The following is a 63475-nucleotide window of genomic DNA, read 5'->3' on the forward strand; positions in this document are numbered from 1 at the left end:
TCAGTTCTAGTGTAAATCCTGATGTTTACATTGTCCTAATTTTAGACTAAATTTTTTTAGAAAGAAAGAAAAAAAAGAATGAAGAGGAAGAAAAAGGAAGAGAGAGACAGAGAATGGGAGTATTGCTTTCTTGCCAAGCCTAGAATGCAGTTTAGTAATGGGTATTGAAATCCTCTTTTATACCAATAATTATACTTAATGATGTAGACAGGAAGGAATAAGGGAAGAAAATAACAAACAAGAAGCCAACCAATGTTTCATGTAAACCTATGAAATGCTATGCGATTACTGAGGAGTGATTTACTTCCAATTATGTAGTCACTTATGGAATAGGTGTGAGGTGGTAATGTGTGTTTTGTGTATTTGAAGTGGAGAGTTCTATAAATATTTATTAAGTTTACTTGTTCCGGGTCTCAGTTCAAGTCCTGGATGTCCTTGTTAATTTTCTGTCTCGTTGATCTATAGAATCGTTAGCTCTTCTTGTTACATTGATCCTTTTGCCATTATGTAATGTCCTTCTTTGCCTCTTTTGATCTTTGTTGCTTTCAAGTCTACTTTATCAGAGGCGAGAATTGCATCTCCTGTTTTTTATTTTTACTGTTTGGTTGGTAAATCTTCCTCCTTCTCTTTGAGTCTTTGTGTATCGTCGCATGTGAGATGGGTCTGGATGCAGCATACCGACGGGTTTTGGCTTTTTATCCAATTAGAATATATGTAAGTTTAATACTGGCATTTGATGCTAGCTGGCTGTTTTGCCCATTAGTTAGTGTAAATTTATCATTGTGTTAATGTTCTTTGCTTTTTGGTATATTTTTGGAAAGGCTGATATTATTTGTTCCTTTATATGTATAGTGCTTCTTTCAGAAGCTCTTGTAAAGCCGGCCTGGTGGTGGTGAAGTCTTTAAGTACTTGTTTGTTCGCAGAAGATTTAATTTTTCCTTCGATCATAAAGCTTAGTTTGGCTGGATATGAAATTCTGGGTTGAAGGTTATTTTCTTTAAGGATGTTAAATATTGGTCCCCACTCTTTTCTGGCTTGTAGGGTTTCTGCTGAGAGATCTGCTGTAAGTCTGATAGGTTTCCCTTTATGGGTAATCTGACCTTTCTCTCTGGCTGCCCTTAGTATTTTCTCCTTCATTTCAACCCTAATAAATCTGGCGATTATGTGCCTTGGGGTTGGTCTTCTTGAAGAATATCTTTGTGGTGTTCTCTGTATTACCTGGAGTTCAATATTACCCTGCCTTGCTAGGTTGGGAAAGTTTTCCTGAATGATATCCTGAAGAGTATTTTCCAACTTGGATTCATTCTGTTCGTCACATTCAGGTACACCTATCAAACGTAAATTAGGTCTTTTCACAGTCCCATATTTCCTGGAGACTTTGCTCATTCCTTTTTGTCCTTTTTTCTCCAATCTTGTCTTCTCATTTCATTTCACTAAGCTGGTCCTCAACATTTGATATCTTTTCTTCTGCTTGATCAATTCAACTGTTTAAACTTGTGCATACTTCGCGAAGTTCTCATGCTGTGTTTTTCAGCTCCATCAATTCACTTATATTCCTCTATAAATTGTCCATTCTTGTTAACATTTCTTGAAACCTTTTTTCAAGGTTCTTAGTTTCTTTGCATTGGCTTAGAACAAGTTCTTTAAATTCACAGAAATTTCTTATCACCCACCTTTTGAAACCTGCTTCTGTTATTGGAACACACTCGTTCTCCATTAAGCCTGGTTCTGTTACTGATGAGGAATTGTAATCCCCTGTAGAAGAAGAGGCATTCTGATTTTGAGTATTCTCTGCCTTTTTAGGCTGGTTTCTTCCCTTCATTGTATACTTATCTCTCTGTCATCTTTGTAATCACCGACTAACTAGGTCTCTGAGTGGACATCCAACATGTTGATTCCCAGCGCTGAAATCTGAGCAATCCACTGCGCTGGCCAAAACAGCGGTGTTAAGACTGATGGTGCTTTTCTGCTCGGGAATCTCCGGACTCTGCACCAAGAACTGAATAGACTAAATATTTCTTTACATTTAATGCATCTACAAACTGTCTTCTCATATAAACTCTCTGGTGCTTTTTAAGCTGCAGTTTTTCAACAAATGTTTTTCCACATTTGTTTCATTTGTAGGATTTCTCTCTCATATAAATTTTCTCATGTTGAAGAAAGTCTTCAGGGTTTTCCTCTATTGCAAGATGAGCACAATTAAGATCCATGATAGAAGTACTGGTACTACAACCCTCTTTATATTTGTATTGTTTGTCTTAAGATTACTCTTCTCCTTAAAGGCTTGTATTTTCTAAAAAGTCTTTCATCATAAATTACATTTATAATGTCTTTACGAAGTCTGAACTTTGTTAGTAAAATGTGAGTAGATACGACTTTTCTACAATTTTTATATTTCTGCAACTTTTCTCAAGTATAAAGGCTATCATGTGCAAAAAGATGAGCATTGGTGAAGAGTTTTGCCACGGTTTTTGTATTTCCAGACTTCTTCAGTAGGAATTATATACAGTAAGCTGTGACAGGCATTTGAAAGCTTTGCCATTGCCACATTTTTCTTATTATGGCTTTTCACCAATATCATTACTCTTATATTTAGAACAGACTGAGGTGTAGTTAAAAGCTTTGTCACATTTTTTTCACATTTGTAGTTTCTCTCCCACATGAATTATCTTATGATTTAGAAAGGACTGAGGAAGATTTTAAGACTGCCACATTATTCACATTTGTAAGACTTTCCTCCAGTATGAATTCTCTCATGTTTAAGAAGCCTGGGGTATGGCTTAAAGGCTTTGCCACATTTTTGACATTTCTTTGGTTTTATATCGAGCATGAATTTTCTTATATTCATTTCTCACATCTTCTAAGTTTTTTTGTTTTTTTTTGAGATGGAGTTTCACTCTTGCTGCCCAGGCTGGAATGCAGTGGTGTGATCTCAGCTCACTGCAACCTCCACCTCCTGGGTTCAAGCAATTCTTCTGCCTCAGCCTCCCGAGTAGCTGGGACTACAGGCGCACGCCACCATGCTGAGCTAATTTTTGTATTTTTAGTAGAGACGGGGTTTCGCCATGTTGACCAGGATGGTCTCGATCTCTTGACCTCGTGATCCACCCGCCTCGGCCTCCCAAAGTGCTGGGATTATAGGCGTGAGCCACCGCGCCCAGCCTTCTCTGTAAGTTTGTGGAATGAATCTTCAATGCCCAAGTATGAATTTTCATAAATGCATGCAAACTGTCTTAAGGCTTTGCCACATTCTTCACATTTGTAGAATTTTTCCCCAGAATGAATTTTCTTGTGTACAGCAAGGGTCTCTTGAGAGCCTATTAAAGGCTTTTCTTGATGTGTAAGCTTTCTCTCTGGTATGAATTCTCTTATGTTTAACAAAGTTTGAGGATGTGGTAGACTTTGCAACATTCTTCACATGTGAAGGGTTTGGCTCCAACATCAATTCTCTTATGTTCATTAAGGGTTTAGGACCATTTAAAGGCTTTGCCACATTGTTCACATGTGAAGTTTCTTTACAGCATGAATTATATTTATTAAGGTTGAGGACCAATTAAATGCTTTGCCACATGTGTAGGGCTTCTCTCCAGCACAAATTTTCTTTCTCTTTCTTTCTTTTAGACAGAGTCTCGCTCTGTCACCAGGCTGGAGTGCAGTGGCATGATCTTGGCTCAGAGCAACCTCCAACTCCCTGGTTCAAGGTATTCTCCTGCCACAGCCTCCCGAGTAGCTGGGATTACAGGTGCCTACCATTACACCCAGCTAATTTTTGTATTTTTTTTTTTTTTAAATAGAGATGGGGTTGCACCGTGTTGGCCAGGATGGTCTTGATCTCCTGACCTGGTGATCTGCCCAACTCGGCCTCCCAAAGTGCTGCATTTACAGGCATGAGCCACTGCACCTGGCCTTACAAATTTTCTTATGTTGATTCAGGATTGTGGACCATCCAACGGCTTTGCTACATTCTTCAAATTTGTAGGGGTTCTCTCCAGTATGAATTTTCTTTTATTCATGGGTGAGGACTGTTTTAAAGGTTTTGTCACATTCTTTTTTTTTTTTTTTTTTTTTTTTTTTTTTTTGAGACGGAGTTTCGCTCTTGATACCCAGGCTGGAGCGCAATGGCGCGATCTCGGCTCACCGCAATCGCCGCTTCCTGGGTTCAGGCAATTCTCCTGCCTCAGCCTCCTGAGTAGCTGGGATTACAGGCACGCGCCACTGTGCCCAGCTAATTTTTTGTATTAGTAGAGACGGGGTTTCACCATGTTGACCAGGATGGTCTCGATCTCTTGACCTCGTGATCCACCTGCCTCGGCCTCCCAAAGTGCTGGGATTACAGGCTTGAGCCACCGCGCCCGGCCTAGGTTTTGTCACATTCTTTACATTTCTAGGGTTTATTTCCAGTAAGAATTTTTTTATGTTCATTCAGATTTGTGGACCATCCACAGGCTTTGCCACATTCTTCACATTTGTAGTTTCTCTCCAGTATGAATTCTCTTACGTTTAGCAAGGTTTGAGAATGAGGTAAATAACTTTTTCACACTCTTGACACTTCCAGGGTTTCTCTCCAGTATAAATCTTCTCATGTTCATTCAGTTTGCAGACCATCCAAAGGCTTTGCCCATGTTCTTTAAATTTATAGGATTTCTCTCAAGTATGTATTTTCTTATGTTTATTCAAGTGTGAGAACCGTTTAAAGGCTTTGTCACACTCTTTACATTTGTAGGGTTTATCTACAGTATGAATTTTCTTATGTTGACTCAGGAGTGAGAACTGCTTAAAGGCTTTGTCACATTCTTTACATTTGTAGGGTTTATCTGCACTATGAATTTTCTTATGTTGACTCCGATCTGTGGACCGTCTAAAGGCTTTGCCACATTCTTCACATTTGTAGGGTTTTTCTCCAGTATGAATTTTCTTATGTTCATTCAGGACTCTGGACCGTCCAAAGGCTTTGCCACATTCGTCACATTTGTAGGGCTTCTCTCCAGTATGAACTTTCTTATGTTCATTCAGTTTTGAGGACTGTCTAAATGCTTTGCCACATTCTTCACATGTGTAGGGTTTCTCTCCAGTATGAATTCTCTTATGTTTAGTAAGGGTTGTGGACCTATTAAAGGCTTTGCCACATTCTTCACATTGGTAGGGTTTCTCTCCAGTATGAATTCTCTTATGTTTGGCAAAGTTTGAGGATGAGGTAAAGATTTTGCCACATTCTTCACATCTGAGGGGCTTTTCTCCAGCATGAATTCTCTTATGTTTAGTAAGGGTTGTAAACCTATTAAAGGCTTTGCCACATTCTTCACATTTGTAGGGTTTCTCTCCAGTATGTATTATCTTATGTTTAGCAAAGTGTGAGGATGTTGTAAAGATGCTGCCACATTCTTCACATGTAAAAGCTTTCTCTCCAGTATGAATTCTCTTATGTTCAATAAATATTAAAGACCATTTAAAGGCTTTGCCACAGTCTTCACATGTGTAGAGTTTCCCTCCAGCATGAATTCCCTTATGTTGAGTTAGCTGCGAGAACTCCTGAAATGATTTGCCACATTCTTTACATTTAAAGGGTTTCTCTCCAGTATGTCTTGTCTTACATTTGTTTGAATTTGAAAACTTACCAAAAACTTTGACACGTGCTTTACATTGAAATCTTTTGCTCTGGGCAGTTGACAAGCATTCACTAAATTCATTATTACCTCCTTTCTGCACCTTACAGTCATTCAAACTTTTACAGCCTTTTCTTAATTGTAAATTCTTATGACCACACTTCTCGTATCTTCTCAGTATAAGTTTGTGGAATGAATCTTCTATGCCCTCCACTGGCCAATGGTCTTGGGTGAAAGAAGAACACAGAGCTGAAAGAAAAAAATAACAAATTATCCCACTTACTAGATTCATATGAATATACTTTACAAATCTTAATTATACAAAGTACATTAGTAAGATGGCATAACAAAATACCACAGGCCATAATTCTTTTACAGACATATACATGTGGCCGGGTGACTAATGCCTGTAATCCCAGCACTTTGGAAGGCCGAGGTGGGTGGATCACGAGGTCAAGAGATCGAGACCATCCTGGCCGACATGGTGAAACCCCGTCTCTACTAAAAATACAAAAAATTAGTTGGGCATGGTGGCGTGTGCCTGTAATCCCAGCTACTCAGGATATGTGTGTATTTTTCTTCTCTTTTGAGGGTCTTTACAAAAAATGGTTTCTGTCTCCAATAACACAGAGTGCTGAGAGAAGTGGTGGTATACTTTGTAAATGTTTCAAGAGCACACTGCGGTGCTAAATACAGGCAACAGGTAGAACAAGTGATTAGAGACTGTTAAGAAGAAACATGAAAAATCCTTTTAACTGAAAAACAAACACAAAATATAAGAGAAGACACTCCTAGAACATGTATGAGGTTCCCACACTCTCTATCAAAGACAATTGGTTTTAGACTATGTCAAGAAAAAGCTACACTGTAAAGATTGTGACAAACAGCTTTTTGTTAATATTCAAATAACAAGCAAACATTACAATGTATACAAAATATTGAACATGGTCCAACAATTGAAAAATTAAAAAAAAAAAAAATGAAGTACAAATTTTAAAAATTTAATGTGAATAAAGCCCAATGAGATAAATGGTAACACAACTAAATATAAATTAAAAAATAAAAAATTAGAGAAAACATTAAAAGTATTTTAAAAATCATGGAGGTGAAAGATACAAAATTAATGACTGAGGAATTTTCAAAAGTAAAAAAAGGATATAAAAAATGAAGAAGCTCAGCAGGGGGTGGTGGCTCACGCCTGTAATCCAAGCACTTTGGAGGCCAAGGCGGGCGGATCACCTGAGGTCAGGAGTTCAAGATCAGCCTGACCAACATGGTGAAACCCCGTCTTAGAAAAAAAAAAAGAAAGAAGCAGCAGCAGCTCAACGAACTTCAACTAGGATACACACAGAGATTTATAACAAGGCACATATATAAGCAAAGTTTCAAAATTCAAAGAGAAAAATGGACTCCCAGGAGCAGCAAGATAAAAGTATGTGTCATTTATAAGTATGCTCTTATAAGATAACCAGTGAATCTGTCAACACCATTTTTTCACAGAAGAGAAAGCTGTGATATAGTTAATGTGCTGAAAGAAAAATAACTTCTAAATGGGAATAATAAAACTAGCAAAACTATGCTGAAAATGAAAAAAAAAGTAAAGACTTTTCAAGATAACCAAATGCTGAAAACGTGTATTAGCACACCTGCCTTATAAAAATAAATGCTGAAGTATCTTCCACTGAAAATAACATGATGCAAGAAAACAAAAAATAATCACATGAAAATACATAACTTTCTGAGAAAGATATGCACATACACAAAGTTCTGTATCATTATCATAGTAGTGTAAAAAACTTTAATTATTCTCTAAAATTTCAAAGACAAAAGCATAAAAATGATTATGAACAGTTCACCATAATCTGGTAATAAAAATACAACATAAAAAATATGATCAGTGACATCAATAACATTGAGGGCAGATGCAATAAGGAAGAATTTTCAAATGAAACCGAGGTTACATTTTTACCAGTTTAAAATATAGTATTTTGGCCAGGCACAGTGGCTCACACCTGTAATCCAAGCACTTTGGGAGGCTTAGGCAGGTGGATCACAAGGTCAGGAGATCAAGACCATCCTGGACACAATGGTGAAACCCCATCTCTACTAAAAATACAAAAAGTAGCTGGGCATGGTGGCATACAACTGTAGTCCCAGGTACTCAGAAAGCTGAGGCAGAAAAATCACTTGAACCCAGGAAGCAGAGGTTGCAGTGAGCCGAGATCACACCACTGAACTCCAGCCTGGGTGTTAGAGTGAGACTACATCTCAAAAAAAAAAAAAAAAAATGTATCTTTCAGAAATGTTACAGAATTCCCAAGATACCACAAATAAAGCATCTGTATAGATATTCAAAAGTATAAGAAGTCCTCTCAAAACAAAAATTTAAAAGCTGAATAGAAAGACAGAAAAAGAAAATAAGGGACAAAGATAAAATAATCCAGTAAAACAATTAATTAAACAAGTAAGCTTTTCTATTTCAGCAAATTATTCAAATATTTATTAAGTAAACTTTCCATTTAAAATACATGCACCAAATAAAGGGATTCCAAAAATTAAAGAACAAAATCAACTTGTTTTTCTACAAGTCACTTGAGGTCTAATGATTAAAGGAGACTGAAAAAGGCAACATGAAAGAAGACATTTCATGGAAACAACCAAATAAGAGAAGAGGCCCAAGTAATATAACACAAAATATATCTTAAGTCAAAAACTCTATTTCATAAGATATACTTTAACTAAAAGCTCATAAGGGGCAAAGGAGGACATTAAACAATAATAAAAAGGTTCATTTATTGAGAACCCATGACATATGTGTGTAGAAATATATTAATGTGTGTAAGTGTGTGTGTGTATCTTACATTAGGGTTCAAAATATATAAAGCAAATACTGACAGAATTAAAGATATAGGGAGCAATATAATTGTAATAGGATATTCAATACTTCAATTTCTGTAATGAATAATGAAACAAGACAGAATATTCATAAGGGAATAGAAGACTTGAAAGCCGTATAAAACAATCATGCCTAACAGAATTTTAGAGAACACTACTCAACCACAGAATAGCTGCTACAATATTCTCCTTGACAGACTACATGTTAGGGCACAAAAAAAGTCTTAACACATTTTTTTAAATTGAAATTTTACCGATTACTTTTAATGATCAAACTGGAATGACAGTAGAAATAAAAGAAATAAAAAGAATTCACACATTTATAGACATCATACAACACACTCTTAAACATGTTTTTGTTCAATGTTTAAAATAATGAATGCTACAAAGATGTCTAAACTGCTCAATGTAATGTACAGATTAAATGCAATCCCTGTCAAATTTCTAATTAAATTCTTGCAGAAAAAGAAACAGCAACACCAAAATCGTATGGAATTTCAAGAAACAATGAAGCACTCAAAAATCTTCAGAAAGAGATACAATGTGAAAAATACCACAGCTCCTGATATCAAAAAACATACAAAGCTAAAGAATTAAAACAATTTGGTAAGTGGGAGAAGGTGAACACCTACATTGATCAAATCTGGCAAAAATATAAACTCTCACATATATGGTCACATGAAGAGTAATTTGGACACTCATAATTGTAGCATTGTTACTGAAAGCAAGTAAATGAAAGCAATGCAAATTTCTCTCACCAAATAAATGGATAAATATAATTTGAAATATTAAAATAATGAAATATTACTGTTTGTAAAAAGCAAATAATATTCTAACATGTATAATAAAGATCAATCTTAATGACACTGTGCAACAACAAATAAGTCAATCACAAAGACACAGAAATTGTATGAGTCAACTTACATGGAATATCTAAAGCTGTTTGACTCTAAAATAGAAAACAGAATTGTTTTTGTAAAGGGCCAGAAAACAGAAAAAGTAGGTAGTTGCTTAATGTGTATTGAGTGGGCCGGGTGCGGTGGCTCACACCTGTAATCCCAGCACTTTGGGAGGCCGAGGCGGGTGGATCACGAGGTCAAGAGATCAAGACCATCCTGGTTAACATGGTGAAACTCCGTCTCTACTAAACATACAAAAAATTAGCTGGGCATGGTGGCACGTGCCTGTAATTTCAGCTACTCAGGAGGCTGAGGCAGCAGAATTGCCTGGACCCGGGAGGCAGAGGTTGCAGTGAGCCGAGATCGCGCCATTGCACTCCAGCCTGGAGCGAAACTCTGTCTCAAAAAAAAAAAAAAAGAAAAAAATGTGCATTGAGTGTTAGCTCTGCAAAATAAGTGTATTCCAGAGATGCAGTGCATAAGAATATCAATAGAATACAACTAAGGTGAATATTTAAAAATATTTAAGATTGTAAAGTTTATGTGTTTTTCACAACAATTAAAAATAATATCTAAAATCTGAGATATAGATATATGTTTTTGAAATTATCTTCAAATCACAAAAGTGTTTCTCCTATACACAGAAATATAGATTTTCAAAGAGAGGGTAAAATTAGGAGGATTTCAATGACTACTCAAAAGCACCACTGTATACACTCAAACAGAACAATTATACAACTCATAAACAATACAAAAACAATATGCATACAGAACAAACACAGACTCATACTGGAAATAGACATATCACTGATCCATATTTGACTTGTGTTCCAGTCTTACAGTATACATACTTGAATGCTGTCATACATTAAAATATAAAATGAAACATCCTTTTCTTGTTCCAGATTTCAGATAAAAAGTTTTCTGTTCTTTCCTACCCAGTATATCAGCCATTAATCTGTCATATACGGTCTTTATTGCATTCAAGTACATACCATCTATACCTAATTTGTTGAATTTCTTAAATCATAAAGTCATGTTCAATTTTACCAAATGTCACTTCCACATTCACAATAAAAATTAAAGATGTTGGCTGGGCCCAGTGGCACACACCTGTAATCCCAGCACTTTGAGAGGCCGAGGCAGGAGGAACACTTGAGGTGAGGATTCAAGAGCAGCCTGGCCAACATGGCAAAACTCTTTCTCTACTAAAAATACAAAAATTAGCCAGGTGCAGTGGCACATGCTTGTAATCCCAGCTACTCAGGAGGCTGAGGCAGGAGAATTGCTTGAACCCAGGAGACAGAAGTTGTGGTGAGCCAAGATCACACCACTGCATTCCAGCCTGGGTGACAAAGCCGGACTCCATGTCAAAATAAATAAAATAAAATAATAAAAGATGTCTAGCAGCAAACCTAATTGAAAAGGTGAACACTCTCTACACTGTTAATTACAAAACACTGATAAGGCCAGACGCAGTGGCTCATACCTGCAATCCCAGCACTTTCGGAGGATGAGGCGGGCAGATCACAAGGTCAGGAGATCAAGACCAGTCTGACCAACATGGTGAAACTCCGTCTCTACTAAAAATACAAAAATTAGCCGGGTGAGGTGGCATGCACCTGTAATTCCAGCTACTCAGGAGGCCGAGGCATGAGAATTGCTTGAGGCTGGGTGTCGGAGACTGCAGTGGGTCGAGATTGCACCATTGCACTCCAGGCTGGGCAACCAGAGCAACAGAGCAAGGCTCTGTCTCAAAAAAAAAAGGAAAAAAAAATTGATAAAAAACTGAAAAAGACATAAAAATTGAAACACATTTTTCCTCATGAATTGAAAAAACATTATAAAAGTGGTCATACTACCCAAGGTGATCTATAGATTTAATGCCGTCTCTATCAAAATACCAATGACTTTTTTTTTCACAGAAACAGAACAAGCTTAAAATTTACAGCAAACAACCAAAGACCCCCAAATAGCAAAAGTAATCCTGAGCAAAAAGAACTAAGCTGGAGGCATCACACTACCTGACTCCAAAATATACTACAAAGCTATAATTAGCAAAACAACAGGATACTGTCATAAAAACAGATCAAACTATCCAGTGAGCCTAGTAAATTTATGAACCTAGAGGCAAGTGATTTTCAACAAAGATGTCAAGAATATACATTTGAAAAAAGACAGTTTATTCAATAAATGGTGCTAGGAAAATTGATTATCTACATGATAATAAAAAAATGTTACTAGGCCCCTAGCTCTTATGATATAAAAAATCAATCGCACATTAAGATTTAAATGTTGAGGGCCAGGTGTGGTGGCTCACGCCTGTAATCCCAGCACTTTGGGAGGCCGAGGCGGGTGGATCACGAGGTCAAGAGATCGTGACCATCCTGGCCGACATGGTGAAACCCCGTCTCTACTAAAAATACAAAAAATTAGCTGGGCATGCTGGCGCGTGCCTGTAATCCCAGCTACTCAGGACGCTGAGGCAGGAGAATTGCGTGAACCCAGGAGGCGGAGGTTGCGGTGAGCCGAGACTGCGCCATTGCACTCCAGCCTGGGTAACAAGAGCGAAACTCCGTCTCAAAAAAAAGAAAAAAAAATAATAAGATAGTAAAAGACAAATAGATATTATATAATTAAAGTGATAAGAATATAAAAATCGGCCAGGCGTGGTGGCTCACGCCTGTAATCCCAGCACTTTGGGAGGCCGAGGCGGGTGGATCACGAGGTCAAGAGATTGAGACCATCCTTGTCAACATGGTGAAACCCGTCTCTACTAAAAATACAAAAAATTAGCTGGGCATGGTGGCACGTGCCTGTAATCCCAGCTACTCAGGAGGCTGAGGCAGGAGAATTGCCTGAACCCAGGAGGCGGAGGTTGCGGTGAGCCGAGATCATGCCATTGCACTCCAGCCTGGGTAACAAGAGTGAAACTCCGTCTCAAAAAAAAAAGAATATAAAAATCAGTCAAAAGTATAGAAACAGTAAGTAAAATGGTGTTCTCCAAGAGTTGAAAAGGGAAAAAGAGGAGTTTATTGTTTATTATTACATTTTACTTTTGTAAGATAAAATTAATCTAAAGATCTATTGCAAAATAATGTAAATGTACTTAACTCCAGCAGACTGTATACTTGAAAACGTGTAAGAGGGCAATTTTATGTTTTTCATCACAATTAAATATTTACGTTTACCTGAAAAGTTTACATTTTTCAAAAATCACCTTCAAATAACAAGTGTTTGTCTCACAGAATAACACATAATCAAACAATAAACAGATGGTAATTTTATACTGTTTCTTTGACTACTCACTTACACAAGAAAACAATGATGACTACCAAAGAAAATAAGTAATTTATAAACAAAATAGGGATAATATTTATATAGGCAAATACCACATAAATAACTTTTATAGACAATAGAAAATTTTAATTTGCTCACAGTGATTTTTCCAGGAAAATACCACATATATAACTTTTATAGGCAAAGGAAACGTCTCATATATATATATATCCATCTAAATTTGTTCCAATGATTTTTATTTGAATACATGCTCATAAAATGTAGAGTTGAAAATTAACAAATATGAAGATTAAAAACACACAAAAGTAAATGATCGAGGAGAGCCTACATGAAAAGAGATGCATTCTCCAGTAAAATACAGTTGAAAACAAGAATAAAAAATTCTGACCTATAAGATATTGAATATAGATGTATCATAAAAACAATCCTTTAAATAACTAGTTTTCAACTGTGACTTATGAAGAGCCTGCACTTTCAATCTTTGATATGTAATGTACAGCAGTAAAAGCAAATCCATCTCAATAATAAAATGAGAATCAAGCATTTCAGTATGTTTACTTATCACACAAAATATGTAAATCTGAGTATTTTATTTCAGAAGTTCTGCATGTGAAATCAGATACATTTGACATAGAACATATGGGAAAGTGAAACATACAGGGGGTGTGGCATAGCAAGACGGCAGAATAGGAGGTCCTCTACCCACATGTGTTACAGTAACAAAAATGCAGCAGTTAAGCCCTGACAAAAGTACTTTGGAATCCACGTGTAAGGCTGTGAACCCAAGACTGAGGAGGGCTGTATTAAAAAGGCATGTCCTTACTTGAGCGGCATGCTTGCCCATCACGGTCTCAGCTACAGAATAAAATATGATGAATTTTCATTGTAAACATAGCTATAGACCATTTGGTTTTGTTTCTGCCACTAGCATCATCTGCCAAGACACCTAGGAGAATTCATAACATCCTGTCTCAGGTGAAAGGCCTTTAGATGTTGGTCCCGTCTGTGATCTCTGAACTAGCCCAAAATCCACCTCTTGGACATATTAGTCACGATGTGAAAGAAATCCTACACACATAGGGACCCACAAACCGAAATATCCATCTATGCCCCTGAATGTAGGCTTGCCAATATTTGACAGTAGATCTTGACATGGCACTGCAACTTGGCTCCAAGTCCATCAACCAAAATCCAGGAGCAGTTTTTCCTAACCTGGGATCTGCCAAAAACCACATCTGTATGTGCCCCTGTAGGCATGCTGGCTGACTTTATTCTCGCTGTAAATCTTGAGGCAGTCCTATAACCCAGTTCCAGTCCCTGTCAGCTAGAGTCTGGAAGCAGTCCTGCCCACCCAGGAATGTGGAGGAAAAAATGCCATAAACCCAGAAACAGACCTCAAGACTTTGGTGTCAGCTGTGTATCCCAAAACAGCCCTATGAATCAGTTCCACACCCTCTCAGCTGTGATCAAGGGTTGTACCGCTCATCTAGGAACCTGTCCAATGACTAGGTCAGAGCATTTTGAAACATCCAGCAAGAGCCAAACAGCAGGAGCCATACCTGCTCATATTAATTGTATCAGCATCTCCAACTGCAGATATTAACTGGGGTTTGTTTTTTTTTCTCAGTGCCAATCTTACTGATCAAGATCTTGGAGAAAGTTCAGTCTCCTCAGAAAATAGAATCCACAACTATCTGATGCCTTTATAACAGCTCTGCCAAGCATGAACTTCACTGCAGATCCAGTAGTAGTTATGTGATCTGGACCCAATGCAGTTGACTGAAATCTTAGTGGAAATCTCATCAGCCCAGAAATCCAATAGGAGATTTACCTCCCCATACTAATCTATGATTACTGGAAGAGGTACTTACTCTTTCAGATACAAGAACATCAAAACAAGGCTTTGCAGACAATGAAGAATCAGGCAAATATAACACCACCAAAGGGAAGTAAAAATGCTCCAGGAACCACTAGCAATAAAGCACAGATCTAAAAAATGGCTAAGAATTCAAAATAATCATCTTTAAAAATCTCAATAAAATGCAAAAGTACACAGATTAATAATTTTTTCTTTTTTTGCAAAAATGCATGGACAAAATCAGTTATAATAAAGAAGGAGAAACCGTTTAAAAACTACCAGATAGATATGCTGGAGCTGAAGTACATGACAGAAATAAAAATTTAATATAAAGTTTTAACAGGAGACTCAGTTATACAGAAAAAAATAAGCAAACTTTTAAGTAATTTGACAGTTGCTCATTAAAATTTTTAAAAATGAAAGTGACTAAAGCATTTGAGCCCCATACTTCATAATTATCTGTAAAAATATACATATCTTAGGAGGTTCAGGAGACAGAGGAAAAAACAAACTAAATTGTTTAAAGGTATTATGTCTTAAATTTTCCCAATTTTGGAAGGGAAATAGACATTCAGTTTTATGAAGTTCAAAATCTCTATAGCAAGAACTTGATAAAAATTGCTCAGGACACCTTATAAGTAAACTGCCAAAATTCAAAGACAAAGAGAGATTCTTAAAAGAAGCAACAGAAAAGAGATTCTCATACAAGGGGACTCCTGTAAGGTTATCAGCAGATTGCTCAGCAGAAACTATGCAAGCCAGATAGGAATAAGACCACATATTTAAAGAGCAAATGAGGAGAGAAAAAGAAAAAACCTTTGAAAACTAAGAAGGCTGAGCACAGTGGCTCAGGCCTGTAATCCTAGCCCTTTGAGAGGCTGAGGCAAGTGGATTACCTAAGGTTAGGAGTTCGCAACCAGGCTGGCCAACATGGTGAAAGCCTGTCTCTACTAAAAGAAAAAGTACAAAAAAGTTAGCCGGGCATGGTGGCACATGCCTGTAATCCCAGCTACTTGGGAGGCTGAGGCAAGAGAACTGCTTGAACCTGGCAGGCAGAGGTTGCAATGAGCCAAGACTGCACACTAAAGCCTGGGCAAAAAGAGTGAAACTCCGTCTCCAAAAAAAACAGGAAAACTAAGAACACTATACTTGACAAAGCTGTCCTTGACAAATAAAGTATCAAGATATTTTAAGATTTAAAAAGTTGAGGAAATTTATACTCACTAGACTTGTCTTACAAAAAAATGCTAGCGAGAAAATTTTCAAGTTGAAATAATGAAATCCTAACTTACAGCAAGAAAACATAAAGTATAAATCTTACTGGAAAACATATACACATAGTTAAATTTAGAAGGCTATAAAACTGTAATTATGGTGCATAAATCACTTTTAACTCTGGCATAAAAGCTACAAGAAAAAAGAATTAAAAATATACACAGCTTCAATAATTTGTTAACAGGAATATAATATAAAAAGATATAAAGGATGACACAAATAATGTGCTGAAGGAAGTAAGTGTTTAATTTTTCTATACGTAGAAATTAACTTTTGCTTGAGGCCACTTCAAAACCAGTCTGGTCAATATAGCATGACCCTGTTACTAGAATAAATACATAAATAAAATAAAGATCTCAGAAAACTATTTAGTGTTTTAAAAAAAGAAGTGACTGGACCCGACAGCTAATGCCTGTAATCCTAGCACACTGGGAGGCCAAGTCAAGCGCCTGAGGCCAAGAGTGCAAGACCAGCCCGGGCAACAAGGCAAAACCGTGTCTTTCCAAAAAGTACTGACAAAATTAGCTGAACACGGTGGCATGTGCTTGTAGTTCCTGCTACTCAAGAAGCTGAGATGGGAGGACTGCTTGAGCCCACGAAGGCCAAGGCTGCACTGAACTGTGAATGCACCCCTGCACTATAGCCCGAGTAACAGGGCAAGACCCTATCTGTACAAAACAAAAGGTTAGACTGAAGCTAGAATTTAAAAATTATGAGATGTTTCATGTAAGTCTCTTGGAAATTAAAAAAAAAAAAACTAGTAGATACACATACAAAAAAGAAAAAGTAAGCAACAGCAATGAAACAAAAATTCAAGAAAACACAAAAGACAGTATGAAGGAATTAAAAAACAGAAACTACCGAATGGCCAGAAAACAATGAACAAAATGGCAGTAATAAGTTCTTATCAATCAGTAATTCCTTTAAATATAAAAAGATTTAGTTATCCAATAAAAACACATTGCTGTGGTTTCAGTGTCCCCTCAAAATTTATGTTAAAATTCAACTGCCATTGTGATAAAATTAAGTGAGGCCTTTAAGAAGTTATTAGGTCATGAGGGCTCTACTTTCAGGAAAGGATTAGTATCATTATCCCTTTTTTTTGAGATGGAGTCTTGCTCTCTCACACGGGCTAGAGTGCAGTGGCGCAATCCAAATGATTCTCCTGCTTCAGTCTCCAGAGTAGCTGTGATTACAGATGCTCGCCACCGTGACCAGTTAATTTTTGTATTTTTTTTTTTTTTTTTTTTTGAGACGGAGTTTCGCTCTCGTTACCCAGGCTGGAGTGCAATGGCACGATCTCGGCTCACCGCAACCTCCGCCTCCTGGGTTCAGGCAATTCTCCTGCCTCAGCCTCCTGAGTAGCTGGGATTACAGGCACGCGCCACCATGCCCAGCTAATTTTTTGCATTTTTAGTAGAGACGGGGTTTCACCATGTTAACCAGGATGGTCTTGATCTCTTGATCTCGTGATCCACCCGCCTCGGCCTCCCAAAGTGCTGGGATTACAGGCGTGAGCCACTGCGCCCGGCCTAATTTTTCTATTTTTAGTAGAGACAGGGTTTCACCATCTTGGCCAGGCTGGTCTCAAACTCCTGACCTTGTGATCCACCTGCCTCAGTCTCCCAAAGTGCCGGGATAAAAGGCATGAGCCACCATGCCTGGCCTAGTATTATTATTCTAAGAGTGGGTTAGTCATCATGAGAGTGGGTCTATCATAAAAATGCGACCTGGTGTACACCTTCCGTCACTCTCAAGGCTTTGTGTTGTGATGTGGAAATATGATTCTCATCAGATAGGAATAGCATACTCTTAAACTTCTCGGCATCCAGGACTGTGAGCTAAGAAAACTTCTATTCTTCATAAATTATCAACTCTAGAATATTGTTATTGAGGCAAAAAATAAACTAAAACATTCACAGAATGGCTGAATAGATTTTAAACATCAACAATATGCTGTGCACAAAAGACTTACTGTAGATTTAAGGAAATACATAGGTTAATGATTCAAGGATGAAAAAGCATATTCCATGCCAATGGAGTGTAGGAGTGACTATATTTGCATCAGACTAAACACACTTCTAGAAAAATATCTGTCATAGCTGGGCAGAGTGGCTCAAGCTTGTAATCCCAACACTTTGGGAGGCTGAGGCAGGAGGATAACCTGAGATCAGAAGTTCAAGACCAGCCTGGCCAACATGGTGAAATCTCGTCTCTACTAAAAACACAAAAATTAGCCAGATGTGGTGGTAGGTGCCTGTAATCTCAGCTACCTGGGAGGCTGAGACAGGAGAATTGCTTGAACCCATGAGGCAGAGGTTGCAGTGAGCCAAGATCGTGCCACTGCACTCCAGCCTGGGTGACAGAGCAAGACTCTGCCAAAAAAAAAAAAAGAAAGAAAGAAAGAAAGAAGAAAGAGAAAAAATCTGTCATAAAAAATAAATCCACTATATAGAGATAAGAGGCTAATTTGTCAAAAGAATGTAATAATTAAAAACATATATGTACCGAACGCTGGAGCACATAAATATATAACACATATTAACAAAACTGGAGAAAGAAACAAATATGATAGTTAACAGGAAACTTTACTGCCCTACTTAATAGAATACATCATTCAAAGACAGAAAGTAAGAAAACAATGCATCATTCAGACAGAAAGTAAGGAAACAAGGCACTTGCACAGCACTGTAAAACCACCATACCTAACAGATATACATAGAACATTTCAGCCAACAGAATAGTTTATATTCTTCTCAAACACACATGGAACATTCTCCAAGACCAGTGATAAATCTGGCCCACAACAGAAATAAAGAACTCTTTTCATTTTTAAACAGACTAAAATCATATCAAGTTTTTAAATTACAATTTTTTAAAACTAGAGACCAATACCAGAAGGAAAATTTAAAACGTACAAGTAAGTGGATATTAATTAACATACTTCTGAACAACCAATGGGTCAAAGAAGAAAAAAAAAAAGGAAATCAAAAAATATCCTGAGAAAAATGAAAATAGAAACATAACATATAAAAACTGGAATGTAACAAAAGCAGTTCTAAGACAGAATTTTTTTTTTTAAGACAGAGTCTTGCTCTGTTGCCCAGGCTGGAGTGCAGTGGCGTGATCTCGGCTCACTGCAGCCTCTGCCTCCCAGGTTCAAGCGATTCTCCTACCTCAGCCTCCTGAGGAGCTGGGACTACAGGGGTATGCCACCACACCTGGCTAATTTTTTGTATTTTTAGTAGAGATGGGGTTTCACCACGATGGCCAGGATGATCTTGATTGCCTGACCTCGTGATCCACCCACCTTGGCCTCCCAAATTGCCCAGCCCCTTAAGGCAGAATTTTATAGTAATACATATATTTTTAGAAACTGATGTTTTCTGTCAACCTTATTTCCATGAGTAATATATTTTATATTTAAAAAAGATCTCAAATAAACTAACTTTAATCCTCAAAAAACTTGAAAAAAATAACTAAATAATCCCAACATTAGCATAATAAAATAAAAATTAGACCAGAAACAAATTAGAGACCTAAAAGATAACAAGAAAGATAAAAGGCAGAGAAAGAATTTACATATAGAAGTTTTCTAAATCAAAGGTTTTAAGAAAATGGAGGAGAATAAACAGTCTTCATTTTCCAATTTGAGGATTAAGTCTCTTAATTCCATTTTGCATTTATATTTACAATAACCACACCCAAAAACTTTGCCTTGAACTCATGGACATCTGATTTCCAGCAGGGCCCGTATTTAGGCACCTGCAGGGTGACGTTGGGCATACTGTGTTCACAAGAAAGAGGGTCTGTAGGGGGAAAATGCAGAATAAAAAAAGGTGCTGTCAAGAACCCATGGGTGAAGGTCAGTGCACAGTTGGTAAAAGAATTGGTTAGCGCTCTGGATATTGGCCCAGGCAGGACACCTCTGACTTATAAATGTGTGCATGCAGAGAGATGAGCTGGTCAGGTGATCCAGAAGCCGATTCTACTGGAGAAAACAGGTTACTGGTGCAAACTCAAGATCTGGCAGGTAGAAAGAGCCCCTAAGTCTTCTGGACACTTATGTAGCCTATTCGTGGAAAACTCCAGAAGCAGAGGTGTTCTCAGCACAATTCGTCAGTGAAGCTTTGTCATGAGACAAGTGTGGCCGCACCATTGCCTAGCATGCATGTGTGTGAACGTGCAGAAAACACATTGTAGCAGACGGGTGGAAGGAAGAGTCTGTCCTCAGAACTCCTTCCCTTTAAGTCCTCAGGCCCCTATGGAGGAGATCTGGAATCACAGGACACCTAACAGTGTGACAACTTGTGTGCAAAAATATAAACTCTCAGCTGGGCGCCATGGCTCACACCTGCAATCCCAGCACTTTGGGAGGCTGAGTTGGGTGGATCACCTAATATCAGGAGTTGAGACCAGCGTGGCCAACATGGTGAAACCCTGTCTCTACTAAAAATACAAAAAATTAGTGGGGTGTTGTGACGCATTCCTGTAATCCCAGCTACTCAGGAGGTTGAGACAGGAGAATTGCTTGAACTCAGGAGGCAGAGGTTACAGTGAGCTGAAATCACACCACTGCACTCCAGCCTAGATGACAGAGGGAGACTGTCTCCAAAAATAAAAAGGAATAATAAACTGTCCATTCTTCAGCACACCCATTATCTCCCTCCAACCAAGTCTGCTGTAACTTTTTTTTTTTTGAGACGGGTCTCACTCAGGCTGGAGTACAGTGGCATGATCTCAGGTCACAGCAGCCTTGACCTCCTGGGGTTCAAGCAATCCTCCAGACTCATTCCCCAAGTAGTTGGGAATACAAGGGCGTGTCACCATGCCCAGCTAATTTTTTGCATTTTTGGTAGATGTGGCATTTCACCATGTTGCCGAGGCTGGTGCTGAATTCCTGAGCTCAAGCCATCTGCCCTCCTTGGCCTTCCAAAGTCCTAGGATTACAGGCATGAGGCACCGCACCCAGCCCAATCTCTTTATTCCAACACCAAATATATGGAGTTTGCTCAGCCCCAACCAATCCTCCAACACAACTGGGTGTCCAACAACTCAATTCTGACAACACCCAGGGTCAGCATAGACCCCACCAGCTCAGGGCTCGGCCCCACAACACTGCTTCCACTGCACATGCCGGTCACAGGCCCCAGGGGCCCACCTATACTTCTGAGCCACTGAGTGTAAATAATGGGCTTCCATAACTCCTTCCCTAAAGTTTAACAATTTGATAAAAATACTCACAGAACTCAGCAGAAACACTTGACGTATGTTTACCAGGTTATTATGTTGAATACAACTCAGTAAAAGCCAAAGGGAAAAAATGTGTAGGACAAAGGAAAGTGGGAGAAAAGATGAGGTGGGCAGTGAATCCTGGTAAATAGCTATGACTAAGGTCTCTCCAATCCTTTGTGTTCTGGAAGAAAAGCTTACTGCAAAGAAATACCCTTTTCATTATGACTTTGATGATGCTCCCTCTTTAGATATCACAAATTCGCAGGCTCTACATTCTCATTTTTCCCTCATAAACAAATAATGTTGTCTTTAGTGATCAGAACAGAATACTTGTTAACCAAACTTTGCTTACATTTCTCTCCTTCCCCCAGGCCCTGGACTCTGCTCCACCTTCGGTCTGAGCCAGCAAACAATCCCTTTTTATGACTCGCCCAAGAAAAGGCTGATTTCAGGGTGAAACACTCTCTAATCTTGAGTCTAATTTTGCTATTCTCCATTCTGCCCTTTCCCTCCCACCTTCTTTCTAATCTTGTTTGCTCCTCTGTATGAAAAATAGCCCTTTTCCACCTCATCGTGGAGATGCTTGCAGGTCTTATGCTTGATGCTTTCCCCATTGCAATACTCCTTAGAATAAACTCACTTTTTATTTGACAGTATCTAGAAACAGCCCCATGACAATAACAATTACAGCCTCTCAGAGGATATCACAATCTCTGCCCATCCCAACCTTCACTGCATCTGTCTGTGGATACCCAGCTTTCCAGGGGTCTGCAGCTTCTCAGTACAAAGTCTCCTTCCCTATCTAATTTGAGCAGGCAGGGACACCTGAAGGAAAGGTTCACCTGCGAAACATTATTGGGCTATTAATGACCTGCTTTGGCAGGATCAAGATTGACCTTACCCTGCAGCCAATGGGCTTAGGTCTCTGATTCTCAGTCAAGGTTATTCACTTAGTTTTGTATAAAAAGAACTCAGTAGTTGAAGAATCCAGCAAAATTCTTCAAACCAGTGCTTATATTTATAGGAGGAAAGAAAACTGTAAGGCACTTAAAATTTTATACTTCACCAAGAATACTGAAGTATAAATGTTTCTCCAAAGATGAAATACACAGGAACCCACAGACAGAAACATCTATCTATGCGCCTGGATGTAGGCTTGCCAGTATTTATTTGATGGTGGATCTTGACATAGCAACCAATTATTGAGAAAATTTCTAATGTTTAGAAAAATGTAAAGCAAAACCACAATGAGGTATTATTGTGCATGACTTAGGATGGCCAATATTAAACAAACAAAAAATAACAAATATTGTCAAGAATGTAAAGGAAATGGCCAGGTGCGGTGGCTCACGCCTGTAATCCCAGCTCTTAGGGAGACAGAGGCAGAGGACAGCTTGAGCCCAGGCATTTGAAACCTGCCTGGGCAGGTTTCTCCACAAAAAGGAAAAAAAAAAAGGAATGTAAATGAATTGAAACCCTTTTGCACTGTTGGTGGAAAAAAAGTGATGCAGCCACATGAAAAATGCAAGTTCCTCCAAAAATAAGAAATGAATATATATGACCCAATAATTCCACTTCTGGGCATCTATTCAAAGTATGCAAAGTATGTATACCTGAAAGAAATATTCACACATCCATGTTTACTGCAGCAATATTCACTTTATTATTCTCGCATTGCTATAAATAAATACCTGAGACTGGATTATTTATTTTAAAAAGAGGTTTAATTGGCTCGTGGTTTTGCAGGCTATACAGGAAGCACAGCGGCTTCTGCTTCTGGGGAGGCCTCAAAAAGCTTCCAATCATGGCACAAAGCAAACGGGGAGTGAGTCATCTCACATAGTGGGAGCAGGAGCAAGACAGAGTGACAGAGAAGGTGCCACATGCTTTTAAAAAATAAGGTCTCAGGAGAAGTCACTCACTATGGTAAAGACAGTACCAAAGGGGCTGCTGCTAAACTATTCATGAGATGCCAACCCTGTGATCCAGTCACTTCCCACCAGGCCCCACCTCCAACACTAGGGATGGCAATTGGACATGAGATTTGAATGGGGACATAATCCAAACCATATCATTTATAAAACTGAAAAAGTAAAAAAATTCAAACAACCGTCTTTTAAAATAATTCATTCATTGATGTGGCTCGTACATGCAACGAAATATTCTTTAGCTTCACATGAAAATATTTCGTCAGATGCTACAATAAGGATAAAATCTTAAAGCCACTATCTTAAGTGAAATAAGACACTAACAAAGTGACAGTGCATGATTCTACTTTTATACAGTATTTTAAGTAGTAAGCATATAGAAAACAGAAGTAGAAAGGTGCTTGCCTGTGGTTAGCACTGTGAAACCTCAGTGGAGCCAGACATCAACAAGGGTTATTTGGAATAAGAAGGCCCTCACTCAGGTGGCCAACGCAAGAGCCCACATGGCTACAGACAAGGAAATGGCGCACCAAGCTTGGTATCACTAAGAATTCTGAAGCAGTTCTGCAACCTTTTACAAACTCCTCTCCCAGCTATCGCACACAAGTGGTCCTTCCCATCAAGAAACCTGCAGGAAGATACACTCAGCCATGGCCCTGGAGGCAGGCCTGCGGATCTGGGCCTCAGCTGTGGTCCCTGAAGCAGCCCTGTGACTCAGTTCTAGCCCTCACAGCCACAGTACATGGCCAGTTGTACACAATCAGGGACCCAGAGAGAGACCTGTGAAAACTGTTTCCCGGTAGTCAACAGAAGCCAAACCCATTCATACACCTGGTATCTGGCCCATCATATGCAGACAAACTTCAAAACCCTAGCCTACTGCCTGCCATATAGATTAATATCCTCAAGGAAATTTAATCTTTCCAGGGCCCAGAAAGAATCCATGACTGTCCAAATCTCTGGTAATAGAACCATCAAAGGCAGACCCCACAGCAGACCCAGCAGCACCCTTGTGACCCAACTAGAACCCTTCTCTGTAACCCCAGAGGTAATATCATCAGCCTGGGGACTCAACCAAAGGAGATGTTTACTTGCCAAAAATAGTTTATAGAAACTATAAGAGTTGTCAAATGCACAAACACAGGGCTGCTTCAAAGACCACAGCCGAGGCCAAGATCTGCAGGCCTGCCCCCAGGGCCACAGCGTCTATCGTAACATATTACTGGAAATGTGCATCAGAATAATGAGATCATGAAGAGGAGAATAAAGCTCTCCACCTTGGAAATGGAAAAAATGTTACTGTTTGTGAATACTATAATCATGCATATATATAAAACCCTAGAGTAAACCCAGAAAAATTGATTGAACTAATAAGTGTATTCATTAAAGTATCAAGATACATAATCAAAATATAGATGGCTGTTGGGATTTTTTTTTGAGACAGGGTCTCACTCTATTGCCCAGGCTTATCTCAAACTCTGTACTCAAGTGATATAACTGTCTTGGCCTCTTAAAGTGCTGGGATCACAGAAATGAGCCACTGCACCCGGCACCACATACAAATATTTCTTGCATTTCCACAGAATAAAAACAAACTTTCCAAAAAAAGAAACTGTTTCCACTTGCAATAGTATAAAAATAAGAAAGTTAATCAAAATAAATTTAACAGATGACATAAAAAATATATAGTATTATACACTAAATACAGTAAGAGACTAATGACAGAAATTGAAGTAGACACAAATAAATGGAAACATATTCCATCAGGATAACTAACATTGTCAAAGAATATTATCCAAAGTGATCTACAAATTCAATGTGATCCCTATCAAAATTTTATTGGCATTTTTCACAATAATGGAAAACACAACTGTAAAATTTAAGCAACCTTAAACGACCTTAAATAACCTGAGCAATCTTGAGAAAGAACAAAGCTAGCGGGCATTGTACTTTCTTTCTTTCTTTTTTTCTTTTTGAGATGGAGTCGGGCTCTGTTGCCAAGGATGGAGTGAAGTGGCACAATCTAGGTTCACTGCAACCTTTGCCTCTTGTGTTCAAGACATTCTCCTGCCTCAGATTTCAGAGTAGCTGAGATTACAAATACCCACTACCACACCTAGCTAATTTTTGTATATTTTTAGTAGAGACAGGGTTTCACCATATTGGCCAGGCTAGTCTTGAACTCCTGATCTCAAGTGATCCACCCACCTCGGCCTCCCAAAGTGCTGGTATTACAGGCGTGAGCCGTCTTGCCTGGCAGGCATCATGCTTTCTAATTCAAAACTTTCAAAACAAAAGACTTAAATACAAGACATAAAATCTTAAAACTCATGAAGAAAACATATGGAAAACCCTTGGTCATATTGGTCTCAGCAATAACTTTTTTGAAGTGACATCAACAGCACAGCAACAAAATAAAATAGAAACAAGTGAGACTGCATCAAAGTAAACAGCTTCTACAAAGAAAAAAACAAAAAAAAAAACCCCAAAATTTTGCTCCCCTTCCCCCGTCCCCTCCTCCTCTTTAACAAAATTAAAATTAAAATTAAAAAAGCAAAAAATTTAAAAACCCTACAAAACAGAGAAGTATTTGCAAGCCGTATCTCTGATAAGTCAATATCCAAAATGCGTAAGAAATTTCTGCAATTCAAAGCAAAACAATAATGATAACATATTCAAAAATAGGTAAAAGGTTAGATTTTTTTTTTCTCAAAGAAGAAATACATTGAAGGGAAATCTTGTACGCTGCTGGTGAGATGTAAATTGATAAAGTCATCATAAAAATACAGTAAAAAGGGGCCGGGCGCGGTGGTTCACGCCTGTAATCCCAGCACTTTGGGAGGCCGAGGCAGGTGGATCATGAGGTCAAGAGATCGAGACCATCCTGGTCAACATGGTGAAATCCCGTCTCTACTAAAAATACAAAAAATTAGCTGGGCATGGTGGCGCGTGCCTGTAATCCCAGCTACTCAGGAGGCTGAGGCAGGAGAATTGCCTGAACCCAGGAGGCGGAGGTTGCGGTGAGCTGAGATCATGCCGTTGCACTCCAGCCTGGGTAACAAGAGCGAAACTCCGTCTCCAAAAAAAAAAAAATACAGTAAAAAATAAAACTAGAACCATCATATAATCCAGCAATACCATTTCTGGGCATAGTACCAAAGGAAATATCTATCTTAGCATCTAGAAGAAATATCTTCCTCCCCATGTTTACTGTAGTACTGTTTACAATAGCCAATACATGGTGTGTGTACATATACATACACAGGATACTATTCAACCATAAGAGGAGAGGAAATCTAGCCATTTACAACGTGGATAGACCTGGAGGACATTATACTAAATGAAATAAGCCAAGCACAGAAAGACAAAGAAACTGAATCTTCTTTCTTAGATAGGAAATCTAAAAGTGTAAACTCACAGAAGCAGACAGCAGAATGGTAGTTGTTAGTGCCTGAGGTTGGGAATATGAGACGTTGTTCAAGAGTACAAATTTTTAGCTGTAAGTTGCGTAAATCTGAGAAATCTAATGTACATCAGCATTAGATTACCAAAATAGCATTTAAATTTGCTACAACAGGAGGCCTTAAGTATTCTTACTACCAAACAAAATGGTTATCTATGTGAGGTAATAGATTTATGAACTTGACTATATTTGGTTTCTGAATATATATGCACATCAAATCATTACACTGTATACATTAAATACATGGTTATATAATTTTTATCAGAAAAATCCATGTCACACAAACAGATGTACAGTACGTCCTCACTCGATGTTCAAAATAGGTTCTTGAAAACTGCATCTTTAAATGAAACAATGCTGCTATATACCATTCAAACATAACTCATGTTTGTATCAATTAAAGTCTGATAAAATTAGTTTTCTTAAACAATATGTTGCTTCCCTTAGCTTCCAGAACTTACTGACAATGTTAAGTGAGAATTTACTATGCACTTATATAACTTACATAGGTGTGGGTGTGAGACACATATTTTTATGTAGATACAGATACATCTCAATGACAGAATCTCAGTAGACTTCCTACTAAAACAAAATGATAAGATAATAGTTATTAAGAAATAAGGTAACAATGGAGAGCTTGATATATACTTAGCAATGTTCTACGCTGGTTAATGATATAGTGCATTTAAGAAATATAGAAGGTGAGCAGCTACTTTAATCCAGTGGTGTCCAACTCTTTGAATGCAAGGACGTTTTTGCTTTCGTGTGGAGGGTATCACAAAAACTTTTCACAAACCTTTGTTTTCTTAAGCTCATCAGCTATCATTAGTGTTAGTGTATTTTATGTGTGGCCCAACACAATTCTTCCAGGGTAGCCCAGGGAAGACCATTCTTCTTCCAGTGTGGCCCATGTTGGAAACCCATGCTTTAAACTCTATTATAATTTCCATAATTTGCACATATAGTTTAAACTACAAACCTGTTTATACTAAAACAATAATATTTTGAAGTAAATTAACATTTGATGTTTTCATATTTAGGAAAATGCTTACTGTTCTGATAAAATTGCTGAGTAAGAATTTTTGTAGAATTACATTTGCAACCTCTATAGGATTAAAAATCTCTAAGCAGAAAAGACACAACATCTGTCCTTGGTATTCCTGGGATTTCTGTACCAAATCCCAGTATGTCCATTACTCACCTTACACATTCTAGACATGATACAAAGACAGTATGTGAAGAAAATCCATTACCATAGAGCGCCTCAATAGCACAAATATTCCAATGTCTCCAAAAGCAATGGAACAGCAGTCAGACCATGCAGCCCCTTAGAAGTGATCAAGTGGACACTGTCTTTCCCTGTAAACTTAAAGGGAGACACTGAAGAAAAAAAGAGAATGCTTAGGTGACTTAACAGCATCGGACAGAATATGACCCTATTTGTGAACATGAGGAAAAAAATGCAGCTTTTTCAGAAATTATATTCATTGGAGCAGAGCTTCCCAAACTACTGTTTCTTTTTTTTTTGAGATGGAGTGTCCCACTGTTGGCAGGCTGGAGTACAGTGGCAAGATCTCGGCTCACTGCAACCTGTGCCTCCCAGGTTTAAGTGATTCTCCTGCCTCAGCCTCCCAAGTAGCTGGAACTACAGGCACGCGCCACCACACCCAGCTAATTTTTGTATTTTCAGTGGAGACGGGGTCTCACCATGTTGGCCAGGATGGTTTTGATCTTTTGACCTCGTGATCTGCCCACCTCAGCCTCCCAAAGTGCTGGGATTACAGGCATGAGCCACCGTACCTGACCCCAAACTACATTTTAAGGCCTGGCTTCCTTCTTGACCTTTAGTCCCCTTGCCTATGTCCTTTCCTTCATTCACTCTCACCTACCTGGTGGTCTGGCTACTGTCTTATGCATCTTCACATTGTAGGGCTCCCTTCTTTGCTCCAGACTGGTGACCAGCTCTGGGTTAGAGATAGCAACACCTGTTTTATTTGTAAAAAAAAAAAAAAGAAAAAAAAAAAAAGACTATTGACAGGGATTCTGCAATTACCAACCTAGTACTATGCTAAGCAGGATAGAGAAATTATGGAAGATTCTAGAAAATTAATCCAAAAATTGTTTCCTGACAGAATCTTTAGAATATTTAATTATTTTAAATCTGTGGGTTCTAAGTTCCACTACCCAGTACTACTGAATCAAAAATAACTTAAAATACCATACAAATTGTATCTCAAGACGTGGGGTATGATACTGCATGTCACTGAATTTCTAGAATTACCACTGACCTAGAGTGAAGGACACAAATTAGCTCAAGAAAACAGAAGATTTATGTAAAGACAAAACAAAAAAGTTCCCAAGAGACATTCTACAAAGGAGCAAAATACAGCGGAGAGAATTAGGAATTGTGTATTAAAGTCATCCTCACCCAGGGAGACCAGGTTTCTGTAGTTCTCCAACATCACATCTCTATATAAATTCTGCTGGGCAGGGTCCAGACATTTCCACTCTTCCGGAGAGAATTCTATGGTCACATCCCTGAATGTTAACAGTTTCTGAAAATACATATGTATCAAGTTACAGAGTTCTTAATTTGACTACAGGTAAAATGAGTTAAGAGAACTAGTTCTGACATGTGATTGACTGGGATTATCTGATAAAACAACTTTCAACACAGTAATGTTCTCTAAAGTATTCTATTCTGTAACTGCGGAAAAAGGAGGGCAAGCAACAATTTCTTTCGCTGCAATAAAGAAAATGGGCTCAACAGCACCAAGATGGCCAATTAGGAGCAGCTCAGGATTGCAGCTCCCAGCGAAAGCGCAGAGGGTGAGTGGACGCCACATTTCCAGACGGATTTTTATTGCCCACAGACCAGGAGATTCCCAGGCAGAGGAGTCCCAACGGTCGCCAGCAGTGCTGTTTAGGCCGGTGCGGCTGTTTCGGCTGGTGCCCTGGTGCCACGGTTCTCTATACAAAATACACGGGTCCAGGCACCGTTTTAACTGGCAATTGGAGCTCAGGGAATACAGAGTCGCCCATTCAACTGATAGAAAAGGGGACTGAAACAGGGAGCCAGGCCAGGAGATTCCCGGGCAAAAAAGTGCCACGAATCTAAGCACGGCTGTTTCAGCCGGTACTGTGGGTCGCCGCACAGGAAATCACACAGATCCCGGAGCCTTTTCAACAGGCGACTGGAACACCTGGGAGACAAAAAAAAAAAAAAAAGCTCTGAGGCAGGGAGCCAGGTGATGAGGCTCCGTTGGTCCCACCTCCACAAAAAACAGCAATCTGAAATGCTCTGGATTGAGAGTTTCACAGGAAGCACAGCTGAACCCAGGATGGTCCAGCTCTGTGGAGGAGAGGCGTCCACCATTACCAAGGCATTCCACCACTAAGGAGGTAGTCCGTCATTGCTGAGGCAGCCCGAGAGTCCGCCATTACAGAGGTGGGCCGCCATTGCCGAGGCAGTTCTAACTACACCTGTATAAACAGGACTGCAGGGAAGTCCACACGGCAGCTGGGCGGAGCCCACAGCAGCTCAGCAAAGCCTCTGCAGGCAGACAGTGACTAGGCTGCCTCCTCGCTGGGCAGGGCAGCCCTGATAAAAGGCAGCAGCACAGCAGAAACTCATAAATAAAGCCCTAACTACCCGGGACAGAGCACCTAGGGAAAAAAAAAGTGGGTTTATGAGTTCTGCTGCAGCAGACATAAACGTACCTGTCCAGCAACTCTGAATGAACAGAGCTCACAGCTCAGCATGTGAGCTCCTATAAAGGACAGACTGTATCCTCAAGCAGCTCCCTGACCCCGTATATCCAAGGAGTCACCTCATAAATGAGAGCTCAGACTGACATCAGGCAGGTATCCTTCAGGGACAAAGATAGCAGAAGAAACTGGCAGCAACCCTTCCTGTTCTGCGGGGCCTGACAAGTAGAAGGAAAACTAAGAAACAGAAAGAAATAACTTCATCATCAACAAACTGGACATCCACTCAGACACTCAATCTGAAAGTCAACAACTTCAAAGACGACGGGGTGGATAAATACACAAAGATGGGAAGAAACCAGCACAAAAAGGATGAAAACACCCAAAATCAGAACACCTCTCCTCCTACAAGGGATTACAACTCCTCGACAGCAAGGGCACAAGGCTGGATGGAGAATGAAGTGTGATGAAGTGACAGAATCAGGCTTCAGAAGATGGGTAATAAGAAATTTCTGTGAGCTAAAAGAACATGCTCTAACTCAATGCAAAGAAACTAAGAACCTTGAAAAAAGATTTGACAAAATGCTAATGAGAATAAACAACTTAGAGAGGGATATAAGTGAACTGATGGAGCCGAAAAACAACACGAGAACTTCGCGAAGCATACACAAGTTTCAACAGCCAAACTGACCAAGCAGAAGAAAGGATATCAGAAGTCGAAGATCAACTCAATGAAATAAAATGAGAAGGCAAGATTAGAGAAAACAGGGTAAAAAGGAATGAAGAAAGTCTCCAAGAAATATGGAACTATGTGAAAAGACCTAATCTACATTTGATAGGTGAACCTAAATGTGATGGAGAGAATCGAGCCAACCTGGAAAATACTCTTCAGGGTATTACCAGGAAAACTTCCCCAACATAACAAGGCAGGCCAATATTCAAGTCCAGGAAATACAGAGAACACCACAAAGATATTCCTCAAGAAGAGCAACCGCAAGGCACATAATCGTCAGATTCACCAGGGTTGAAATGAAGGAGAAAATGCTAAGGGCAGCCAGACAGAAAGGTCGGGTTACCCACAAAGGGAAGCCCATCAGACTCACAGCAGATCTCTCAGCAGAAACCCTACAAGCCAGAAGAGAGTGGGGGCCAATATTCACCATCCTTAAAGAAAAGAACTTTCAATCCAGAATTTCATATCTAACCAAACTAAGCTTTGTAAGTGAAGGAAAAATAAAATCCTTTACAAACAAGCCATTACTCAGAGATTTCATCACCACCAGGCCTGCTTTACAAGAGCTCCTGAAAGAGGCACTAAACATAGAACGGAACAACCAGTACCAGCCACTCCAAAAACATACCAAACGGTAAACAGCATGGACGCAATGAAGAAACTGCATCAACTAATGGGCAAAACAGCCAGCTAGCATCAAAATGGCAGGATCAAATTCACACGTAACAATACCAACCCTAAATATAAATGGGCTCAATGCCCCAATCAAAAGACACAAACTGGCAAATTGGATAAAAAGACAAAACCCATCGGTGTGCTGTATCCAGGAAATCCACCTCACATGCAAGGATACACAAAGGCTCAAAATAAAGGGATGGAGGAAGATTCACCAAGCAAATGGAGAGCAAAAAAAAGCAGGAGTTGCAATTCTCATCTCTGATAAAATAGACTTTAAACCAACAAAGATCAAAAGAGACAAAGAAGGACATTACATAACGGTAAAAGGATCAACGCAACAAGAAGAGCTAACGATTCTAAATATATACACACCCAATACAGGAGCACCCAGATACATAAGGCAAGTTCTTAATGACTTACAAAGACACTTAGACTCCCAAACAATAATAGTGGGAGACTTTAACACCCCATTGTCAGTATTAGATCAACAAGACAGAAAATTAACAAGGATATCCAGGACTTGAACTCAGACCTGGACCAAGCAAACCTAATACACATTTACAGAACTCTCCACCCCAAATCCACAGAATATACATTCTTCTCAGCACCACATCACACCTACTCTAAAACTGACCACATAATTGGAAGTAAATCACTCCTCAGCAAATACAAAAGAACAGAAATCATAGCAAACAGTCTCTCAGACCACAGTGCAATCAAGTTAGAACTCAGAATTCAGAAACTAACTCAGAACCGCACAGCTTCATGGAAACTGAACAACTGGCTCTTGAATGTTGACTGGATAAACAATGAAATGAAGGCAGAAATAAAGATGATTTACAAGCCAACGAGAATGAAGACACAACATACCAGAATCTCTGGGACACATTTAAAGCAGTGTCTAGAGGAAAATATATAGCAATAAATGCCCACATGAGAAGCAAGGAAAGATCTAAAATCGACACCCTATCGTCAAAATTGAAAGAGCTACAGGAGCAAGATCAAAAAAACTCAAAACCTAGCAGAAGACAAGAAATAACTAAGATCAGAGTAGAACTGAAGGAGATAGAGACACAAAAAACCCTTTAAAAAAAAAAATCAATAAATCCAGGAGCTGGTTTTTCGAAAAGATCAACAAAATAGACAGATCACTGGCCAGATTAATAAAAAAGAAGAGAGAATAATGAAATAGATGCAATAAAAAACGATAAAGGGGATATCACCACAGATTCCACAGAAATTCAAACCATCATCAGAGATTATTACAAACATCTCAATGCACATAAACTAGTAAACCCGGAAGAAATGGATAAATTCCTGGACACTTGCACATGCCCAAAGCCTAAACTAGGAAGAAACCCTGAATAGACCAATAACAAGGTCTGAAGTTGAGGCAGCAATTAAGAGCCTACCACCCAAAAAAAGCCCAGGTCCGGATGGGTTCACAGCTGAATTCTACCAGACATACAAAGAGGAGCTGGTACCATTCCTTCTGAAACTATTCCAAACAATACAAAAAGAGGGAATCCTTCCCAAATCATTTTATGAGACCAACGTCATCCTCATACCAAAACCCGGCAGAGACTCAACAAGAAAAGAAAACTTCAGGCCAATATCCATGATGAACATAGATGCAAAAATCTTCAATAACATACTGGCAAACTAATTGCAACAGCACATCAAAAATCTTATCCACCATGACCAAGTAGGATTCATCCCGGGGATGCAAGGCTGGTTCAACATATGCAATTCTATAAACGTAATTCACCACGTAAACAGAACCAAAGACAAAAACCACATGATTATCTCAATTGATGCAGAGAAGGCCTTTTACAAAATTCAACAGCCCTTTATGATAAAAACACTCAATAAACTAGGTATTGACGGAACGTATCTCAAAATAATAAAAGCTATTTATGACAAACCGACAGCCAGTATCATACTGAATGGGCAACGACTGGAAATATTCCCTTTGAAATCTGGCACTAGACAAGGATGCCCTCTCTTACCACTCCTATTCAATATAGTATTGGTAGTTCTAGCCAGAGCAATCAGGCAAGAAAAAGAAATAAAGGGTATTCAAATAGGAAAGTAGGAAGTCAAATTGTCTCTATTGGCAGATGACATGATTGCATATCCAGAAGACCCCATCGTCTCAGCCCAAAATCTCCTGAAACTGATAAGCAACTTCAGCAAAGTCTCATGATAGAAAATCAATGTGCAAGAATCACAAGCATTCCTATACACCAATAACAGACTTAAAGAGAGCCACATCAAGAACGAACTGCCATTCACAATTGCTACAAAGAGAATAAAATACCTACGAATACAACTAAAAAAGGATGTAAAGGACCTCTTAAAGGAGAGCTACAAACCACTGCTCAATGAAATAAGAGAGGACACAAACAGATGGAGAAACATTCCATGTTCATGGTTAGGAAGAATTAATATCGTGAAAATGGCCATACTGCCCAAAGTAATTTACAGATTCAACACTATCCCCATCAAGCTACCAATGACCTTCTTCACAGAACTGGAAAAAAACACCTTAAACTTCATACGGAACCAAAAGAGAGCCCGCATAGCCAAGTCAATTCTAAGCAAAAAAAAAAAAAAAAACAAAGCAGGAGGCATCACACTCCCAAACTTCAAACTACACTACAAGGCTACAGTAATCAAAACAGCATGGTACTGGTACCAAAACAGAGATATAGACCAATGGAACAGAACAGAGGCCTCGGAGGCAACACCACAATCTACAACCATCCGATCTTTGACAAATCTGACAAAAACAAGCAATGGGGAAAGGATACCCTGTTTAATAAATGGTGTTGGGAAAACTGGCTAGCCATGTGCAGAAAGCAGAAACTGGACCCCTTCCTGACACCTTACACTAAAATTAACTCCAGATGGATTAAAGACTTAAACATAAGACCTAACACCATAAAAATCCTAGAAGAAAATCTAGGCAAAACCATTCAGGACATAGGCACAGGCAAGGACTTCACGACCAAAACACCAAAAGCATTGGCAACAAAAGCCAAAATAGACAAATGGGACCTAATCAAACTCCACAGCTTCTGCACAACAAAAGAAACAGTCATTAGAGTGAATTGGCAACCAACAGAATGGGAAAAAAGTTTTGCAATCTACCCATCAGATAAATGGCTGATATCCAGAATTTACAACGAACTAAAACAGATTTACAAGAAAAAAACAAACAAGCCCATTCAAAAGTGGGCAAAGGACATGAACAGACACTTTACAAAAGAAGAGATACGTGAGGCCAGCAAACATATGAAAAAACGCTTCTCATCACTGGTCATTAGAGAAACGCAAATCAAAACTACATTGAGATACCACCTCACACCAGTTAGAACGGCAATCCCATTAAAAAATATGGAGACAACAGATGCTGGAGAGGATGTGGAGAAATAGGAACACTTTTACACTGTTTGTGGGAGTGTAAATTGGTTCAACCATTGTGGAAGACAGTGTGGCGATTCCTCAAGGACCTAGAAATAGAAATTCCATTTGACCCAGCAATCCCATTACTGGGTATATATCCAAAGGATTATAAATCGTTCTACTATAAGGACACATGCACACGAATGTTCATTGCAGCACTGTTTACAACAGCAAAGACCTGGAACCAACCCAAATGCCCATCCATGATAGACTGGACAGAGAAAATGTGGCACATATACACCATGGAATACTATGCAGTCATCAAAAATGATGAGTTCGTGTCCTTTGTAAGGACATGGATTAACCTGGAAACCATCATTCTCAGCAAACTGACACAAGAACAGAAAATCAAACACTGCGTGTTCTCACTCAGGTGGGTGTTGAACAATGAGAACACATGGACACAGGGAGGGGAGCATCACACACTGGGGTCTGTCGGGGGGAAATAGGGGAGGGACAGTGGGTCATGGGTAGTTGGGGAGAGATAGCATAGGGAGAAATGCCAGATATAGGTGATGGGGGGGAAGGCCGCACATCATGCTGCCATGTGTGTATCTATGCAACAATCTTGCATGTTCGTCACATGTACCCGAAAACCTGAAATGCAATAAAAAAATAAAAATAATAATTTAAAAAAAAAAAAAAAAACAGAAAATGGGCTACACTGACATGCCCCTACCAAAACCAAGCTGAGTAGACCCTGTGACCTCCTGGAAAACAGGTTGAACTCAGCTCTCAGTAAAGTATCTGGAAGCCCTCATGCTTGACCCTGGTCTTGCTGTAGAATCATGTGAGGAACTGAATTTAAAAAACAGGGATGTTTTCACCCAGAATAAAAGACAGAATCTGTGAAGAGGGTACACCTGATGGTTTCTCTTCAAACTGTCCATGTGATCCTATTGGAAGACTGGGCTGAGAGACACTTAGTTAAGCATTGCCTCTCAAGCTTCAATGTACATATAAGTGATTTCATATTCTAGTCCTCAGTTTAAGTAACAAAATTCTGCAGGTTTGAAAAGGGTCCATGAATTAGCTTTTTATAGCAAGTCTCCTGTTAATGCTGACGCTCCTCCCCCTAGACCCATTATAGTACTGCTCAGCTAGAGAAAGCAGACACAGCACAGAGTCCCTTACCCCAAGACCCTTATTACAACACAAATACTTTTCATCCGAAGATAAGACCACCAATCATCATCTTGAAACATGGCATTCTCTGCAGCCCTTTAAAGGTTACAGAAGTTGGAAATGCGGCAATGTCTACGTCTGCATTTGAAAAACAATATGTGCACCTGCATTAATGCCATCTTTATGGGGCATGTAATACATGCTCAGACATATGTCACAGAGCACTATGCTGGAAAGCTCACATTATGTGTGTTAATTCTCATAACATCCTGGGAGGTGGATACTAAGTGTCCTATACTTCCCAGATTTAAATGCAGGGCCCAGAATTTCTATTTCCTTTCTTTTTCCCCTCATTGATTTTTTTTTTTAATGCATAGAATAATAGCTAGTAAATACAAGTGGATGGGAGAGAGACAGAAAGAAAGTGTTAAGTACAATTCAGAGGAATTTTTTATTCTTGTGTTTCTATTTACTTGGAGACTTGTAAGAAATAGCCACTGAAACTGCAGGGATGGAGAACAGCTTGCTGGATGGGATATCTCTAGAAACACTGGTTTTAAATTTATAGAAAAGATTTAAGGCCCCAAAGTATCTAGCTTTTCCCTACTTATTCGCTTTTGGGTTTTAGAAAATTGTGAGCACCAGCTCTGGAGAGGAGGTAAGAGTAGACACTCCAAACTCTGATCTCTTCTAATCAGTTCTGTGAGAGATTTCAGTGTGGGGTGAGACCTGGACAAGGATCAGAAGAGGCTGGATCTGGGCAGGGATGGGACAGAAAGTGGGCCCTATGCCCTCTGCGGTCTATGCTACTAAGTACTTTCACTTTTGTCTTTTCTTTCCTTTTTTTTTTTTTTTTTTTTTTAATGAATGAGAGGTTCTCATATTGCCCAGGTTGGCCTTGAACGCATAGCCTCGCCTCCTCAAGCGCCAGGACAACTGGCTGGAGCCACCACGGCTCCCAGTTTTGTCTTTTCTAAGCCTGACCAAGGGAAATTTGATTCCCAGAGTTTGTGAAATTTTAATCTATTTTAACCACTTCCCTGTCTCTTTTGTAACATACAATAACAAGGAATTTAACCAAAACCCTCATGTTTCTCTAGAGCAATTATATTAGAAGTTATTTATTCTTAGCAAGGTAAACACAATAAAAATAATTACAAATTCTCTTCTGTCAATGAATAGCCATTCACATGGTGGCATCAAAACTCACAAAACAGGCTGGGCACAGAGGCTCACACCTGTAATCCCAGCACTTTGGGAGGCCCAGGCAGGCAGATCACAAGACCAGGAGTTCAAGACCAGCCTGGCCAATATGGTGAAACCCTGTCTCTACTAAAAATACAAAAAAAATTAGCCAATGTTGTTGCAGCCACCTGTAGTCCCAACTACTCAAGAGGCTGGAGAATCAATTGAACTCGGGAGGTGGAGATGGCAGCCACTGCACTCCAGCCTAGGTGACAGAGCGAGACTCCGTCTCAAAAAACAAACAAACAAAAAAACCAACTCACAAAACAATAAAGGGGAAGTAGCCCAAATGAAGCTTAAGTCTCCTGTTTAGCTTCCGTCTTTGTACTGAACACATGATGGTGAATTCAACCATTTGTTCATGTGCTCTAGACTGCAAGTTCCTTGAGGGTAGAGACCATGACTGCTTCATGTCTTTTTCTAATGACTACATGAAATATAAGCAATTAGCTTATTGATCACTTTGAGTCTCCAGATATCCTTATTTTTCACCAAAGAACCAGAAAACTAGGGCAACTCTTATCTGGGTACAAATTAAGGAGATTAGTTTTGTGAGGGGAGGAACAAATCCTGGATGAATCACTTTTTTTCCTCAGAATTGGGAGAATTAGACCTTGTGGTCAGACTGACCCTAGTCTGCAAAGGACATCCTCACATACCTCAAATACTCACAGATGCTGGTGAGAGTATCCCCAGTGACCCTGGGCTGACAGGCAGGAGAGACTAAGGCTGACCTTGTGGGGTCTAAACAGAAAATGGAACAGCTCTGGTGGAGCTGCAGATCCTGGATCCAGATGTGATTGCCCCTGTCCCTGATCAGCTACTAGGGAGGACAAAAGTACTCTACTCAAGCAACACAGTTTACAGGGAGGCATAGTTGTGATTATGATTCCGGATATTTTGTAGCCCTGACCTCCCACTGCTAAGGTGCTTGTTTACACTTACAGATTCTGCCATAGGATTCTATTTATACCAGAAGCCTTGCACACAGCTATAGCAGGTCACAGGACAAGATCTGGAAAACTCAAAGGGCTCCACTATGAAAATGGGGCTTAAGATGTCTATGTTGACCTCTCGTGATGCAGAAAATGCCTTCTGTTAGTTTTCTGTATGTCTTTTATTCAAAGTCTGGCCCAGTCTTGGGAATCCTAGGCAGAGGTCAGTTTTTTATGTGCAGATTCTAGATGAGATCGATGCGCTTCTGCATTCTTAGGGGTTACAGCAAGCAGAGTAAAACCAAAGGACAGATCCTCTCATGGAGGCTCCTTCAACACATTCTAAAGAATATTTTGACCTAAAAGGAAAAAGCTGGGATAAACGCAATATAGAGTTTATTTGGGCCAAAGCTTGAAGACTGCAACCCTGGAGTATAAAGCTGCCCTGAATATACACTCCAATTAGAAGCAGTTACAAGTTTTGTTGTTGTTGTTGTTGTTTTGTTGTTTGAGATGGAGTCTGTTGGCCAGGCTAGAGTGCAGTGGTGCAATCTTGACTCACTGCAACCTCCACCACCCGGGTTCAAGCAATTCTCCTGTCTCAGCCCTTAGAGTAACTGGGACTACAGGCATGTTCCACCATGCTCAGCTAATTTTTTGTATTTTTAGTAGAGACGGGTTTTACCATGTAAGCCAGGATGCTCTTGATCTCCTGACCTCGTGATCCGCGCACCTCGGCTTCCCAAAGTGTTGGGATTACAGGCACAAATATATTTTTAAAGGCAAAAGAAAGGCAGAGGGAACTGAAAGAAAGCTGTCAGAAAATCTTACTGGTTTATAAAATTAACATAGGTTAGCAACTGGCTATATACGTTGTTAAGCAATAAGGTGTGGGTTGTAGTGTCCAGTGTGGCATTATTAGGTTAATTTATATCCACTTGTGGCAATAGCAAGCAATTTCAAAAGACAAATAGTTCAAAGAGGGGAACACTAGGACTGTGGTCTCATTTTAACACATCCCTGGGTCTTATAATTAAAAGATCTTGTATTTCTCAGATAAAAGTTCTGTTCTTTTCTCAAATCCCAGGACATAAATCCAGAATTTGGAACTGCACATTTAAGACTTGGAGGGCTGGTGAGCTATGCAACTTTGTGGGCATTTGGGCAAAGGGAGGAGGGAGTTGAAGTTCTCAGGTTTAATTAATGTACATGTGTGATCCTGGTTGGGTTTATGGGCCCCATGATCTCTGAATCAGTGTCAGATCTGAAGATGCCTGGGGCACTGAAGGAGGTGGAATAACACTAATTGCAGTTCTAAAAAGTAATTTTTGTAGAAATCTAGTCTAACTGCTCTAAAAGGGACTGCAGATCCCAAATAGACCATTTTGTTTGCAGCTTTGGAAAGCACTGTGTTGCACAATTGTGGGTTGTGACTAGAATCCTGAGAAAGATAGTTTTCCTCTAAAGTGAAGCCTGGTGGGTACTTTGTATATAGCATCTGCTAATTCTGGGCAGTGTGTGGAAAATATAACTAAAAGCAAAATCATCTCTGAACTCTCCACAATAACAGAACAGCAAGAAAATGTGTTGTTATATAATTAAACAAAATGTGATGGGCATGTATTACAGCAATCTACTAAGATTGTAAACAGAAAGTCACCATAATTAGCTCTCAAGCAGACGACTTGACAGCACCATTTGTCACACACAGTTTATAATAATGTCACCTAATTTGGGAGGTCATCTGGGTTTCCTAATTGGTAATATTCAAATGGAAAATAAACTTCCCACAGCTTCATAACAGGAGGTAGATTTGAAATGTGACGTCAGGTACCTGCTGAAGGCAGTCTCCTATTCTCCTACAGAAACTGTGGAATAAGGTGTACATTCTTGCTATTTACATTTCTTTTTTCTTTTTCTTTGAGAGGGAGTTTCGCTCTTGTTACCCAGGTTGGGGTGCAATGGCGCGACCTAGGCTCACGGCAACCTCTGCCTCCCGAGTAGCTGGGACTACAGGCGCGCGCCACCATGCCCAGCTTATTTTTTAGTAGAGACGGGGTTTCACCATGTTGATCAGGATGGTCTCGATTTCTTGACCTCGTGATTCACTCGCCTCGGCCTCCCAAAGTGCTGGGATTACAGGCGTGAGCCACCGCTAGGGCCCGCTAGTTACATTTCAAAGCCATAGTTTCCATGTCCTAGATAAAGACAATTTTGAGTCAAAAAAGACAAATGACCTAGTTAATAGATAAAAATAATTTACATGTTTCAAAGAAGCGTAGAAAACATTGAAATAAAAAAGTTTTCTAACTAAATGCTTTAAGAAAAGGCAGAAGAACAAAAATTCTTCACTCATTCTAAAGAGAAAGCATTAAGCCTCTTCTTTCTAATTTGTGTTTGCTCCTACAACAGCCAGGCCTAAAGGCACGGTCTTGAACTCACTAACTTCTTAATTCTAGTAGCACATGAGGGAAGGACCTGGGTACACTGTATGCACAGGGAAGACGATTCGTGAGGAAAGGAAAAAGCAGACGAGAGAAAGGAGCTATCAAGAGCCTTGGATGGGGGTAGAGCAGGACTGACTAAAGCACTGGTTTGTGACACAGGTACAGGCCCAGGGAGGGCTATGCTCTGACTGATTTCTGTGTCCATAAAGGCAGAAGACATTAGGATCAGGTGGTCCAGAAGCCTGGGTGGGTAAAGGAAACAGGCTCCTGCTACAGATCCAGTGTATGGGGTTAAGATGAGCCAGGAAACTTCTGGGCACAGCGCGTGTTTTTGGCAGAAAATTCTAAGTGCAAAGCTGCCATGGGCACAATTCCTGAGGGTAGAACCCTGTCCTGGGGAGAGCGTGGCCGTGCAAATTCCCAGCGGGCGCGCTCAGGAGTGGGTTAGCATTGGGTGGGGGCTGGCAGCAGGGTGCAGGGAAGGGAGGATTCTCAGAACTCCTTTCCTCTAGGTTTCCAGATCCCTCTCTACCCTGGAGGAGACCTGGAAGAACAGGACAGCGCATGTGCAGAACCCGGCCGGGTCTCCCGCGGACACCCGGCATCTCCCTCCAGCCCAGACTCAGCCACGTCTGTCTTCTGACAGAAAACGTGCTCAACACCAGTCAATGCTCCACCCCAACGGGACGTCCAGCAACTCACTAACGACACCACCGAGTCGGCGCCGACCCCACGAGCTCAGCGCTCTCCCCGCAGCCGCCCCCGCAGACGCCGGTCCCCGCCTCTGGACACGCGTCTCCACGTCTGAACGCCCGCTACAGACCAAGGGCGCCCACGGCCTCCTCGGGGTCAGTCCTGCGGCAGAACTACTCGGAGCTCAGCCAAGCGCCGGGCGCGCCCACGCCGGTGTGTTCGAAGACGCCCCTCAGGAGCAGCCGCGCGGAGGAGACGCGCAGGGCGGCGGGGGCGGCGGGGGCGGCGGGGCGGGCGCTTCGCTTCCTCACGCGCCTCACAAAAGCCTTTCCTTCAAGACCCGCCGGCAGCCCCCGAACCGCGAGCCACGGCCGGGGCCGCCCCGTTCACGAGTCCCCGTTTGCTCACAGGAACGCCACGTTTCCGGGGAGCCTCCATCTGACTCCGAACAGGGTCAAGTCGGGACGGCGTCTTCCCGCTCAGCTGCTCCTCACCTCACGGCCCGGGGAAGCTGCGGGGCCGCGGGCTGGGCCAGAGCCGCCGTGCGGGGACCGACGGGAGCCCGGGTCCCTCGCCGGAGGGGACTGAGGACCGACGGCTGAGCGGCGGCAGCGGGGACTCGGCTCGCAGACGCGGTCCCGCCGCCGCCATTTCCCGCCGGTTCCGATGAGGCCTCCCCAGTGTCGGGACGCCCAACCCCGCACACTCACCATTTCTGGGCTTCGGGGTGTCCCGGAGTCTCAGCTACGAATCATCCGATACCCGCAGGACACAGAGCGACGGAGGCCGAGGCTGTGGCGGAATCACCCGGGCCTCCCTGAGAGGGTGGAAGCAAGGGGGTGACGCCCTAACCCGCGCCCTGGCAGGAGCCAGAGGCAAAGGCCGCGCCAGATCGCGGAAGCCGCCGTCTGCTCTCCGGCTGCGCGCCTCATTGGGCAGTTCCTGCTCCAGCGCCCTGATTGGATAGGACCCAATCCCCGCCCTCAGGCCTTGAGTGACAGAAGTTGCAGCCATACACTCCATTGAATGTGGTGAGAGTCACAGGCTGGGGCCTTCAGGCAGTTTCAGGCAGGGCTTTCTGTGCTTGGCCAGGCACAGCGCACGGGTCATTGTTTCAACCTTGTAGTGTGTAAGGTGATGTCCATTTAGAAATTATATACGCACGCACGCACACAGACATACACGCGCGCGCACACACAGTCACAGTCACACAGTGACACACACCCACAGTGACACAGTGACACACAATGTCACACATAGCCACACGCACACAGTCACACACACATAGTCATACAGTCACACACAAGGTGACAGTCACAGAATCACACAGTCACAGTAACAGTGATATGCAGTGACACACACGGAGTCACACACAGAATCTCACAGTCAGAGACACACACACGGAGTCACACACAGAATCACACACACACAGTCATACAGTCACACACAAGGTGACAGTCACAATCACACAGTCACACAGAGTAACACACACAGTGATATGCAGTGACACACGGAGTCACACACGGAGTCAGAGTAACACAGACATAGTGATATACAGTGAAACACACCGAGTCACACACACGGAGTCAGAGTAACACAGACATAGTGATATGCAGTGACACACACCGAGTCACACACACGGAGTCAGAGTAACACAGACATAGTGATATGCAGTGACATACACCGAGTCACACACACGGAGTCACACAGAGGAACACAGACATAGTGATATACAGTGACACACACGGAGTCACACACACGGAGTCAGAGTAACACAGACATAGTGATATGCAGTGACACACACGGAGTCACACACACGGAGTCACACAGAGTAACACAGGCATAGTGATATGCAGTGACACACACGGAGTCACACAGAGTAACACAGACATAGTGATATACAGTGACACACACGGAGTCAGACACATATACAGTGACACACGGAGTCACATACACAAAATCACAGTCACACAGACACACACACGGAGTCACACACAGAATCACACACAGTCACACACAGAGTAACACACACACAGTGATATGCAGTGACACACACACACACAATCTCACGCACACACAGCCCGCCCTTCCTCCAGGCTCACGAATCACCTCTCCACGAACCCCGCCTCGGGACGCAGCCCGCATGCCGGCCTCAGTCCGTCCTCACACAGCGAGCGGGGCGCGCAGCCCTCCCTGACGCGGGAGCAGCAGGTTCGGGGAGTCGGTCGCGCGTCCCCAGCGCCCTGCGGGCCTCGCACCGGCTGGGCCAGTAACCTCGGGCGAGGAACGCTTCGGGACGGGTCGCCGTTGCGGAGGACGCCCTCCTCGCCAGGAAGCGGGGTCCCGGGGTCCCGGGGTCCCGGGGGGCCGGTCTCTGCCCGCTGTGAACAACAGCTCAGTGGTGTCCACGCAGCGGGCAGCAGATGCGCAGGAAGGGACCGTCCCGTCTTTGGCCTCGGCTTCGTGTCCGTGAAACGGGGGTGAGGGGGGCCTCGGTCGGGCCTCGGAGCGCGGCTGGCGGGGCGATGTGCGCTGAGAGCGCGTCTCCGTCCTCAGGCCCACCCTGCAGCCGCAGCCCCGCCGCCCCCAACCCCGGCCGCGCGGCCCCGGTCCCCCCGGCCCCACCGCGCGGTCGCTTTGAGGTCGGCCGGGGTCCGCCCGGCGGTGCCGAGGACGCGGACCCCGGAGGGGTGGGAGTGGGCGCCCCGAGCCCAGTCCCCGCCCGGACCCGGCCGCCGTCGGCCAAACCAGGGCGGGGGCGGACACCGTGGGCGTCCAGGGCGAAGCCGGGCCCGCGCCCCCGGGCGACCCCCTGAGCCGCAGAGCCCCGCGGGGTGGAGCCGGCTCAGGGCCCTGGGCTCCGGGCGCGGGCGGCTGCGTCTCGGGTGGGCCAGGGCCCAGGACGCGCCCGGGAGTCCGACCTCGTGGCGCTGCACGGTGGGGAGCGGGGCTGGGGACAGTGCCAGGGCTGCCCCGACGCCAGCGCCCCTGCAGGTCCCAGGGGCCGCCTGCGGAGAGGCCGGACAGGTGCATTAAGCGATCAGAAAAGTCACTGGCCGGCTGCTGATGAGCAGAACGCTTGGCGGCAAGCTGTGCTCACGCAGTGCTTGGACAGCATTCAGTAGTCTCACACTTGTCTGCTCGGGCAGATAGATGCTCATATGCTTACGCAGAACGGATATCGCGATGGTGGAGGGTCAGTGGATGCTACGAGTAAAAGTTACAGAGTCACGAGTTACTTCAAACAAGCAGTGCTCGTGAAGGAGCTCCTTCTGCAAGTTGGCCGGGCTTGACGTATAGTCATTCCACGTCTTTGATTCACATGGATAAGAAACCTGGTAACATTTCCATGTCTCCAACCTCAATCCCCAAGGCAGCCTCTAAAGAAGGAGATGAAAAGGACTGGGTGTATTGGTCCATTTTCATGCTCGTGATAAAGACATGCCTGAGACTGGGTGATTTAAAAGAAAAAGAGGTTTAACGGACTCACCTTCCACGTGGCTGGGAAGGCCTCTCAATCACGTGGGAAGGTGAAAGGCACATCTTACATGGTGGCAGACAAGATGGACTGAGAGAACCAAGCAGTTTCCCCTTATAAAACCATCAGATCTCATGAGACTTATTCACTACCAGGAGAACAATATTGGGGAAACTGCCCCCATGATCTCCCACAGAGTCCCTCTCACAATGTGTGGGAATTATGTGTTATAAGTCAAGATGAGATTTGGGTGGGAACACGCCAAAGCATAGAACTGGGCATCAAAGTTATGCTTAAAACAGGTGATCCTGGACATACAACAAGGATCTCTAGGCCACAGATCGAACAGGATGTTAGTCCTTTCTTTGCAAATGAAATTTGACAGAAGAATTAGACCATCTACTAAAAGCAGATGTCTGCACTTGTCCCCACGGTGGTATGTGCTGCTGCTGCTGAATCTCTCCTCAGGAATAGAGACTAATGGCATGGAATCAGACAGGGCAGATTACCTCAGACACCACAAGGGCTTTTCCAAGAATGTAGAGTTGCTCAAAGTTATGATGCATCCAGATCCAGAGAGAAGACCTTCAGCAATCGCCCTGGTAAAGATTCAGTGTTGCTGCCTGCTTCTGGAAAGAGTAGAGAACAGTTATGTATAGAATTGAATGTTGAAAAGTCTAAAAATACACTTTTACCTAAAGAACTCATGAAAGCACAGATAGCAAAGGCTGCTGCTGAGGAAGGAGCACTCTTCACTGACCAGACGCCACCAGGCCCACCACCCAGAGGAACACAACATCCTGACATATTGAAAACAAAATGAAGTGCCGTGTCAGCCTTCCAGTTTGCAAAACTACTCGTTTTCCACTGAACCCACCCCCCCAAAAAAAACACTGTGGCAAAAGCAAGCTAGGTTGAAATCACTACTAGAATCCAATTTGCAATTACGCTATCTGTGTCGCTAGTTCTACTGATTAGGACTTTTATTTGTGAATTACATTTGAAAGCTGTATTTTGACCATAGCTTCTTCAGGTTTTGTGTAGTCTTACCAATCTGTCTTCTATAAAATGCCAGTCACTGGATGTTACGGCAGCCTTTCCAAAATCACCCGCTGTGGTGCTGTGCTGCTCTCAGTGTGCTGCTGCACTGTAATGAAGGAATCTTTTTCTGTAGTGACCTGGGGAAGAGTATTCACGGTCTTCGTGACAAACATATTCTCCTCTCAATAAGGGAAATGCTAAAACCACTCATTACTACTCAGCCTTCAATGTTTCTGTGTGTCAAATTTATATATATATTTTTGATATGAATCATACTTGTATATTCAATTGAGAGCACTTTGTAGGCATTGCATGAGACGAGATGATAATTCTGTGTAAGCACTGCCTTGTGAATTTGCTATTTAGTTTTGTCTTTGCTTTAAACTTGCCAGCAGAGCTCACACACAGAAGCTTGTTCTGCAGTTATGCAGGACTGCAGTGTGGCTAAGTACACAGCCTCTGGGTTCACATCCCAGCTGCTCTGCTATTTCCAGCTGTGTGATCAGGGACAAGTTACAACATCTGTGCTCAGTGTCCTCTGTAAAGTGAAGATAGCAGTACCTGCCTCATGGAGTCCCTTAAGTGAGTTAGTAGTGTAAGAGTTTAGAATGGTGGCATGCACAGTCACCATCAGTATAGTCTATTCTGCCTGAACCCCAGATGGGCACATGTCCTTGAAAAGTCTAAAATTCAGGACTCTGACATGCCAGCCTGTGACCTCCTGGGATCCTCTAGCAGCATTCTAACATCTCTTGGCTGCAGAATTGTATGCTACTTCCCAGGGCTGTAAGGTGTATCTGTATTAATAGTGTAATAATATGGCCACCTGTCTACCTGGTTCATCCCTATAGTAGGCAAATAAAGTGATGTCAAATCCTTGGCTGAGGCCCAGACCTGGTAACCTTCCCTTCTCTCTTTCCTGCGTACTCTCTCATTCAGATTCATGCATCCCCTGCAGGACTGCTTAGCCCGCAGGGAAGGCAGAAGGGTCAGGAGAGGTGGGTGGGTGGGTGCACCTGTCCACTGAACTGTGCTGCCTCTTGCCATGCTGAACCTGTGGGCCCAGGCACTGGGTCTGGACCTGAGGGGGTCTTGTTCTCCCTTTTTAAGCCTCGATTGGCAGCAATTGCAGAGCTTCATCCCTCCCCGTGAGCCTGTCTGGGTGTTTATGCTGGATGGCATGCACCCCCCACCCCCGCCAGGAATACATGGTCTATGTGCTGGCCAGGCAGCTGTGGCAGATGAGAAGAGGTTCAACAGCGACTTTATCAGGCTGCTGTGCTCTTTTTCTGCTGCCTCTTGGCATGTTTCTCATGAGCCATGATCAGCATCAGGTCTGTCACCTTCTGCAGCTATGTCATGTTGACTGGGGACAGTGTCTGAAGCATGTGCCACTGCAACCCCACGGCAGGTGCTGGAGGGGCTGGGTGGGGTTAGGAGGGCTGAAGACTATGCCTCTATTTCATGCATCAACTTTTCATCCTTCAATCATCTCCTCAATTTCATTTTGGCTCTCTGTTTACTTCTTTCTGCTCTCCTGAGCATCCATCCATGTATCCACCCTTTCATCCACCCATCCATTCATCTATTCATCCATCACTTACCCACAGGGTTGATCAGAAGCCCCTAGGATCTGGAGCCATGAACCAAACACCACGGAGGAGACACAAGAAAACACAACATATTATCCATGTGCTTAAACTAAGTCAGCGAGTGCTTTCGACCTGCCAGGCACCCTGCATTTACAGTGCTGTTCTGCCCTTATCCTGAGTGCTTAAACTAAGTCAGCGAGTACTTTCGACCTGCCAGGCACCCTGCATTTACAGTGCTGTTCTGCCCTTATCCTGAGTGCTTAAACTAAGTCAGCGAGTGCTTTCGACCTGCCAGGCACCCTGCATTTACAGTGCTGTTCTGCCCTTATCCTGAGTGCTTAAACTAAGTCAGCGAGTGCTTTCGACCTGCCAGGCACCCTGCATTTACAGTGCTGTTCTGCCCTTAACCTGAGTGCTTAAACTAAGTCAGTGAGTGCTTTCGACCTGCCAGGCACCCTGCATTTACAGTGCTGTTCTGCCCTTATCCTGAGTGCTTAAACTAAGTCAGCGAGTGCTTTCGACCTGCCAGGCACCCTGCATTTACAGTGCTGTTCTGCCCTTATCCTGAGTGCTTAAACTAAGTCAGCGAGTGCTTTCGACCTGCCAGGCACCCTGCATTTACAGTGCTGTTCCGCCCTTATCCTGAGTGCTTAAACTAAGTCAGCGAGTGCTTTTGACCTGCCAAGTACCCTGCATTTACAGTGCTGTTCTGCCCTTATCCTGAGCATTTTTTTTTTTTTTGAGATGGAGTCTTGCTCTGTTGCCCAGGCTGGAGTGCAGTGGCATAATCTCGGTTCACTGTAAGCTCCACCTGCTGGGTTCGTGTGATTCTTCTGCCTCAGCCTCCCCAGTAGCTGGGACTACATGCCAGCTAATTTTTGTATTTTTAGTAGAGTCAGGGTTTCACCACATTGGCCAGACTGGTCTCAAACTCCTGACCTTGTGATCCACCTGCCTCAGCTTCCCAAAGTGTTGGGATTACAGGTGTGAACCACAGCACCTGGCCTGTAGTTTCATTTTATGGCAGGAAAAGCTGAGGCTCAGAAAGTGAGGCTCTATAGCTGAGTGGCAGAGTCTGCATTGGAGCTCAGATGTGCAAATGGAGGCATCATTCTCTTTTTGAGTTCTCCACCCCAGGGCTCCAGAGATGCTTAGCTTTCCGGGGTGGGTCAGGTTTAATCTTGGTGGAATACATTGAGCAATTCTCTATCTGTTGGAGTCTTAACGTATTCTTAGTCCTAGGAGTGATGTAGTGATGGGAACAGCACTGGTTTGAGAGTCCTGTGTTCTTGTTCCGGTTCTGACTCAAACTTTGTGTGTGACGTTTGTCTTTCTGAGCCTCGGCTTTTTCATCTGCAAAACGGGACTCAAGCCTCTATTTTGCACAGCCACACAGGGTTTAAAGATCAGAGAAGAGATGGGATATAGGAATATTTTCTAAACTCTAGACTGTTGTATCTAGTTGAAAGGCTGCCAGGTACTGATAACCCTGAGAAAAAACATGTCAGCTCCCAAATCAAGTCTTTCACTCTTTCATTTTTACCTTTAGACACAAAATGTTTCTTTTTCTTGAAGTACACACTTAAGCTCTTACTGATAACCAAATTAATGTTTTTCTTTGGAAAATACTTTAATTTACCCTTTTCTCTTGAAGGTATTGCAGGTAAGTATCCACTTCCACCTTTAACGATAATTTCCCTCAGTTCCATTTATATTTATTTCTCTGCTTTTGACTCTGGACAATTGTGGAAATTTTACTTCCATTTTTGTGAATAATTTTTTTTTTTTTTTTTGAGATGGAGTCTTGCTCGGTTGCCCAGGCTAGAGTGCAATGGTGTGATCTCGGCTCACTGCAGCTGTGCCTCCCAGCCTCCCAAGTAGCTGGGATTACAGGCATGTGCCACCACACCCAGCTAATTTTTGTATTTTTAGTAGAGATGGGGTTTCACCATGTTGGTCAGGCTGGTCTTGAACTCTTGACTTCAGGTCATCCACCTACCTTGGCCTTCCAAAGTGCTGGGATTGCAGGCGTCAGCCACCATGCCTAGCCTAATAATTATATTTCACTTAAAAATATAAGTTTTAGGCTGGGTGTGGTGGCTCATGCCTTTAATCCCAGCACTTTGGGAGGCCAAGGCAAGTGGATCACGAGGTCAAGAGATCGAGACCATCCTGGTCAACATGGTGAAACCCTGTCTCTACTAAAAATACAAAAATTAGCTGGGCACGGTGGCGCACGCCTGTAATCCCAGCACTTTGGGAGGCCGAGGCGGGTGGATCACGAGGTCAAGAGATCGAGACCATCCTGGTCAACATGGTGAAACTCCGTCTCTACTAAAAATACAAAACATTAGCTGGGCGTGGTGGCACGTGCCTGTAATCCCAGCTACTCGGGAGGCTGAGGCAGGAGAATTGCTTGAACCCAGGAGGCGGAGGTTGCAGTGAGCCGAGATCGAGCCATTGCACTCCAGCCTGGGTAACAAGAGCAAAACTCTGTCTCAAAAAAAATAATAATAAAAAATAAGTTTTAAAGGTACCAGTTTTCTCATTCAATAAATATTTAACATATTCACTTTAAACTCGTAGATGTTAAGCCTAAAAATGTTTAATGGCTTAAAATATTGTCTTACATACTGTATGAATGAAATAGTAATGCCTGTGATGGTCAGATTGTCTTTTATTCATAGCTTTCTTTAAACACAATATTACTTTTTATTTGTTCTTATTAAAATTTATTTCATCTTACTTAAATGTTGGTAAATATAGAAGGGAGGCTTGGTTTGCCTGCTTTATACATTCCAAAGTCAAATTGCAATTTTATTAACTTTGTTTCTATTCAATAACTCCTTTGTCTCCCACAGTAAACATAAATATTAACTAATACTATCATAGTCATATTCTCCATCTTAATAATGGAGTAAAATTTGCATTATTTATTGTTATGACTTTATTTTATATTTTTATTTCATATTATTTCATGTCAAGTACTTACAACATAAACTTTTGTAAACTACTAGAAAAATTTTAAAAATGTCTTTTGTTTGAGCTCAGGATTTCACCACCAGCCTGAGCTACATGGCAAGACCCCATCTCTACTAAAACTACAGAAGTCAGTCATGTGGCGGTGCATACCTGTTGTCCCAGCTACTCAGGAGGCTGAGGCAGGAGGATCCCTTGAACCCAGGAGGCAGAAGTTGCAGTGAGTGAAGATCACTACACTGCACCGCAGTCTGGGTCACAAAGTGAGACCATGTCTCGAAAAATAAATACATACATAAATAAATAATGTCCAGACAGGCACGGTGGCTCGCACCTGTAATCCCAGCACTTTGGGAGGTTGAGGCAGGTGGATCAAGAGGTCAGGAGTTTGAGACCAACATGGTGAAACCCTGTCTCTACTGAAAGTACTATATACATATATATATATATATGTATGTATGTGTATGTGAGCCGGGCACAGTGGCTCACACTTGTAATCTCAGCACTTTAGGAGGCTGATTTAGGTGGATCAAGAGGTCAGGAGTTCCAGACCAACCTGGCCAACATGGTGAAACCTCATCTCTACTAATAATACAAAATTAGCTGGGCATGGTGGCACATGCCTGTAATCTCAGCTACTCGGGAGGCTGGGGCAGGATAATCACTTGAACCTAGGAAGCAATGAGCTGAAATTGCAGCACTGCGCTCCAGCTTGGGTGACAAGAGCAAGACTCAGTCTTTAAAAAAAAAAGTCTCGATAGGCACAGATTATGACAGTAATGTTATAGTTACAATGTTATAGTAATCAAAGAATACAGTGCTAACATAGGAATTGATTTATGTAGATTAAAAGAATAAAATTGAAGGTATACTAATACTAATAAACACATTAATTTGAGGTAAAAATAATTTTGTCAGAGATGCCAAGAAATTCCAGCGGGGAAAATTTGATCAATAAATAATTCTGAAAAATCACTTTTCAACATACAAAAATGAAGAATATACATATATATATTAAATGAGAGTAAATGAATACCCATATAACAAGAGAAAATATTAACTAAACTATTTTCACATGGAAAAGCTCAGTGTCAAATTGCATAAATTCTAAATTTCACTAACATTTAATAAAAATGGAACATAATTTTTTCACGAAAACTTTCAGTGATAGAACAGGTAACGTTCTATTCATCTATTAGCCAGGAGTACTGTGATTTTTTTATTTTCAAAATTGTCATATTGTTTCATATTTTTGCATATCCACATAGAATTTAGAGCAGCTTTCAATTTCTTTTTCTTTCTTTTTTTTTTTTTTGAGACGGAGTTTTGCTCTTGTTACCCAGGCTGGAGTGCAATGGTGCGATCTGGGCTCATAGCAACCTCCGCCTCCTGGGTTCAGGCAATTCTCCTGCCTCAGCCTCCCGAGTAGCTGGGATTACAGGCACGCGCCACCATGCCCAGCTAATTTTTTGTATTAGTAGAGACGGGGTTTCACCATGTTGACCAGGATGGTCTCGATCTCTTGACCTCGTGATCCACCCGCCTCGGCCTCCCAAAGTGCTAGGATTATAGGCGTGAGCCACCGCGCCTGGCCCAGGCAGCTTTCAATTTCTATGAAAATAGTTTACTTTGAAATTTACATTGAATCTGTAGATACATTTGTTGAGTAATTTGATCTTAACATTTCTTATTGATAACCCTGAATATTAGATGTATCATATACATTTTTTTAATTTGAGCATTTTATTTATTTATTTTATTTTTTATTTTTTGAGACGGAGTTTTGCTCTTGTTACCCAGGCTGGAGTGCAATGGCGCGATCTCGGCTCACCACAACCTCAGCCTCCTGGGTTCAGGCAATTCTCCTGCCTCAGCCTCCTGAGTAGCTGGGATTACAGGCGTGCGCCACCATGGCCACCTAATTTTTTGTATTAGTAGAGACGGGGTTTCACCATGTTGACCAGGATGGTCTCGATCTCTTGACCTCGTGATCCACCCGCCTCGGCCTCCCAAAGTGATGGGATTACAGGCGTGAGCCACCGCGCCCAGCCTAAATTTGAGCATTTTAAGTATTTTTCAGTGTAAAATATGTGTACCTGCTTTTAAAAATATATTCCTAGCCAGGCGTGGTGGCGCACACCTGTAATCCCAGCATTTTTGGAGGCTGAGGCAGGTATCACGAGGTCAGGAGTTCGAGACCAACCTGGCCAACATGGTGAAACCTCATCTCTACTAAAAATACAAAATTAGCTAGGCATGGTAGTGCATGCCCATAATCCCAGCTACTTGGGAAGCTGAGGCAGGAGAATCACTTGAACCCAGGAGGTGAAGGCTGCAGTGAGCTGAGATCGTGCCACTGCACTCCAGCCTGGATGACAAGAGCCAACACCAGACAAAAGAATCACAAGCAAAGATGACTATGGACCAAATTCCATATAAATGTGGAATTCCTGATGAAATTATCTGAAACGTTAGCAAAGTAAATACAGCAACATGTAAAACTGATTACATACCATGACAGAGCAATAGTTGTTCACAAATGCAGTGTTGGCTTAATATTTTAAAAATCAACATACTATAAAATGTTACTTGAACAATAGAAAAAAAGTGATAATTTAAATAGACACAAAAAGTATGACAAATCCACCACCTATCCATGATAAAACAATCAGAAATCTACTAGAAAGGAACTTCTAAGACCTGCTAAAAAGCTATAAAAAAGCAACAGCTAATAGTATACTTAACGGTGTGCTGGATACAATGAGTTCTAAATTTCTCTTCAAAGAATCAGTATGTCAGTAAGTTCAGTTATTTGTTCTCCATTTTAAAGTTTAACTTCCTTGTAGTTTCAGCAAACAACCTTTTCCACCAGTTCTAATCAGTAGTTCACATCTGTTCCCTGGGTTCCCTGCCCTGTCCTGACTCATCCCGGCCACCTGCTTCAATCACCTGCTCTGGTCAGCTGCTCCCGTCACCTGCTCTGACCTGTGCCATAACCGTCCTTCCCGCCAAGCTACCCACCCCACCACTCTGGTTCATACCCCTGCTCTCTTTAAAATAGCCAATCGGAATTAGCCTAGACTGTGCGGTTTAACCCTAACCAACAGGGAAATGACACAGTGGTTGGGGCTACCTGCATTGGGAATAAGAACCCTTCCCCTCCTTGTTCAGGTGTGTGCTAGCCATTGTTCCATCTGTGAGCCACACCCTTCTATAGAAGTAAATTGCCTTGCTGAGGAAATTTATATTTGAGTGCTACTTTTCTGCAGCACTGAAAATTTACATGGAACAATTGGTGGCCCGTACGGGGACCACATACCCCTCTGGGGGTGGTCTGTGGTTCTCTCTCGTGAGGAGAGTGCCCCCCCACCACTGCCTTGTTGAGGTGGCCTGATGAGTGAGAAGTCAGGACCAACCTAGTACAAGGAATAAGCCCATATTCTCAGCAACATGGAAAGAAACTGAGTGACTGTGTTAAAGAAACTTCTCTTCCTGGGTCTACAAGGGATGTGGTTTCAAAGGCAGGAATTTCCCTGCTCCACGCCTCCATCCAGGGACCAGAGTGGTTTCAAATGTAAAGTTCTTTGGGTTTCCCAGGAGTGGGCCAAGTAGGGAAAGCCAGATGGGGCTCCTTTGTCCCAAAAATCCTGCCAAAAGCTCTGGGAGGAGAGGGCTCTGTAACTCAGGGCTGTGGACCAAGTAGCCCATCTGGTATCAGAGTCAAAGATCAATCACTGCAGAGGAAGTTTGAAAGAACTCCTCTCATTGGACGAGAACATGAATGGGGGAAGGAATAACTCAAGAGTTAAAACTTCAGCTGCTCCTTACTGAATATCCCTCCCTGGATTCCCCTCCCACAACAGCGTGGGAGCTGTCTCGTTGCCTCTCTCGTGCACGAGTGCTCGCTCGCTCTCTCTCTCTCTTTTTAATAAATCGCTCTTCCACAAAACTCTTTGGGTCCACGATATTTATTGGAACGGCAAACTCGCCTGCCTCCGGGGCCCTATTCCCCATTCTTTGGGGTTAGAGAGGCCAAGAACCTCTTTGGAACGGGGAGCTGGATACACTCCCCCGGTTACAAAACCAGCCAGTGACCCGGGGTAAAAGATCCTCACATACCGCAGCGACCATGCAAGTGTGTGCACAGACCAAAGAAACAAACACTTGGGAGTCAGCAAAGTATTTCCTTGGTGGTCAGGGCAGGCCAAGGTAAGAGAAGCCACGGCGGGGCGGTGATTCCTTGGTAGGGATATACCAAGGTAAGAGAAGCCGCAGGGGGCAGTGAAGTGTTCCTTGGTTGGGGTGTCTGTGAGGTTACAATAAAAAGGGAGACATTTCCGGTAAGGGAAATTGGGCCTCACCCCAAAAGGTGAGACATTTCTGGTAACGAAAATTGAGCCTTACCCCAAAATGAGCAATACCCCAAGTAGGGTAAAGGATAAAGCTAGCAACAATTATAATCCCCCAAATAATCCCCTAGGCCTAATGTTAAAATATTAGAATAACGAAAGGACTAAAACAAGAAAGAGAAGCTGCTGTCCCGGACCCTTCTGCTATCCTTGTTATCCCCCTTCTTATAACCCTGCCTCTTGGGAATCATCCTAAGAGCCCATTCATTACCAGCCTTAGTATCCTTCCCTAAAAGGACTTCAATGCGAGACGGAGCAAGTTAAAAAAAAAAAAATAAGAGGCCAGGTGCGGTGGCTCACGCCTATAATTCCAGCACTTTGGGAGGCCAACGCGGGTGGATCACGAGGTCAAGAGATCGAGACCATCCTGGTCAACATGGTGAAACCCCGTCTCTACTAAAAAATACAAAAATTAGCTGGGCGTGGTGGCACACGCCTGTAGTCCCAGCTACTCAGGAAGCTGAGGCAGGAGAATTGCCTGAACCCAGGAGGCGGAGGTTGCAGTGATCCGAGATCGAGCCATTGCACTCCAGCCTGGGTAAGAAGAGCGAAACTCCGTCTCAAAAAAATAAAATAAAATAAAATAAAAATAATTAAAAAAAAAAGATATTCAGAACTTCCCTTTCCCCTCTTCTCGGGGGAAGAAAGAGGTATGATCCATAGAGTCGCTATGGGAGCCTAGGAATGTGAACACCCACCCACCCCCGCCCAAAATGTTCTTACAGTGGATAAGAAATTTCCCACCCAGGCCCCCCTGGTGGGACAGTAACAACGCAGCCCACGGAGAAAATGTGAGGGAAAATATGCTGGTCTAGGTCTCGAGGATCCTCTTGGGGGAATGTTAAAACTTCATTTTGTCACTAGCAATTGGCCAAATATTAACAAGAAATTACAAAAAAAAAAAAAAAATAGAGAACTAGAAAGATAAACCTGTAAAAGAGCTTCTAAGAGAGAAAAAAATCCTAGAGAGAAAGACTGACAGAAAGGGAAGTCGGAGAGAGAGACAAAGAGTCCGAGAAAAAGGAGAGAAGTAGTGGAGAACGCAGTGTGCCCTATTCCTTTAAAAGCCAGCGGAAATGTAAAGCCTGTAATTGATAATTGAGGGTCTTCTCCCCGATGGGCTTCTTAAACCCTGCTGTTCCCAATCCTTATATTATTACAATCACCAGTGGTTTACAGTAATAGATTTAAAACATGTCTTCTGGGCTTGTCCTTTGGCAGAGGACAGCTGGGACCTATTTGCCTTTGAGTGAGAAAACACTCACTCCAGTTGAAAATAGGAATACTGATGGACAGTCTTACTCTACAGAGTCTCCAAATTTATTTAGTCAAATATTAGAAAAAGTCATTTAATTAGCAAAGGAAAATGGAAATCTGAGCTTAAATGGATTGGAGGCATCATACTATTGCCTCCACCAGAGACCAAACAAGAACCTAGAAAATTTTATGATTAGTCAGATAATGTTGTCTATGGACAGACTCTTAACGTTCTAAAAACAAAACCCTTATACAAAAAGCTCATGCAAGACAGACCAAACCTTCTCATTTGGCAATTACCAGAAATCCAACAGGTGGAAAGGTTAAAACATCTATTAGTAACTGCCTCTGTCCTGGCTTTGCCCTCCTTAAGCAGCCTGACATCTTTTTGTCAGTGTAAACAAGGGTGTAGCCTTAAAAATACTTGCCCAAAGGCATGGAGGCCGCGGACATCTCCTAGCCTTCCTGTCAAAAATCCTTAACCCAGTAACCCCGATGGCCCAAATGCATTCAATCTGTGGTGGCAACTGCTTTGCTAACGGAAAATAAATCAATAAATAAATGCCTTAAAGGAAACCTCACTGTCAGCACATCTCACAATGTGACTATCCTAAGTCAAAAAAAAAAAAAAAAAGAAAAAGAAAAGAAAAGAAAAGGCAAACAGGTAGCAACTGACTCAAAAATCTTAAAGTAGGCTATTCTGGTAATAACAATAGTAATAATTTAACATTAACCACTAATTATTCCCATAACCCAGCAGGATTAAATGGTTCCTTCCAGGTGATTAAGGGAAAAAGACACGATGGGTATTCAGTAATTAACAGGGAAACTCTTGTAGAAATATAGTAAATTCTTGTCCTAAAATAAATTAACTAGCTGTTTAAAGAAATTTACAAGTCAGAGAGTTGAGGCATGTCAAACTGTGTGAAAGTCATGAAACATGTTATAAAAGGGAATTTATGCAAGAAAAGTTGTATAATTTAAAGGTAATTAGGCCTCCCGAATGTAAAACTACTGAAAAAGTTTATGTGCAAGGTGTGTAAGGAAAGTAAAATACACTTTTGGTAAAAGAATTATAAGGAAGTACAAGTGTAAGGTTTGAATGAAGCAACTGAGATTTAAATGAGGCAACTGAGGCCAGTTATTGGAATAAAGAAATTAACCAGCTCCTGGGCAAGGTTCTACGGTCCGACAGGAGGGGCCAGAGAAGTCGTGCTTCTCTTCTTGGGGCGTGGGGTTTTATAGGGAGTAGAAGTAGCTGATTGACTACGGGGGAAACAAAGACAAGGTAGTTCTATTGGGTATTAAAAGACTGGGGACGGGCGAGGTGAACAAAGCGGGGGCATTTCCATTGGGTATGAAGGGAGTGAGCACGGACGAGGGGCTGGCCGAGGACGTACGGGGGAGCTACCATAGGGCAGGTTCTTGGTGGGCCTTTTCAAAATTTCTGGCGGGTGCAGTGCTGAGATTGGAATGCGGAAATGGGCAAGGGGGAGCCCGCGTGGAGAGGGCAAATGCTGAGCAATGTGCTGAGAATGATGACGTAGTTTTTAGGCACTGAGAGAGAACAGAGTGTCCATTCGGCTCCCAAGGAGGCACTGGCCTTACAATAAGAATGAGGATTTCTACCTACTTTTTTTTTTTTTTTTGAGACGGAGTTTCGCTCTTGTTACCCAGGCTGGAGTGCAATGGCGTGATCTCGGCTCACCGCAACCTCCGCCTCCTGGGTTCAGGCAATTCTCCTGCCTCAGCCTCCTGAGTAGCTGGGATTACAGGCACGCGCCACCGTGCCCAGCTAATTTTTTGTATTTTTAGTAGAGACGGGGTTTCACCATGTTGACCAGGATGGTCTCGATCTCTTGACCTCGTGATCCACCCACCTTGGCCTCCCAAAGTGCTGGGATTACAGGCGTGAGCCACCATGCCTGGCCCCATTTTTTAAAAAGTAAAAAAAAAATGTTTTGAAGGTTAAGCAAGTTTTAAAATGTTAATTATAAAGGAAATTCTGTAACCATATTGGCTAAAGTTAAAGGAGTCTCCAGTTTTTCTGTGAACCGGACATTAAAATAAAAGTGCAAGTTTTTTTTTTTTTTGGTTTTTTTTTAGCACTAACCGGCTCTTTAACAAAAATTATACAGTATTAAAAAAACTCTATAAAAATCTTACCTTATGGTCAGACATTAAAATTGGATAACTATGTCTACAAGGTTTTATTAGAATTGAGTTTATCATTAATGGCACACTAACATAAAGGTGAAATTTAGCTTATCTAGTATAAAATCATACAGGAAGCATTGTCAAATATAAAATGGTGTTTGGCTTTCTTTGGTCTAAAAACTAATAAAAATAGGTGCTAAAGATAATTCAGAAGGAAAATGGATATTGCCAGACCAGAGAGAAACGGTATCCAAACCCCTTATGAGGGGAATCTGCTTCCAACTGCATCAAGGGACCCATTGGGAGCCCCAAGCCATGTGTGATGCAGTCCTCAGAGTTCATGGGTACCTAGGAATTTATACCCTGGCCAAACAGGTTATACACAGTTGCCTAGTATGCAAGAAAACTAAAAACAAGCTATTAAAAGATTACCCCTCAGGGGAAGGAATCCAGGCTTAAGGCCATTCCAAAATGTCCAGATTGATTACACAGAGATGCCTCCAATTGGTTGTCTAAAGTATTTATTGAATCAGATACTAAGACTCATTTTACTGCACATGTCATTGGGAAATTAGCCCAGATACTGGACATAACATGGAAATATCTTACTCCTGGCACCCACTTTCATCAGGGAAAGTAGGAAGGCCTATTACCCTAAAAGTCCGAACTGCTCCCCGAAAAGACATTCTACTACCAATATCCCTACATTTGAAACAAAAAATCAGTTTCTCAAAAAGTATATATTTGGTTTATCTTCCACCTTCCCTTCCCTCAGAACTAAAGATCTTTCAGTGCAGCTGCCACCCCTGGAATTTCCAGCACACCAGCATCAGCCTGAGGTCAAAAGCTGGAGAAAGGAAAAGCTCAAACTGGCCTGGTGAGGACCTTACCTGGTGTTCCTAACTACTGAGATCGCAGTCCAGACAGCAGAGAAAGGACAGACCCATCACACCCAAGTCAAAAAGGCGCTGACCCCCTCCAGAGTCATGGGCCATAGTCCCAGGAGAAAACCCCACCAAGCTAAAGCTAAGAAAAATTTAACTCTCTCTCATCTGTTACTCTTTCTTCCACTGCTGAGCATCTAGTTATTAATGTAACCAAGTCAATTCTGCCTCAAGCTATTATATTTGATGCTTACCTTGTTATACCCTGTGGGGATCTGCCAAGTTGAAGACAGCTCTCCACTTCAGAAAAATACCTCTGTCCTTCCTGGCTCTCCTCAGACTGGACATTTGTGAATTGGGACCGTTTAGTCTCAGAAGATTTCAATGAAGGCCCCAGTGTCAATCAGGAGTCTTGACCCCTCGAGCTTTTATGCTGTAATTGGTCCATTGTTCTGTGCACCCACTGAAGAGCAAGGATGGGCCGCATGGGCCACCCCAACTAGTAGTTGCCGTTCTTAAAACCATGTATTCCCTTTACTAAAGGAGCTACCCCTCCCTATCAGACAGATTACCATCCCTGCTCCCAGAGTTCTTCCCCTCATTAAGTCGTTTCTATGGTACAGGAGCAGAAGGCTCAGGGAAGGACTCCACAGAATCCTTTGAAATGGACTTCACTGCTTCCTCACCTCCTGCACCCCCTTCTTCCTCTCCTAAGTTCTCCACAACCAAACCTTCTCTCATTATGTACCCAAGGATAAAACCAAAATAGCTGCTGTAGCAGTTAAAGATTTAAAACAAACTATAGCAACTGAAACAGGGTATCAGGATGCAAATGGTTGTCTGGAACTGATTAGATATTCTGTCTGTACGCTAAACAAGAGCTATGGTTACGCTTGTGTGACAGGCAGGCCAGAACCCAGATTGCCCCCTTTCCACTTGCATGGTCCTGTCATGAACCAGGCATGAGCTGTATGGTAGCTTTCTTCCAGAACCCCACAGCCTGGGATGATGAGTCATGCAAGATTCTTTCACTGCCATTCCCTGAATTTAAGAGTCCTGCGGGTCAGCCCAATGGCCATCCGGCCTCCAGCCCCTGGTGTTAACTTCACCTTGTGCCTTTCACAGCAGGGGGAAAAGTTGACATTCCTTGAAAACTTAACAGGGTGCAGTGAAACCAAGCCTTTTCAAGAGCTTACCAATCAGTCTGTCCTTGTTTATCTCCAAGCACGTGGGCAGTGGTATTGCATACTCTGCCAAGTACTTAGAGCAGCACCCCTGCTCTGGTCCAACTGGTCATCCCTTTCACCCTGCGTTCTGTCAACACTATAAAAGAAACAGAAAAAAAGAGAAGTGCCTCACGTGGCTCCCTTAACACCCATGTTTATGTAAACACTGTGGGAGTTGCCAAATAAATTCAAAGCCTGAGATCAGATAGCTGCAGAATTTCAGTCAATATTTTGGTGGGTGACAATGTCGATTGGATAAATTACATTTACTACAACCAACAGCTCTGTATTAACTACACTAGAGACGCCGTTAAAGGAATAGCTGAGCAATTACGGGCTACTAGCCAGATGGCTTGGGAAAGAGAATAGCCTTAGACATGATATTAGCAGAAAGAGGAGGAGCTTGCATCATGATTAAAACTCAGTGCCGTACCTTCATCTCAACACCGCCCCTGATGAAGTATAACAAACACATTGCAAGGTCTAACTGCTCTGTCCAATGAGTTAGCCAACAACTCAGGAGTAAATGACCCTTCACAGACTGGCTAGAAAAATAATTTGGTAAATGGAAAGGAATCATGGTCTCAAGTCTTACTTCTCTCGTTGTAGCGGGTGCACTCATTCTTGTCGGGTTTCGTGTCATACGATGCACCTGTGGGTTGGTGCAGAGACTGATAGAAGCAGCACTTACTAAAACCTCCCTTAACTATCCTCCACCTTATTCAGAGAAGCTGCTTCTTTTAGAAAATCAAGCAGAACAACTAAGCCAAGACATGTTAAGGAAGTTTGAAGAGAAAGAGCTGTAAAGAAAATTCAAGACGAGGAATTGTTGGATACAATGAGTTTTAAATTTCTCTTCAAAATATCAGTATGTCAGTATGTTCAGTTCTTTGTCCTCCATTTTAAAGTTTAACTTCCTTATAGTTTCATAAACAACCTTTTCCACCAGTTTTAATCAGTAGTTCACATCTGTGCCCCCAATCCCCTGCTCTGTCCTCACTCATCCTGGTCACCTACTCCAGTCACCTGCTTTGGCCTGAGTTACCCCTGGTCACCTGCTCTGACCTGTCCCATAACCACCCTTCCCGCCAAACTACGCACCCTGCCACTCAGTTCGTATCCCTGCCCTCTTTAAAATAGCCATTCGGAATTAGCCCAGACTGTGCGGTGTAACCCCAGCCAACAGGGGAACGACACAGTGGTAGGGGTTACCTCTGTCAGGAATAAGAACCCCTTCCCCTCTCTGGTCTAGGTGTGCGCTCACCATTGTTCCATCTGTGAGCCACACCCTTCTACAAAAGTAAATTGCCTTGCTGAGGAAATTTACATTTGAGTGCTATTTGCAGCACAATTTACATATAACAGGTAGATGACTGCAGGCTGTATCTGTAAGTTTAAAAACGGAATAAGAATGCACACTTTTCCCATTATGTTTTACATTGTACTGGAAGTATCAGCCAGAAAACTATACTAGATAAATAAATAAAACTTTCAGATTAGAAAAGAAGTAGAATACTATTTTCTTGCCATAATATTGCATTAAAAACTATGATAAATTTACCAAAAACGTATTTGAGTTAATAAAAAATTTTATTAGTGTCACAAAATACAAGATTAATATACAAGGTTAAATAAATCTCTTATATAACAGTAATCAACATACTGAAAATTAAGAACAAAATTTAATAATGTCATAAAAATCATTTAGGAATAGATGTCTATATATACTTATTTTTCTTGAGATGGAGTTTCTCTCTTGTTGCCCATGTTGGCGTGCAGTGGCATGATCTCGGCTCACTGCAACCTCTGCCTCCTGGGTTCAAGCAATTCTTCTGCCTTAGCCCCCCAAGTAGCTGGGATTATAGGCACATGCCACCATGCCCAACTAATTTTGTATTTTTAGTAGAGATGAGGTTTCACCATGTTGACCAGGCTGGTCTCGAACTCCTGACCTTGTGATCCACCTACATTGCCTCCCAAAGTGCTGAGATTACAGGAATGAGCCACCACGCCCAGCCAGGATATATTTTTAAAAGCAGGTACACATACTTTACACTGAAAAATATTTATAATGCTCAGATTTTAAAAACTGTTTAAGATACATCTAATATTCAAGATTATCAATAAAAAATGTTAAAATCAAAATAACAAATATATCTACAGAGTCAAGGCAAATTTCAAAGTAAATGATTTTCATAGAAATTGAAAGTTGTTCTAAATTCTAAAATCTATATGGGTGTGTAAAAAAATGAAACACACATGAGAATTTTGAAAATAAAAATAAGGCCAGGCACAGTGGCTCACACCTGTAATCCCAGCACTTTGGGAGGCTGAGGCAGGTGGATCATCTGAGGTCAGGAGTTCAAGACCAGCCTGACCAATATGATCAAACCCCATCTGTACTAAACATACAAAAAATAAGCCGGGGGTGGTGGCAGACACCTGTAATCCCAGCTACTCGGGAGGCTAGAGGTAGAAGAATCACTTAAACCAGGGAGGCAGAGACTGCAGTAAGTTGAGATCATGCCATTGCACTCCAGCTGCGGCAACAAGAGCAAAACTCGGCCTCAAAAAAAAATTATTTCTGCTATCAGTTCTTACTAAAATGTGATAGTAACCAAACAATATGGTATTACCATAAGAATAGATTCTGGGTGTCCACCCAGGAGTGACACAGAGCCAAAGGAACCCTCACGTCCAGCCAAGGAAAGTGGTGAGTGAATGTGTGACCCCAGGAAATCACACTTCTCCAATAAGTTTTTGCAACCCTTGAGATCCCCTTGTGAGCCCACTCCACCAGGACCTTGGGCCTGACACACAGAGCTGTGTGGAGTCTCAGCAGATTAGCTGCTGACACACAGAGACCCAGGAGCTTCACATACTTCAGCCCCAGAATTTCCAAACAAAGGTGACTGCAACTCAGGCAAGGTGGCAAGTTGGTTTGCACCTTTAGGAAGGGGCTGA

At 41.9% G+C, this 63475-nt stretch overlaps 1 protein-coding gene across 5 annotated transcripts; it reads right to left on the reverse strand.

Moving 5' to 3' along the window:
- Positions 1-4365: 4365 nt before the first annotated feature.
- Positions 4366-60602, reverse strand: LOC105732210 (zinc finger protein 141). Of its 5 annotated transcripts, none has more exons than XM_064365034.1 (7): positions 60482-60602; positions 47612-47640; positions 46017-46144; positions 45476-45595; positions 28885-29011; positions 28346-28441; positions 4366-5852 (listed from the first exon to the last, which is right to left on the reverse strand). In XM_064365034.1, the coding sequence occupies exons 4-7, from the start codon at positions 45530-45532 to the stop codon at positions 4648-4650; spliced, it is 1485 nt and encodes a 494-aa protein (XP_064221104.1). In that variant the 5' UTR covers positions 45533-45595; positions 46017-46144; positions 47612-47640; positions 60482-60602; the 3' UTR covers positions 4366-4647. The 5 variants fall into 5 exon arrangements, with proteins under 5 accessions (XP_064221104.1, XP_064221101.1, XP_064221100.1 ...); XM_064365031.1 differs by lacking the exon at positions 60482-60602 and adding an exon at positions 59540-60412; XM_064365030.1 differs by having other exon boundaries at positions 46017-47640.
- Between the last annotated feature and the right edge of the window lie 2873 nt (positions 60603-63475).

Source organism: Aotus nancymaae, unplaced genomic scaffold (assembly GCF_030222135.1).
Source record: "Aotus nancymaae isolate 86718 unplaced genomic scaffold, 86718_ANA_hifiasm-v0.15.2.pri h1tg000006l, whole genome shotgun sequence".
Taxonomy (NCBI): Eukaryota; Metazoa; Chordata; class Mammalia; order Primates; family Aotidae; genus Aotus; species Aotus nancymaae.

Bases quoted from the DNA above. Each gene is read 5' to 3' on its own strand.
- LOC105732210 (XM_064365034.1), bottom strand. From the start codon at position 45,532: ATGCATCATAACTTTGAGCAACTCTACATTCTTGGAAAAGCCCTTGTG. The intron at 29,012-45,475 runs GTAATCTGCCCT...ATGTATTTTCAG, and splicing joins AAGCCCTTGTGGTGTCTGAG to AAACTGTTAACATTCAGGGA. The intron at 28,442-28,884 runs GTGAGGATGACT...CAAATAAAACAG, and splicing joins CAGAAACCTGGTCTCCCTGG to GTGTTGCTATCTCTAACCCA.